At 46.3% G+C, this 72,089-nt stretch overlaps 1 protein-coding gene across 1 annotated transcript; it reads left to right on the plus strand.

The window, feature by feature from the left end:
- The first annotated feature begins 4,653 nt into the window (after positions 1–4,653).
- On the plus strand, positions 4,654–39,856 carry LOC110490825 (D(3) dopamine receptor-like). The gene is made up of 7 exons (XM_036943840.1): positions 4,654–5,099; positions 5,715–5,827; positions 13,863–13,999; positions 16,746–16,993; positions 19,005–19,070; positions 24,630–24,999; positions 37,227–39,856. Exons 1-7 carry the CDS (start codon positions 4,725–4,727, stop codon positions 37,421–37,423), a joined length of 1,506 nt encoding a protein of 501 aa, XP_036799735.1. The 5' UTR covers positions 4,654–4,724; the 3' UTR covers positions 37,424–39,856.
- The last annotated feature ends 32,233 nt before the right edge of the window (positions 39,857–72,089 follow it).

A 72,089-nucleotide genomic window follows, 5' to 3' on the forward strand; every position in this document is an offset into this window, starting at 1 on the left:
ATTTCTAACAGGCATGAGGATGTCTTAACACCAGGAAAAATTGTTCAGATAAACATAAATTATTTCAAGAACTGCAGGTGGGAGATATCATCCCCAAATTGATTTGTACAGTCAAACTGATTTGCTAATTTAACATTTCCAGTGATACTGACTGATTAGGAGTCAATCATTGTGATATAGACTATCAGAATAATGTGTAACACCTTTATTTTTGATAACCAGATTACATATGTCTATTAGCAATGTATTCTTGGATACATGCTTTTGATGCCTACTGCTCTGTCAGTCCAGTCATTCTTCTCAGGTCAAAACCTTTATGTAAACCTGTGATTGCAGTGTGTGTGGGCCGTCTGATGGAGGTCGGTGTTATTGCTACATGTCCAAGTACATTGGCACCTTAACCTGAGCCAACAACAGGACAAACATGCACTGCTCTGTTCCCAAGCGTGTATGTGTGCGCTTATGTGTGTGCGTGAATCCATGGGTGTGTGTGCATGTGTGTGGAAGAGACACACACTCTGCCAAAATATGTCTTTCTTTTTCTCTGTCTCGAACACACGCAGACCCACGCTGCATTGCTGTATTTTTGTTCCACATTTCCCATGATAGAGGTGTTTATTATCAGAGAACAGGAAGTGTGCAGCCCCAGTCACCATGAGTACTCTGAGTCACCATGTCTACATGCTGATGGAAGATCTCCCTCCCGGTAGACTCTGGTTGGGTCTGTTCAATCTCAGTACATGATCAAGAACTAGACCATAGACATAATTAAGTGATAAGGCGGTGTTTGGAGGATATATTTGCACGGGTCTTGTTAGGCTCAAGACGAAGTCGAGGGCTCGCAAACCGTGCCAATATATCCTCCAAACACCTGCTTTATTACAGCTGTAGAGAGTAGCATACGCAAATATGAGTCTGGAACAGCAAGGCTAGTATGGTGGGGATGGGGAGTAATGGGAGCGGAGGAGATGGGAGAGGAGGATAACAATACGAGGGGAGAGGAGGGAACAATACGAGGGGAGAGGTGGAAACAATACGAGGGAAGAGGAGGGGAGAGGAGGAAACAATATGAGGGGAGAGGAGGAAACAATACAAGGGGAGAGGAGGAAACAATACGAGGGGAGAGGAGGGGAGGTTAGAATACCAGGGGAGGGGCGATATGAATACGAGGGGAGAGGAGGATAACAATACGAGGGGGGAGGAGGAAACAATACGAGGGGAGAGAAGGAAACAATACGAGGGGAGAGGAGGATAACAATACGAGGGGAGAGGAGGGAACAATACGAGGGGTGAGGAGGAAACAATACGAGGGGAGAGGAGGAAACAATTTTGATTTTATTTTACCTTTATTTAACTAGGCAAGTCAGTTAAGAACAAATTCTTATTTTCAATGACGGCCTAGGAACCAAAACAGTGGGTTAACAGTGGGTTAACTGCCTGTTCAGGGGCAGAACGACAGATTTGTACCTTGTCAGCTCGGGGGTTTGAACTTGCAACCTTCCGGTTACTAGTCCAACGCTCTAACCACTAGGCTACCCTGCCGCCCCGAATACGAGGAGAGAGGAGGGGAGGTTAGAATAACAGGGGAGAGGAGATATGAATACGAGGGGAGAGGAGGATAACAATACGAGGGGGGAGGAGGAAACAATACGAGGGGAGAGGAGGGGAGGTTAGAATAACAGGGGAGAGGAGATATGAATACGAGGGGAGAGGAGGATAACAATACGAGGGGGGAGGAGGAAACAATACGAGGGGGGAGGAGGAAATAATACAAGGAGAGAGGAGGAGACAGGTATGAATACGAGGGGAGAGGAGGAAATAATACGAGGGGAGAGAAGGAAACAATACGAGGAGAGAGGAGGAAACAATACAAGGGGAGAGGAGGAAACAATAAAAGGGGAGAGAAGGGGAGGTTAGAATACGAGGGGAGAGAAGGGGAGGTTAGAATACGAGGGGAGAGGAGATATGAATACGAGGGGAGAGGAGGAAACAATACGAGGGGAGAGGAGGGGAGGTTAGAATAACAGGGGAGAGGAGATATGAATACGAGGGGAGAGGAGGGGAGGTTAGAATACGAGGGGAGAGGAGGAAACAATATGAGGGGAGAGGAGGGGAGGTTAGAATACGAGGGGAGGGGAGGTATGAATATGAGTGGAGAGGAGGGGAGGTTAGAATACGAGGGGAGAGGAGATATGAATACGAGGGGAGAGGAGGAAACAATATGAGGGGAGAGGAGGGGAGGTTAGAATACGAGGGGAGGGGAGATATGAATACGAGGGGAGAGGAGGGGAGGTTAGAATACGAGGGGAGGGGAGGTATGAATATGAGGGGAGAGGAGAGGAGGAAACAATACGAGGGGAGAGGAGGAAACAATACGAGGGGAGAGGAGGTAAGAATACGAGGCGAGAGGAGGTAAGAATATGAGGGGTGAGGAGGTAAGAATATGAGGGGAGGTTAGAATACGAGGGCAGAAGAGGTATGAATATGAGGGGAGAGGAGGAAAGAATACGAGGGGAGAGGAGGTAAGAATACGAGGGGAGGGAAGACTACAAGGGGAGGGGAGAGTAGTGGAGGAAAGAATACGAGGGAGGGGAGGAAATAATACGAGGTTAGAGGGGGGAGGAAGGAATACGAGGGGAGAGGAGGGAAGAATATGAGGGGAGAGGAGGGAAGAATATGAGGGGAGAGGAGGGAAGAATATGAGGGGAGAGGAGGGAGGAATATGAGGGAAGAGGAGGGTTGAAGGGGCATCACCAGGAAGGAGACAAGTTGTACGTTTCCAACTTCCAATCCACTCTCTTTCTTCTGCCCTTGTGCACACCCCCTGCTGATCTGAAAGGTCTGGATAGGTTAAATGAATATAGCTGAAAGGTTTTTATAGGTTAACTTAATCTACCTACCACTGGGCCAGGTACAACAAAGGTACGTCATGCTTGGAGTGTGTATTTGGACTGCACAGGTGTTCGGCATTACCATTTTGCTGAGAGAGAGAGTGAGAGAGAGAGAGACACCGCCATCTAGGGAGTGATTAGCTCTCTCTGATGGCGAGGATTTACCGGAACAGGCCAAAGGCAATAAGACATGACTGTTGGGGATGATTGGGAAATCTTTTTTTTTTTTAAATTAAAAAGTGAATAGTTTCAATAAAATGAGATTGATGATGGTGCCAACCAACTATGTGTCTGCTGCAGTGGTCCAGCAGAAAACAATAACTTAACCTCTTAACCTCTACCAGCCTTCATCAAATACACATCTCCGACATTAAGCTGTTAAACTGCCGGAAATATAAAGTGAATAACAACAGTAACGTTTTATTGTAAAGACTGAGAACTCATTTATTTTGTCATTAAGACGATAAGATTTCTTTCTGCTGGGAGTCTGAGATTACGTCCCTCTGACCATGGCCTGTCATTCTCTGGAGGATATTGTGTTTTGTGTTTGCTGCAATGGCCTCATTGTGTAGGTGACACTATCATATGTGATGGCTTTATATCAGATGTGAGAGAGGGATAGTGTGTTCTGAATGGGGAATGGTTGACATATATTTGTGCAGGGTGGCATTTTTTGAGATGGAGGCAGCTCTGCAGAGTGGGCACAAAGTCATAAAATCTCATTTTAAACCAGGCCCTAATCACACTGCTAACCCTAATGCCTAACCTTAAATTTAAGCACATTTTTACGATATAGCCAATTTTGGCTTTGCAGCTGGCCTATTTAGTGGAAATCGCTCAGTTCTGACTCTAGGACAAGACTTATGACAACAAACGTCAACCTTATGTGTATTCAATATCGTATATACACTCAGTGACCACTTTACCAGGTACACTCCTTTGCCTCCAGAACAGCCTGAATTCTTCGGGGCATGGAAACGTTGCTCAATTGGTATCAAGGGACCTAATGTGTGCCAGGAAACATTCCCCACACCATTACTCCACTGCCAACAGCCTGTACCGTTGACACCAGGTAAGATGAGGCCAAGGACTCATGCTGCTTACGCCAAATCCTGACTCAGCATGACGCAACAGGAACTAGGATTCCTTGGACCAGGTGATGTTTTTCCATTCCTCAATTGTCCAGTGTTGGTGATCTTGTGCCCACTGGAGCCGCTTCTTCTTGTTTTTAGCTGATAGGAGTGGAATCCGGTGTGGTCGTCTGCTGCAGTAGGACTGATGAGTTGTGTGTTCCGAGATGCCGTTCTGAACACCACTGTTGTATTGTGCCATTATTTGTCTGTTTGTGGCACGCCTGTTAGCTTGCATGATTCTTTCCATTCTCCTTAAAACTCTTTTGTCAACCAGCCCACAGGACTGCTACTGGCTGGATGTTTTTTGTTTGTCGCACCATTCTCAGGAAACACTAGGCACTATCCTGTCATGCATGAAAAGCCCAGAAGGCCGCAGTTTCTGAGATACTGGATCTGGTGCGCCTGGCACCAACGGTCATACCACGCTCAAAGCCGCTTAGGTCACTTTGCCCATTCTAACGTTCAGTCAAACAGTAACTGAATTCCTCGATGCCTGTCTGCCTGCTTTATATAGCAAGCCACGGCCACGTCTGTAGGAACAACCCTTTACGTGAACGGGGTGGTGTACCTAATAAACTGGCCTCTGAGGGTAGATCTTGATCATGGCGATGTATCAGATTAGATGGTGATGTGACTCAGCGTTTCCCTATGGGGAGGACATCTCATATGACGTGTATGGAGCTTTCTCTTAGTGGTTGTAATGGGATCAGCTCCGTCCCTGTCCCTCTCTCCCATGCAGGTCTCTCACCCAGCCCCTCTCCCATGTCACAGAGACGTCTCCATGGCAATGTTTCGCGTCACTGAACGCTTCTTCTGGAATGACTCGGAAGGGATTCGGGAAGACCTCCTCCATGGGAATTCCTCTGGTGGTTGGGAGGAGGATACAGAGTGTAACTACTACGCCATGCTGTATTCCCTGCTCATCCTGGCCATCGTGTTTGGCAACGTGCTGGTGTGTCTGGCTGTGGTGCGAGAGAGGTCCCTCCAGACCACCACCAACTACCTGGTGGTGAGCCTGGCTGTAGCTGACCTGCTGGTGGCCTCGCTGGTCATGCCCTGGGCTGTCTACCTGGAGGTGAGGGTCCACCTGGGTGGGGGGTGGGGGGGGTGGGGGTGGGGGGACCCGGGATGGGGAGGGATGGTATTTGGAGGTGAGGGTCCACCTGGGTGCGGGGGGGGGGGACCAGGGATGGGGAGGGAGGGTATTTGGAGGTGAGGGTCCACCTGGGTTGTTTGGGGGAGGGAGGGAGCTGAGCATCACATAGGGTGTTTGACTGGACCCCATAAGGAGAGGAAGGGTGCATGTGGATGGGTGTGATTGTGTGTGTTCCCATCTAAGACCAGGAGATCCAGCAGTCAGGCGATGCAGCTCAGAACACATCTCTGTCAGACAGTTGTTACCACGTATTATAGTGCACAAAGGGAAGGCCTGTCTGAGCAGCACTATCTGCCTGGCTGAGGCGGGCTGGAACTGGGAGTGTGTAATTGTCCTTGTGAAGGGTGTGAATGTGAGGGCATAATTGAACTGTGTGTGAGGTTTTTTTCTCGATCATGTTGTATTGTGGAAGGGAGAGAGACAGAGAGAGAGAATCATATATTTGATGTTGTGTGTGTTTATGAATGATGATGATTGATATTGATGATAAAGCTGTTTGATTGTGTGTCATGTGACCCTGTGTTTCCTGTCCAGGTGGTCGGAGGGGCGTGGCTCTTCAGCAGGATGTACTGTAACGTCTTTGTCACCCTGGATGTTATGATGTGTACCGCCAGCATTCTCAACCTGTGTGCTATCAGCATCGACAGGTAAGGAGCTAGTTGTGTGTCTGTGTGTGTGTCTGTGCGTTTGTTTGTGAGCGTGTGTGTAAGAGATAGTGTGTGCGTGTCTTGAGTTATTTTTTGTTGTTTTGAAAGTGTGTTGAAATGGACATATACAGTAGGAGTGAGGTGTGTGTGCCTTAAATATTTGATTATAAACACTCTCACGAGAAACATTGCATTCATAAACATTTGCTGGCTCGGATCACCTTGTTATGTGCGTTTGCAGTATGGAGGTGCCTGTACCCTCTAGGTTAGCGTGCTGTATGGAGGTGCCTGTACCCTCTAGGTTAGCGTGCTGTATGGAGGTGCCTGTACCCTCTAGGTTAGCGTGCTGTATGGAGGTGCCTGTACCCTCTAGGTTAGCGTGCTGTATGGAGGTGACTGTACCCTCTAGGTTAGCGTGCTGTATGGAGGTGCCTGTACCCTCTAGGTTAGCGTGCTGTATGGAGGTGACTGTACCCTCTAGGTTAGCGTGCTGTATGGAGGTGCCTGTACCCTCTAGGTTAGCGTGCTGTATGGAGGTGCCTGTACCCTCTAGGTTAGCGTGCTGTATGGAGGTGACTGTACCCTCTAGGTTAGCGTGCTGTATGGAGGTGCCTGTACCCTCTAGGTTAGCGTGCTGTATGGAGGTGACTGTACCCTCTAGGTTAGCGTGCTGTATGGAGGTGCCTGTACCCTCTAGGTTAGCGTGCTGTATGGAGGTGACTGTACCCTCTAGGTTAGCGTGCTGTATGGAGGTGACTGTACCCTCTAGGTTAGCGTGCTGTATGGAGGTGCCTGTACCCTCTAGGTTAGCGTGCTGTATGGAGGTGCCTGTACCCTCTAGGTTAGCGTGCTGTATGGAGGTGACTGTACCCTCTAGGTTAGCGTGCTGTATGGAGGTGCCTGTACCCTCTAGGTTAGCGTGCTGTATGGAGGTGACTGTACCCTCTAGGTTAGCGTGCTGTATGGAGGTGCCTGTACCCTCTAGGTTAGCGTGCTGTATGGAGGTGACTGTACCCTCTAGGTTAGCGTGCTGTATGGAGGTGCCTGTACCCTCTAGGTTAGCGTGCTGTATGGAGGTGACTGTACCCTCTAGGTTAGCGTGCTGTATGGAGGTGCCTGTACCCTCTAGGTTAGCGTGCTGTATGGAGGTGACTGTACCCTCTAGGTTAGCGTGCTGTATGGAGGTGACTGTACCCTCTAGGTTTGCGTGCTGTATGGAGGTGACTGTACCCTCTAGGTTAGCGTGCTGTATGGAGGTGCCTGTACCCTCTAGGTTAGCGTGCTGTATGGAGGTGACTGTACCCTCTAGGTTAGCGTGCTGTATGGAGGTGCCTGTACCCTCTAGGTTAGCGTGCTGTATGGAGGTGACTGTACCCTCTAGGTTAGCGTGCTGTATGGAGGTGACTGTACCCTCTAGGTTAGCGTGCTGTATGGAGGTGCCTGTACCCTCTAGGTTAGCGTGCTGTATGATATTGTCAAATACTTAATCGTGTTTACTGTTGATGTGCATTGGGTAAGTACAGTATTTATTTGCTTAGTTCATATTTAACAACTCTGTGGGGGCTGAACCCACACAATCATTGGGCACAACATGCTCCCTGTTGCGACTCTAGGGCCAGTATTTTCATTTTTGGATAAAAAACGTTCTCGTTTTAAACGGGATATTTTGTCACGACAAGATGCTCGACTATGCATATAATTGACAGCTTTGGATAGAAAACACTCTGATGTTTCCAAAACTGCAAAGATATTGTCTGTGAGTGCAACAGAACTGATGTTACTGGCGAAACCCAGATACAAATCCAATCAGGAAGTGCCGCATTTTTTGAAAGCGATTCATGCCAATGACTCCTTATATGGCTTTGAATGGGCTACGAATGAGCTTACGCTTTCTATGTATTCCCCAAGGTGTCTACAGCATTGTGACGTCTTTTTACGCATTTATGATGAAGAATAGCCGTAAGGGACCACATTGAGCAAGTGGTCACATGATGGCTCCCGCAGAAAATCTTGCGTAAAGTACTGAGGTAGCCATTATTCCAATCGCTTCTAATGAGAAACAAATTGTCCCGACGGATATATTATCAAATAGATATGTGAAAAACACCTTGAGGATTGATTCTAAACAACGTTTGCCATGTTTCTGTCGATATTATGGAGCTAATTTTGAAAAAAAGTTTGGCGTTGTAGTGACCGCATTTTCCGGTCGATTTCTCAGCCAAACGTGAAGAACAAACGGGAGCTATTTCGCCTACAAAAATAATATTTTTGGAAAAAATGAACATTAGCTATCTAACTGGGAGTCTCCTGAGTGAAAACATCCGAAGTTCTTCAAAGGTAAATTATTTAATTTGATTGTTTTTCTTATTTTTGTAAAAATGTTGCCTGCTGCTAGCAGAGCCTAGCATAGCATTACGCCATGATAAACTTACACAAATGCTTGTCTAGCGTTGGCTGTAAAGCATATTTTGAAAATCTGAGATGACAGTGTGATTAACAAAAGGCCAAGCTGTGTCTCAATATATTTCATTTGTGATTTTCATGAATAGGAAGATTTTCTAGGGGTATTTATGTCCGCTGCGTTATGCTAATTAGTTTGAGGCGATGATTACGCTCCCGGATCCGGGTTTGAGAGTCGCAAGAAGTTTTAACCATCAAATAAATAGGAAAACAGTGGCCAGAATACATTGTGTGTGTGTGTGTGTGTGTTTTGCTTGTTTGTTTAGAGTGAAGGCGTATGATTATTCTCTGTAGGTGTGTGTGTTTGTGTGTGTGTGTGTGTTTTGTTTGTTTAGACTGATTAGCAGCTTAGTCCTGACAGGTGAATCATTAACACCTCCGTGTGAAGGATGTTTGTATGCACGCGTGCGGCTGTGCGTGTGTGTGGGCGTTTGAACATTGGTGTGTGTGAGAGAGAGAGAGAGAATGTCCAGTGTGCATCATGTGTACACGGTATGTATTGTAATGATGCAGTGCAGCGACGGTCCCAATGATTTATCATTGCTCTCCCAGGAAACATTGCAACTTTATTATTATCATGTTTTTCTTCCAGAGAGAATTACCCTGCAACTGGGGGCATACACAGTACCAGTCAAAAGTTTGGACACACTTACTCATTCAAGGATTTTTCTTTATTTTTACTATTTTCTACATTGTAGAATAACATTGAAGACATCAAAACTATGAAATTACACATATGGAATCATGTAGTAACCAAAAAAGTGTTAAACAAATCAAAATATATTTTATATTTGAGATTATTCAAAGTAGCCACCCTTTGCCTTGATGACAGCTATGCACACTCTTGGCATTCTCTCAACCAGCTTCACCTGTAATGCTTTTCCAACAGTCTTCCAACAGCACCACACATGCAGAGATCATCCGTTCAACTACTCTGCGTCTCACAAAGACATGGCGGTCAAATTTGGACTCATCAGACCAAAGGACCGATTTCCACCGGTCTAATAATGTCCATTGCTCGTGTTTCATGGCCCAAGCAAGTCTCTTCTTATTATTGGTATCCTTTAGTAGTGGTTTCTTTGCAGCAATTCGACCATGAAGGCCTGATTCACGCAGTCTCCTCTGAACAGTTGATGTTGAGATGTGTCTGTTATTTGAACTCTGTGAAGCATTTACTTGGGCTGCAATTTCTGATGCTGGTAACTCTAATGAACTTATCTTCTGCAGCAGAGGTAACTCTGGGTCTTTCTTTCATGTGATGGTCCTCATGAGAGCCAGTTTCATCAAAGCGCTTGATGGTTTTTGAGACTGCACTTGAAGAAACGTTCAAAGTTCTTGACATTTTCTGGATTGACTGACCTTCGTGTCTTAAAGTAATGATGGACTGTCTTTTCTCTTTGCTTATTTGAGCTGTTCTTTTCATAATATGAACTTGGTCTTTTACCAAATAGGGCTATCTTCTGTATACCACCCCTACCTTGTCACAACACAACTGATTGGCTCAAACCCATTAAGAAGGAAAGAAATTCCACAAATAACTTTTAACAAGGCACACCTGTTAATTGAAATGCATTCCAGGTGACTACCTCATGAAGCTGGTTGAGAGAATGCCAAGAGTGTGCAAAGCTGTCATCAAGACAAAGGGTGGCTACTTTGAAGAATCTCAATTCCATATGTGTTATTTCATAGTTTTGATGTCTTCACTATTATTCTACAATGTAGAAAATAGTACAAATAAAGAAAAACCCTTGAATGAGTAGGTGTTCTAAAACTTTTGACTGGTCCTGTATGCTTAGGATATTTGATAGAGTGCCTTTCTAAGCACAAAAATACAGTGGTATTGCAATGCATTTGCAGTAAATGCAAGACATTCATAATGTTACATAGTTTATGGTGTTTAGTAATACAAGATATTAAGAGAAACCAAGAGTATGAAGATATATAAATAAATACAACCTGATTGATAATGTGATGTGCATGCCCAGGGGTCAGAGTTCCACATGGATCAACCCTGAAGTGTTCTGAAGTGCTCCAATTCCTCTTGCCCAATGCTTCTTCACTGTTGTCATCTGGTTCTGTGAAATTGTTTTCCACACATCATTTTTTGACCTGTCCTAGTATCAGCTTGAAAATGAGCAAAAAGAGAGAGTAAGAGAGAGAAAATGGGATAGTATTATTTTTAGCCTCTGATTGTTTCTCTCTTATTTTTGTGCTATGTTACCCTACCTCGAAAGGTAAGCTGGATCGAATCCCTGAGCTGACAAGGTAAAAATCTGTCGTTCTGCCCCTGAGCAAGGCAGTTAACCCACTGTTCCCCGGGCGCCAAAGACGTGGATGACGATTAAGGCAGCTCTCCGCACCTCTCTGATTCAGAGTGTCACGTTCTGACCATAGTTCTGTTATTTTATTCTTTGTTTTAGTATGGTCAGGGCGTGAGTTTGGGTGGGCAGTCTGTTTGTTTTTCTATGTTGGTTTTTGTGTTCGGCCTAGTATGGTTCTCAATCAGAGGCAGGTGTCGTTAGTTGTCTCTGATTGAGAATCATACTTAGGTAGCCTGGGTTTCACTTGTTGGATGCGCGCTGTGTTAAGAAGCAGTGCGGCTGGTTGGGTTGTGTATCGGAGGACGCATGACTTTCAACCTTCGTCTCTCCCGAGCCTGTACGGGAGTTGTAGCGATGAGACAAGATAGTAGCTACTACAATAATTGGATACCACGAAATACCACGGAGAAAAAGGGGTAAAAATAAAAAAAAAATTTAAAAAAAGATTACATCATGAACACTTACCACGCTGCGCTTTGGTCCGATCCTTACTCCACCTCAGATGAAGAGGAGGAAATCCGTTACAGAAACACCCACCCCAAATGGACCAAGCAGCGTGGTAACGGGCAACAGCAGCAGCGGCCGAAAACACAAGACTCCTGGACATGGGAGGAGATTCTGGACGGCAAGGGACCCTGGGCACAGGCTGGAGAATATCACCGCCCTAAAGCAGAGCTGGAGGCAGCGAAAGCTGAGAGGCGCCGGTATGAGGAGGCAGCATGGCGGCGTGGCAGGAAGCCCGAGAGGTGGTGGTATGAGGAGGCAGCACGGCAGCGTGGCTGGAAGCCCGAGAGGCAGCCCCAAAAATGTATTGGGAGGGGGCACACGGGGAGTGTGGCGAAGTCAGGTAGGAGACCTGCGCCAACTTCCCTTGCTTACTGGAGAGCGAGAGGGACCGGGCAGGCACCGTGTTATGCGGTGGAGCGCACGGTGTCCCCGGTGCTTGTACATAGCCCGGTGCGGTACATTCCAGCTCCTCGTATCGGCCGGGCTAGAGTGGGCATCGAGCCAGGTGCCATCTGGTCTCCAGTGCGTCTCCTCGGGCCGGCGTACATGGCACCAGCCTTACGCATGGTGTCCCCGGTTCGCCAGCACAGCCCAGTGCGGGCTATTCCACCTCGCCGCACTGGCCTGGCTACGGGGAGCATTCAGCCGTGCGCCTGCACGGTCCGGTCTATCCGGTGCCACCTTCATGCACCAGCCCTCCAGTGGCAGCCCCCCGCAACAGGCTGTCTCTCCGTCTTCTCCCTACAGGTGTTCCCGCCTGTCCAGCGCTGCCAGAGCCTTCCTCCTGCCCAGCGCTGCCAGAGTCTCCCATCTGTCCTGAGCCGCCAGAGTCTCCCGTCTGTCCTGAGCCGCCAGAGTCTCCCGTCTGTCCTGAGCCGCCAGAGTCTCCCGTCTGTCCTGAGCCGCCAGAGTCTCCCGTCTGTCCTGAGCCGCCAGAGTCTCCCGTCTGTCCTGAGCCGCCAGAGTCTCCCGTCTGTCCTGAGCCGCCAGAGTCTCCCGTCTGTCCTGAGCCGCCAGAGTCTCCCGTCTGTCCTGAGCCGCCAGAGTCGCCAGTCTGTCCTGAGCCGCCAGAGTCGCCAGTCTGTCCTGAGCCGCCAGAGTCGCCAGTCTGTCCTGAGCCGCCAGAGTCGCCAGTCTGTCCTGAGCCGCCAGAGCCGCCAGTCTGTCCTGAGCCGCCAGAGCCGCCAGTCTGTCCTGAGCCGCCAGGGCCGCCAGTCTGTCCTGAGCCGCCAGGGCCGCCAGTCTGTCCTGAGCCGCCAGATCCGCCAGTCTGTCCTGAGCCGCCAGAGCCGCCAGTCTGTCCTGAGCCGCCAGAGCCGCCAGTCTGTCCTGAGCCGCCAGCCAGCCAGGAGCCGCCAGATTCCCCAGTCAGCCAGGAGCCGCCAGTCAGCCAGGAGCCGCCAGTCAGCCAGGAGTCGCCAGTCAGCCAGGAGCCGCCAGAGCCGTCAGCCAGCCAGGAGCCACCACATCCGTCAGTCAGCCAGGCGATGCCAGAATCGCCCTTCACTCCGGCACCGCCAGAGTCTCCCGTCCATTTGGGATCTGTGGCGAGGGTCCCCAGTCCGAGGTCGGCGGCGAGGGTCGCCGCTCATTAGAGGCCACGGGGGCGGTTGAGGAGGCGGACAAAAACTATGGTGAAGTGGGGTCCACGTCCCGCACCAGAGCCGCCACGCGGACAGACGCCCACCCAGACCCTCCCCTATAGGTTCAGGTTTTGCGGCCGGAGTCCGCACCTTTGGGGGGGGGGGGGGGGGGGGGGTACTGTCACGTTCTGACCATAGTTCTGTTATTTCATTCTTTGTTTTAGTATGGTCAGGGCGTGAGTTTGGGTGGGCAGTCTGTTTGTTTTTCTATGTTGGTTTTTGTGTTCGGCCTAGTATGGTTCTCAATCAGAGGCAGGTGTCGTTAGTTGTCTCTGATTGAGAATCATACTTAGGTAGCCTGGGTTTCACTTTTGGTTTGTGGGTGTTTGTTTTCCGTGTGAGTGTTTGGTCCACACGGTACTGTTTCGGTTTTCGTTCGTTCACTTTATTGTTTTGTATTTCAGTGTTCAGTTCGTTTCATTAAAGATTACATCATGAACACTTACCACGCTGCGCTTTGGTCCGATTCTTACTCCTCCTCAGACGAAGAGGAGGAAATCCGTTACACAGAGGGGTTGGGTTAAATGTGGAAGACACATTTTAGTTGAATGCATTCAGTTGTATAACTGACTAGGTATCCCCCTTTCCATGGCCCTTTATTCCTCACCCCTTTACGTTCGGCGTGAGAAGAAAATGTATAATTACGTTGATGTGGTTAAACAATGATGATGGCAGTAGGCTGGTTGTAGTGAAACGTGTTGTCTCATCAGTGCCTGAATCGGTGTGCCCCCTAATTACTGTTCCCTCTCTGTCACCGCCTCTACTCTCTCTGTTTGCACATGCTCATTACGCATTATTGGCATATAACACAAGGTTGATACAGGTTTTAATCAAAGCTTTACTGGTCATATTGCTGAATAGTCAAATTGTGTAATTGCGAAACAGTTTCAATATAAAAGCGCTTTGTTTGCTGTTCCATTGTGGGTCTTGACATCACAGTCTTCCTTCCTTCCTTCCTTCTCTTTCTGTTAACTTCTAATTCATCAAACTTTTTTGGCGTCTGTCTTTTACAAACTTTTTTTCTCCCCCTTTTGTTTCTTCCTCTAACTTTCCAACTTCTTTGACTTCTCCCTCTTACAAATTGTCTGTGTGAGCCATGTCCAGGTACACAGCGGTGGTGATGCCGGTCCTCTACAACACCACACACAGCTCCAGGAAGCGAGTCTCGGCCATGATCGCGACAGTGTGGATCCTGGCCTTCGCTGTCTCCTGCCCCCTTCTGTTCGGATTCAACACATCAGGTGAGACACGTGAGTACAGGTGAGACGCACCCACACCCCCTTGCACATGTCAGACACGCCATTGTAGATCAAATCAAATCAAATCAAATCAAATTTTATTTGTCACATACACATGGTTAGCAGATGTTAATGCGAGTGTAGCGAAATGCTTGTGCTTCTAGTTCCGACAATGCAGTAATAACAAGTAATCTAACTAACAATTCCAAAACTACTGTCTTGTACACAGTGTAAGGGGATAAAGAATATGTACATAAGGATATATGAATGAGTGATGGTACAGAGCAGCATAGGCAAGATACAGTAGATGGTATCGGGTACAGTATGTACAAATGAGATGAGTATGTAAACAAAGTGGCATAGTATAGTATAAAGTGGCTAGTGATACATGTATTACATAAGGATACCGTCGATGATATAGAGTACAGTATATACGTATGCATATGAGATTAATAATGTAGGGTAAGTAACATTTATATAAGGTAGCATTGTTTAAAGTGGCTAGTGATATATTTACATCATTTCCCATCAATTCCCATTATTAAAGTGGCTGGAGTTGAGTCAGTGTCAGTGTGTTGGCAGCAGCCACTCAGTGTTAGTGGTGGCTGTTTAACAGTCTGATGGCCTTGAGATAGAAGCTGTTTTTCAGTCTCTCGGTCCCAGCTTTGATGCACCTGTACTGACCTCGCCTTCTGGATGATAGCGGGGTGAACAGGCAGTGGCTCGGGTGGTTGATGTCCTTGATGATCTTTATGGCCTTCCTGTGACATCGGGTGGTGTAGGTGTCCTGGAGGGCAGGTAGTTTGCCCCCGGTGATGCGTTGTGAGATGGATGCCCAGTTTGAAATGAACCCCTAGCCAGCAAGGCCCTATAACCCTGTACTACTTCCTCATAGATCTGGAAGGATCGGATGGGTATAATATGGTAGCTGCGCCACCAAACCCTTTGGTTGGCTTGGTAGTGTTACCACCACATTGCTTTCGCCCAGCCAGTCCTTTTAGACATCTACAGGACATGTTGAGGCCGTTGTGGCTATTGAGATGGATTTTGGAATAGGCAACAGTCAACGGAACAGATGAGACACACCTTCAAAGATTAGGTAATGGAAGTAGAATTCTGTTCGATACTGCTATACAGACACCACAGAACAGGTGAGATATTAGACTTCACAGGTGAAGAACAGGTGAGATATTAAACCCCACAGGTGAACTACACCAGAACAGGGGACTTGCTTAGCTCCAGTCAGGGTTTGGTAGTAGTACTAGGCTGGGAAGGAGAGGACCTCCAGTCAGGGTTTGGTAGTAGTACTAGGTTGGGAAGGAGAGGACCTCCAGTCAGGGTTTGGTAGTAGTACTAGGTTGGGAAGGAGAGGACCTCCAGTCAGGGTTTGGTAGTAGTACTAGGCTGGGAAGGAGAGGACCTCCAGTCAGGGTTTGGTAGTAGTACTAGGTTGGGAAGGTGAGGACCTCCAGTCAGGGTTTGGTAGTAGTACTAGGTTGGGAAGGTGAGGACCTCCAGTCAGGGTTTGGTAGTAGTACTAGGTTGGGAAGGAGAGGACCTCCAGTCAGGGTTTGGTAGTAGTACTAGGTTGGGAAGGAGAGGACCTCCAGTCAGGGTTTGGTAGTAGTACTAGGTTGGGAAGGAGAGGACCTCCAGTCAGGGTTTGGTAGTAGTACTAGGTTGGGAAGGAGAGGACCTCCAGTCAGGGTTTGGTAGTAGTACTAGGTTGGGAAGGAGAGGACCTCCAGTCAGGGTTTGGTAGTAGTACTAGGTTGGGAAGGAGAGGACCTCCAGTCAGGGTTTGGTAGTAGTACTAGGTTGGGAAGGAGAGGACCTCCAGTCAGGGTTTGGTAGTAGTACTAGGTTGGGAAGGAGAGGACCTCCAGTCAGGGTTTGGTAGTAGTACTAGGTTGGGAAGGTGAGGACCTCCAGTCAGGGTTTGGTAGTAGTACTAGGTTGGGAAGGTGAGGACCTCCAGTCAGGGTTTGGTAGTAGTACTAGGTTGGGAAGGAGAGGACCTCCAGTCAGGGTTTGGTAGTAGTACTAGGTTGGGAAGGTGAGGACCTCCAGTCAGGGTTTGGTAGTAGTACTAGGTTGGGAAGGAGAGGACCTCCAGTCAGGGTTTGGTAGTAGTACTAGGTTGGGAAGGAGAGGACCTCCAGTCAGGGTTTGGTAGTAGTACTAGGTTGGGAAGGAGAGGACCTCCAGTCAGGGTTTGGTAGTAGTACTAGGTTGGGAAGGTGAGGACCTCCAGTCAGGGTTTGGTAGTAGTACTAGGTTGGGAAGGAGAGGACCTCCAGTCAGGGTTTGGTAGTAGTACTAGGTTGGGAAGGAGAGGACCTCCAGTCAGAGTTTGGTAGTAGTACTAGGTTGGGAAGGCGAGGACCTCCAGTCAGGGTTTGGTAGTAGTACTAGGTTGGGAAGGAGAGGACCTCCAGTCAGGGTTTGGTAGTAGTACTAGGTTGGGAAGGAGAGGACCTCCAGTCTTAGTCAGTCAGTCTCCCTCCTAGTGTCCTTGTGTGGTGAAGCATGCACTATTAATCTAGAGCAAACAGTGTTCAATCACGTCTGAATGAACACAGAGCTAACATGCAATTTGCATATTCCATTTAAATTAATTGTGGGAAATAACAGATAACACTTACTACAGTTATCTTGCTAGTTGGCCGTACGAGCGGTGCTGAAAAGAGACGTGTTGTTGATGTGTATTGTTTAGTCATTTGAACATAGTGGTTTTCTTCTTCCTCAGACGACCCGACGGTGTGCTCCATCTCCAACCCTGACTTTGTTATCTACTCGTCGGTGGTGTCCTTCTACCTGCCCTTCATCGTCACCCTGCTGGTGTACATCCGCATCTACGTCTTCCTCAGGAAGAGGAGGAAGAGGATTGCCATCCGCCAGGGCAGCAGCGGGAAGGGCCAGCCAGGTTCGGCCCAGCCCTCCGCGGTGAGAACACAGTCATATGGTCCCACAGTGACTGTGCAAATGAACATGGAAGTGAGTGCATTCACTCTCATACAACACACACATACAAACACATATGCATGCATCAGCCTAGCAGTTAAGTGTGTTGGACCTGTAACCAAAAGGTCGCCGGTTCGAATCCCCAAGCCAACTAGATGAAAAATCTGCCAATGTGCCCTTGAGCAAGGCACTTAACTCTAATTGCTCCTGTAAGTCGTTCTGGATAAGAGCGTCTGGTAAAATGTCAAATGTAAGGATTTCCTTATAGAAGAGATAGCAAGCTCAATGTGACATGGAAAAATAAATAATAAACCCTGCACGCTCACATCAACATTTCACTCATGAATAGCCAATGTCACAAGTGGCATCTGTCATGGTGATGTCAATGTCCACCGACATTGTATAAAACGTGCACAATTGCCATGGAAACGGAGTGAGGCGATTATCCAGATATTAGGTTGGCGTAGTTACAGGAGTGACAATGATAAAACCTCTCCAAGGAGCTGCTGTGAGCTCCGCTCTGCTGTCTAGGTGACCTGGCTCCATGTGATGTAGATAGAGGAATGTATCTGTGATGTGAGAGTTGAACAGGCTCAGTTCAGGTTATATGATAATGTGGGATCTGAGGAGCCGTAGGCTTGGGGAGTTTCTTTGATCATTGCAGTCACGATCAGTCAGTTTCAGGGTCATTTCCGTTACACTCGAGGTTTCAGTCAATGGAAATTAATTCATTAGACCCTAGTATATATGGATTTCACATGACTGAGCAGGGGTGCAGCCATTGGTGGGCCTTGGAGGGCATAGGCCCACCCACTTGGGAGCCAGGCCCACCCACTGAGTGAGTTTTCTCCCACAAAAGGGCTTGAGAAAACGCATGTGGTGTTCCTGGGCTGGCATGGTAACACATGGTCTGAGGTTATGAGGCCGGTTGGACGTACTGCCAAATTCTCTAAAATGACGTTGGAGCCAGCTTATGGTAGAGAAATTAACATTCAATTATCTGGCAACAGCTCTGGTGGACATTCTTGCATTCCTGCATTCCCTCAAAACTTGAGACATCTGTGGCATTGTGTTGTGTGACAAACCTGCTAATTTTAAAGTGGCCTTTTATTGTCCCCAGCACAAGGTGCACCTGCATTACTCTGTGCTCATGAAACATGGGACCAACACTTTATGTTGCGTTTATATTTTTGTTCAATGTACTTAGAAATCACATTGTCAAACAAATGGTAATTACATGATAATTCTAAACAAATGACTATTTTGTTATTTGGGATTCAGTAAAATAGGCCATTAAATTATTTTTAGTTCCAAAAAGTGCCAATTGTTACCAGATAATTGTCTTAGTTACCAAGCAACACCATCTGGAGGGAAGTCAAATAAATAGGATTGTATTAGTGACATGCGGGTTATGAAATCAAATCCTTCATTTGACTGGCGGATTGTGGAATCATTTCCAGTCTTTAAGCCCAGGTTTGGATCATATTCATTATGGGATGGTTGTGTAGTCAGGAGAAATCTGGGATGAGGGAACTAACGGAGTAGAGTGCTGTTTGGGAATGTTAGAACGGGGGTTAGTTCCAGCTAACTGGAGCAACATTTGATATGGAGACAAGAGCCCCTGTTTATTTTTGCATTAAAGAATGTCATTTTTTTCTCACCTTCTCAGTCAAGCAGAGTTTACCTCAAGATCATCAGCAACACAGCAGGCAAAGATATTGAGAATCCGGTTTAAGTTGTTGGAGGGCCCTGTGACACAGGCGGTTTAGTTAACAGCTACTAGATGGATGGGTGGATGGATGGATGGGTGGGTGGGTGGGTGGGTGGGTGGGGGGATGGGAGGGTGCTGACTGCTGGAAGAAAGTTGTTTACCTTTTGAAGGGTGAGTCAGGTGTGATATTTCCTCTCTGCCACCCCTCTCTCCCTCCTCTCCCCATCTCTCTCTCCCTCTGTCTTGCCTCATGTGTGTTTACCTGTTGAAGGATGAGTCAGTCATCATTTGTATCTCTCAATCCCTGTCTCTCCATTCATCTCTCTCTCCCAGGAAAAGTGTCTGCAGGAGGAGTCCCCCAAGGAGAACAGAGACCTGTCCCCCATTAGGATCAAAGTGGTAAGAGCTGTGTGTGTGTGTGTGTGTGTGTGTGCCTTTGTAAATTCCTGTGTTTACGGTGTGTTGGAAGGTATGAGGAAGAGTACTGAAGATGAATAGAAACAGATACATAGATAGATAAACCTGAGTTTTTGGATGACTTGAGTGTGTGTGTGTGTGTGTGTGTGTGTGTGCCTTTGTAAATTCCTGTGTTTACGGTGTGTTGGAAAGTATGAGGAAGAGTACTGAAGATGAATAGAAACAGATAGATAAACCTGAGTTTTTGGATGACTTGAGTGTGTGTGTGTGAGTGTGTGTGCCTGCGTGTGCCCATGTCATTAGTCTGTGCTAGCCCCCGGGCTGTGAGGGAGCTGAAAGTCTTCATTCTGATACCGGGCTCCTCTCCTCGCCTCACTGCCACTAAACTCGCAGGCTCTGGATGTTTATTTGTCACACCAATCCACAGGGCTGCGAGACATCAAAGATGGAGCAAATGACAAGCTTTAATTCCCCCCTGTAAACAGGGCTGCGAGGCTCGGCTGTTATACGCAAGTTTAGACTGACTGGCGGAAGCACGAGGAACAGGAAGGAAGAAGCAGTGAACCAGGAAGGGGCTGGGTCCCTGACAGGGTGGCGCGGAGATCAGGACAGAGACATGTGGAATCATGAATAAATGTCAGAGAGTCGGGTCAGCTGGTGTCCCAGGTCTGAATCAATCTCTTATTATAGGGGAAATATGAAAGCGAACAGCTGCATCTAAATTTCAGGCAAGGGGTTGTCTTTGGACCTGGGCCGGTTTCCCAAAAGCATCTAAAGGTTAAATTAATCTTATATCTTAATCCTATAAAATGAACTTAACCTTAAGATGCTTTTGGAAAACCGGGCCCTGATCAACAGTATGGTTGTCTATGGACCAGATCATGGCAAAGATGGCGCCGGAGAGGATGACTGACGTTTTATCGGCTCTTAACCAACCATGCTATTTTGTTACTTTTTTCACATTGTTTGTAACTTATTTTGTATGTTTCTGCTACTGTGTCTTATGGAAAGAGCTTCTGTACATCAGAACAGCGATTACTCACCAATAATTTTTTCTTTAATGAGTCGGGAAGGATATACTTCAAAAACCTGAACAGGCCCTCATCCCTGTCATTTGCTGGAGAAATAAACTGAGATTTCGCAGAAAGAGATCGGGTGCCTTGTGAGGATCAGGCGACGAGTGGCTAATCTGCGTTTGCCATCCGTACTGTTAGCCAACGTTCAATCGCTGGAAAATTAATCGGACGAACTGAAAGAACGTATATTCTACCAACGGGACATTAAAAACTGTAAAATCTTATGTTTCACAGAGTTGTGGCTGAACGACAACATTAATAACATAGAGATGGTGGGTTATACACTATCGGCAGGATAGAACAGCAGCCTCTGGTAAGACACGGGGCAGTGGCCTATGTATATTTGTAAACAACAGGTAGAGTATCTCATGATTGGCTGTATTTTTCGTAGCTGTCTTACATACCACCACAGACCGATGGTGGCACTAAAACCACACTCAATGAGCTGTATACCTCCATAAAGAAACAGGAAAATGCTCATCCAGAGGCGGCGCTCCTAGTGGCCAGGGACTTTAATGCAGGGAAACTTAAATCAGTTTTACCTCATTTCTACCAGCATGTTAAATGTGCAACCAGAGGGAAAAAAAACTCTAGACCACCTTTACTCCACACACAGAGACAGGTACAAAGCTCTCCCTCACCATCCATTTGGCAAATCTGACCATAATTCTATCCTTCGGATTCCTGCTTACAAGCAAAAATGAAAGCAGGAAGCACCAGTCACTCGGTCTATAAAAAAGTGGTCAGATGAAGCAGATACTAAACTGCAGGACTATTTTGCACAGACGGGAATATGTTCCGGACTTCTTCTGATGGCATTGAGGAGTACACCACCTCAGTCACTGGCTTCATCAATAAGTGCATCGATGACGTCGTCCCCACAGTGACTGTACGTACATACCCCAACCAGATGCTGTGGATTACAGGCAACATTCGCACTGAGCTAAAGAGTAGAGCTGTCGCTTTCAATGAGCAGGACTCTAACCCGGAAGCTTATAAGAAATCCCACTATGCCCTCCGACAAACCATCAAACAGGCAAAGCTTAAATACAGGACTAAGATTGAATCGTACTACACCGGCTCAGACACTCGTCGGATGTGGCAGGGCTTGCAAACTATTACAGACTACAAAGGGAAACACAGCCGGGAGCTGCCCAGTGACACAAGCCTACCAGATGAGCAAAATAACTTCTATGCTCGCTTCGAGGCAAGTAACACTGAAACATGCATGAAAGCATCAGCTGTTCCGGACGACTGTGTGATCACGCTCTCCACAGCCAGTAAGACCTTTAAACAGGTCAACATTCACAAGGCCGCTGGGCCAGACAGATTACCAGGATGTGTACACTGAGCATGCGCTGATCAACTGGCAAGTGTCGTCACAGACATTTTCAACCTCTCTCTGTCTGAGTCTTTAATACTAACATTTTTCAAGCAGACCACCATAGTCCCTGTGCCCAATAACTATCGACCCATAGCACTTATGTCTGTAGCCATGAAGTGCTTTGAAAGGCTGGTCATGGCTCACATCAACACCATTATCCCAGAAACCCTAGACCCACTCCAATTTGCATACCGCCCCCAACAGATCCACAGATGATGCAATCTCTATTGCACTCCACACTGTCCTTTCCCACCTGGACAAAAGGAACACCTATGTGAGAATGCTATTCATTGACTACAGCTCAGCGTTCACCACCGTAGTGCCCTCAAAGCTCATCACTAAGATAAGCACCCTGGGACTAAACACCTCCCTCTGCAACTGGATCCTGGACTTCCTGACGGGCCGTCCCCAGGATGTAAGGGTAGGTAACAACACAACCGCTACACTGATCCTCAACACATGGGCCCCTCAGGGGTGCATGCTCAGTCCCCTCCTGTACTCCCTGTTCACTCATGACTGCACGGCCAGGCTCGACTCCAACACCATCATTAAGTTTGCCGATGACACAACAGTGGGTCACCGACAACGATGAGACAGCCTATAGGGAGGAGGTCAGAGACCTGACCGTGTGGTGCAAGGACAACAACCTCTCCCTAAATGTGATCAAGACAAAGGAGTTGATTGTGGACTACAGGAAAAGGAGGATGAGCACACACCCATTTTCATTGACGGGGCTGTAGTGGAGCAGGTTGAGCGCTTCAAGTTCCTTGGCGTCCACATCACCAACAAACTAACATGGTCCAAGAACACTAAGACAGCCGTGAAGAGGGAACAACAAAACCTATTCCCCCTCAGGAGACCGAAAAGATTTGGCATGGGTCCTCAGATCCTCAAAATGTTTTACAGCTGCAGCATCGAAAGCATCCTAAGGGTTGCATCACTGCCTGGTATGGCAATTGCTCAGCCTCCGACCGCAAGGCACTACAAAGGGTAGTGCGTACGCCAAGCTTCCTGCCATCCAGGACCTCTATACCAGGCGGTGTCACCAAGCTTCCTGCCATCCAGGACCTCTATACCAGGTGGTGTCAGAGGAAGGCCCCCAAAATTGTCAAAGACTCCAGCTACCCTAGTCATAGACTGTTCTCTCTGCTACCACATGGCAAGCGGTACCGGAGGGCCAAGTCTAGGTCTAAGAGGCTTCTAAACAGCTTCTACCCCCAAGCCATAGGACTCCTGAACATCTAATCAAATGGCTACCCAGGCTATTTGCATTGCCCCCCCCCCCCCCCCCCAACCCGCCCTTCTATGCTGCATAGTCATTTTAATAACTCTATCTACATGTACATATTACCTCGACACCGGTGCCCCAGCACATTGACTCTGTAGCGGTACCCCCTGTATATAGCCCCACTATTGTTATTTTACTGCTGCTCTTTAATTATTTGTTATTCTTAGCTCTTACTTTTTTTGGGGTATTTTCTTAAAACTGCATTGTTGGTTAAGGGCTTGTAAGTAAGCATTTCTCTGTAAAGTCTACACCTGTTGTATTTGGCGCATGTGACAAATCAAATTTGATTTGATTTAATCAACGGTAAGGTTGTCTAGGGACCAGATCAACAGTATTCTTGCCTATGACTCTCTTCTCTGTATATATCAATGATGTCGCTCTTTCTGCTGGTGAGTCTCTGATCCACCTCTACGCAGACGACACCATTCTGTATACTTCTGGCCCTTCTTTGGACACTGTGTTAACAACCCTCCAGACAAGCTTCAATGCCATACAACTCTCCTTCCGTGGTCTCCAACTGCTCTTAAATACAAGTAAAACTAAATGCATGCTCTTCAACCGATCGCTGCCTGCACCTGCCCGCCCGTCCAGCATCCCTACTCTGGACGGTTCTTACTTAGAATATGTGGACAACTACAAATACCTAGGTGTCTGGTTAGACTGTAAACTCTCCTTCCAGACTCACATAAAACATCTCCAATCCAAAGTTAAATCTAGAAGTGGCTTCCTATTTCACAACAAAGCATCCTTCACTCATGTTGCCAAACATACCCTCATAAAACTGACCATCTTACCGATCCTCGACTTTGGCGATGTCATTTACAAAATAGCCTCCAACACCCTACTCAACAAATTGGTTGCAGTCTATCACAGTGCCGTCCGTTTTGTCACCAAAGCCCCATATACTACCCACCACTGCAACCTGTACGCTCTCATTGGCTGGCCCTCGCTTCATACTCGTCGCCAAACCCACTGGCTCCAGGTCATCTACAAGACCCTGCTAGGTAAAGTCCCGCCTTATCTCTGCTCGCTGGTCACCATAGCTGCACTCACCCGTAGCTCGCGTTCCAGCAGGTATATCTCACTTGTCACCTCCAAAGCCAATTCCTCCTTTGGCCGCCTCTCCTTCCAGTTCTCTGCTGCCAATGACTAGGACAAACTACAAAAATCTCTGGAACTGGAAACACTTATCTCCCTCACTACCTTTAAGCACCAGCTGCCAGAGCAGCTCACAAATCACTGCACCTGTACATAGCTCATCTATAAATAGCCCAAACAACTACCTCTTCCCCTATTGTATTTATTTGTTTATGTTGCTCCTTTGCACCCCAGTATTTCTACTTTGCACACTCATCTACTGTCAAATCTACCATTCCAGTGTTTTATTTTATTTTATTTTTTGAATATTTTATTTTTGCATTTTCCAATTAAGAACATTCAAAACAAAAGTGAAAAGATATTAGACAACGATAGGACAAAGTGACAGTAACAGACTTTACCTCCCTTATCTCACCTCATTTGCTCACATTGTATATAGACTTATTTTTCTACTGTATTATTGACTGTATGTTTTGTTTATTCCATGTGTAACTCTGTGTTGTTATATGTGTCGAACTGCTTTGCTTTATCTTGGCCAGGTCGCAGTTGTAAATGAGAACTTGTTCTCAACTTGCCTACCTGGTTAAATAAAGGTGAAATAAAAAAAAATAAAAAAAATGTCTTGCCTATGGACCAGATCAACAGTAAGGGCATTGCTCAGCACCTTCCAATGTGACTGACTGTGTTCCTTTCAGGAGAGTATAGAGCCGGCAGAGCCCCCTAAAGCTCACCTTCTGTCTGGGTGTCTGCGGCGTAAGCGTCCCCGGACGGCCCCTGTGGACAACACACTGTTGCCCCCGGTGGACATCCAGAACTACTGCAGCATCAGCCACGCCTCCTGCGGCCGCACTGAGCACGACCGCGCCGAGGAAGAGGTGGCCAAAGCAAAAGAGCGTATTCCTGTGCGGAGGAGCTGCGAGGTCAAGGAGCTGTCCAATGGACGCATTCACACTGCACTCCGTCCCGCCCCCCACTCCCAATCCCTGACCAGCCAACAACAACATCGAGTCAGGAGCATGCAGAACAGGGAGAAGAAGGCTACGCAGATGCTGGCCATTGTGCTTGGTGAGTAGCTCTACTTTTTGTATTAGGCCTATCACCATCTGTATAATGTACTTAGCTCTATTAACTCTACCATGTGATTTGACTGAGAACACGTTGATCATGAGAATGGACCAGTAATTCGTAGAACATAGAAAAAAATAGTTAAGCTATTGCTAAAGTACATTACATGTGAGGCTGCTGAGGGGAGAACGGCTCATAATAATGGCCGGAACAGAGAAAATGGAATGGCATGGAAACCATGTGTTTGATACCATCCCAGGGCAGTAATTACCCAGAGCCCATCCTCCCTATTTAAGGTGCCACCAACCTCTTGGGATGTGCATTGATGGAATGCACTTTAGGGATCTAGTGAGTGACTATGTCTTTTTTTTAATAAAAAGGTCAAATGTTAGTGCACTGTTAAAATGAAGTGCTCTATAACAAAACAACTAGTGGCAATTGAGCTGCCACCACCTTACAAACAAAACCTTGACTTGGCTGGAGTATTGAAACACGTGGTTCTGAGGGTATTGGGACAGTTTTGAAACGTTCATCCTGAGGTGTTCTGAAACATGGTGTGTTGTAACACCACTTAATCAAGAGTTGCGCAACACCTTGCCAGGGACTGGGAACACAAAGGCAGAAAAGGTTGAAAACGCTGGCATTTCGAGTCCTATCTAGTGCAGAATTAGACCCCTTCTTCTGGTGTTTCGAGTCCTGTCTCGTGCAGAATTAGACCCCTTCTTCGGGTGTTTCCAAATACTGTGAATGGGAGTCCCTGTGCTCAAATATGGCGTGCTGATAAAAGCTTCATCAGTAATTCTAAAAGGTCAAGTGGACAGTATTGTGCTCAAACAAAGGACACAAGAAAATACAGTTTTGTTAATAAGTTTGTCCAGGATAATGATGAGTACAAAATGTGTTTTTCAAGACGAGATTGAAGCTTCAAATGCTTTCTTATTTGCAAATGATCAAATGACAACAAAACATTAACAGGTCTTTAAGATTTTTACATTGATCTGTAAGGTATTTATCATCTTCCAAAATCAACAGACATGTGGCATTATATTTAAAGTTCATGGAATATATAAATACAGGCAATGACTGCTAATGTTAGCAGTAGCAGTCATACAAAACTTCAGCCCCGTCTCAATGCAATCCACCAGTCACCCATTATGCTAATGTCCTGACCTGCGTCTTTATTTTAAGGTGTTGGTACATGGAAGGTTGTACACATGAATTGAATCACAGTACAGTTGAGTTAGAGGATATGATTGACAGTTGACAGTTGAGTTGGCATTAGTCTGTGATCCTGGCTGTGGTTAGGATTGGCCAGCCGGTGTTTTTCTGCAGGGAAACAGAGATGGCTAATAATAATGACAAGCAATAATGAATGTACATGAATGCATCATTAGGATATCAAATGCTATAATATTAATACATTGCAATACAAATACAATTATTAAATATAAATAACAATATGTAAAAAATAATATGTGATCAAGCTATGCAAATATAGAGTCAAGATACCAATATGAATGTCAAGTGGAATGCGGTAGGCCAAAGCTAGAGCAGGCTAAAATGGCAGTGGCTAATTAGTTTAGCATATAGCATGTGGGGTATACATCAAAACAGTAGATACAACTCACTTAAGCTAGTATTAACTAAAAAGCAGGCCTTCGTTTGCATAAAAAATAAAGTGCACGAAGGTGCAAATACATTACGTGTCAGTTAACTACAGCACAAGTAGCGCCAAGAGCTGTCAGAGCAGCTCACAGATCACTGCACCTGTACATAGCCCATCTGTAAACAGCCCATATATCTACCTCATCCCCATACTGTATTTATTTATCTTGCTCCTTTGCATCCCAGTATCTCAACTTGCACATTCATATTCTGCACATCCTACCATTCCAGTGTTTAATTGCTATATTGTAATTACTTTGCCACCACGGCCTATTTATTGCCTTATCTCTCTTATCCTACCTCATTTGCACATGCTGTATATAGATTTTCCTACTGTATTATTGATTGTATGTTTGTTTATTCCATGTGTAACTCTGTGTTGTTGTATGTGCCAAACTGCTTTGCTTTATCTTGGCCAGGTCGCAGTTGTAAATGAGAACTTGTTCTCAACTGGCCTACCTGGTTAAATCAAGGTGATCTGGCCTACCTGGTTAAATAAAGGTGATCTGGCCTACCTGGTTAAATAAAGGTGATCTGGCCTACCTGGTTAAATAAAGGTGATCTGGCCTACCTGGTTAAATAAAGGTGATCTGGCCTACCTGGTTAAATAAAGGTGATCTGGCCTACCTGGTTAAATCAAGGTGATCTGGCCTACCTGGTTAAATAAAGGTGATCTGGCCTACCTGGTTAAATCAAGGTGATCTGGCCTACCTGGTTAAATAAAGGTGATCTGGCCTACCTGGTTAAATAAAGGTGATCTGGCCTACCTGGTTAAATAAAGGTGATCTGGCCTACCTGGTTAAATAAAGGTGATCTGGCCTACCTGGTTAAATAAAGGTGATCTGGCCTACCTGGTTAAATAAAGGTGATCTGGCCTACCTGGTTAAATAAAGGTGATCTGGCCTACCTGGTTAAATAAAGGTGATCTGGCCTACCTGGTTAAATAAAGGTGATCTGGCCTACCTGGTTAAATAAAGGTGATCTGGCCTACCTGGTTAAATAAAGGTGATCTGGCCTACCTGGTTAAATAAAGGTGATCTGGCCTACCTGGTTAAATAAAGGTGATCTGGCCTACCTGGTTAAATAAAGGTGATCTGGCCTACCTGGTTAAATAAAGGTGATCTGGCCTACCTGGTTAAATAAAGGTGATCTGGCCTACCTGGTTAAATAAAGGTGATCTGGCCTACCTGGTTAAATAAAGGTGATCTGGCCTACCTGGTTAAATAAAGGTGATCTGGCCTACCTGGTTAAATAAAGGTGATCTGGCCTACCTGGTTAAATAAAGGTGATCTGGCCTACCTGGTTAAATAAAGGTGATCTGGCCTACCTGGTTAAATAAAGGTGATCTGGCCTACCTGGTTAAATAAAGGTGATCTGGCCTACCTGGTTAAATAAAGGTGATCTGGCCTACCTGGTTAAATAAAGGTGATCTGGCCTACCTGGTTAAATAAAGGTGATCTGGCCTACCTGGTTAAATAAAGGTGATCTGGCCTACCTGGTTAAATAAAGGTGATCTGGCCTACCTGGTTAAATAAAGGTGATCTGGCCTACCTGGTTAAATAAAGGTGATCTGGCCTACCTGGTTAAATAAAGGTGATCTGGCCTACCTGGTTAAATAAAGGTGATCTGGCCTACCTGGTTAAATAAAGGTGATCTGGCCTACCTGGTTAAATAAAGGTGATCTGGCCTACCTGGTTAAATAAAAGTGATCTGGCCTACCTGGTTAAATAAAGGTGATCTGGCCTACCTGGTTAAATAAAGGTGATCTGGCCTACCTGGTTAAATAAAGGTGATCTGGCCTACCTGGTTAAATAAAGGTGATCTGGCCTACCTGGTTAAATAAAGGTGATCTGGCCTACCTGGTTAAATAAAGGTGATCTGGCCTACCTGGTTAAATAAAGGTGATCTGGCCTACCTGGTTAAATAAAGGTGATCTGGCCTACCTGGTTAAATAAAGGTGATCTGGCCTACCTGGTTAAATAAAGGTGATCTGGCCTACCTGGTTAAATAAAGGTGATCTGGCCTACCTGGTTAAATAAAGGTGATCTGGCCTACCTGGTTAAATAAAGGTGATCTGGCCTACCTGGTTAAATAAAGGTGATCTGGCCTACCAGGTTAAATAAAGGTGATCTGGCCTACCTGGTTAAATAAAGGTGATCTGGCCTACCTGGTTAAATAAAGGTGATCTGGCCTACCTGGTTAAATAAAGGTGATCTGGCCTACCTGGTTAAATAAAGGTGATCTGGCCTACCAGGTTAAATAAAGGTGATCTGGCCTACCTGGTTAAATAAAGGTGATCTGGCCTACCTGGTTAAATAAAGGTGATCTGGCCTACCTGGTTAAATAAAGGTGATCTGGCCTACCTGGTTAAATAAAGGTGATCTGGCCTACCTGGTTAAATCAAGGTGATCTGGCCTACCTGGTTAAATAAAGGTGATCTGGCCTACCTGGTTAAATAAAGGTGATCTGGCCTACCTGGTTAAATCAAGGTGATCTGGCCTACCTGGTTAAATCAAGGTGATCTGGCCTACCTGGTTAAATAAAGGTGATCTGGCCTACCTGGTTAAATAAAGGTGATCTGGCCTACCTGGTTAAATCAAGGTGATCTGGCCTACCTGGTTAAATAAAGGTGATCTGGCCTACCTGGTTAAATAAAGGTGATCTGGCCTACCTGGTTAAATAAAGGTGATCTGGCCTACCTGGTTAAATAAAGGTGATCTGGCCTACCTGGTTAAATAAAGGTGATCTGGCCTACCTGGTTAAATAAAGGTGATCTGGCCTACCTGGTTAAATAAAGGTGATCTGGCCTACCTGGTTAAATAAAGGTGATCTGGCCTACCTGGTTAAATAAAGGTGATCTGGCCTACCTGGTTAAATAAAGGTGATCTGGCCTACCTGGTTAAATAAAGGTGATCTGGCCTACCTGGTTAAATAAAGGTGATCTGGCCTACCTGGTTAAATAAAGGTGACATTTAAAAGAAAAGAAAAAGAAACAGATCAATGAATCCAAGTAGCTGTTTTACTTGGACTATTAGCATGTGTGGCCGAAATGTTACACAAAACAAATGTTTTTATTAACTGAATTCCTTTTCTGTTTCGTTCTTCAATGTGATAACATTTTGTTCTCACGTTTTCATTGGTTGTTTCAGCTGAGCATTTGGTGTGCTCTCACCTGTCTGAGTTGGTGAAGGACCTACATACAGGGGAGGTGCCTGCAAACTTGTTTTTATACTTGACCATGCTAGAGGGCAAACCTGCCGGGAATGCCCTCCATCTTCCTCCATGCCTCAGGCTGGGGGGAATTCTGAACACTACAGGAGCACAATGTCTGAAGTTCACATTTTGCCTTAAATCTATACATTTGTCTTCTGATATGAAGGTCTGAAAAATTTCACAAATGAAAATTCTCCCTAGGCCCTTTTCAAACTTGAGATAAGTTGATTTAACGTGGAATGAATAAATAGATGAAAATGGACTTTAGTAAAACATTTATTCAGTCCATGTTAAGTCTACTTCTGTCAAGTCTGAATGAGGCCCCATGTGCTCAGTGTAACGAGTGTGGTTCAGCACAACAGTTTAGTTGTGCTGAACCTAGAAGACAGGCTGAGTGGACTAAGGCGGGGTTTTGACAAGCAGGGTAACCAGGTTCACATCCACCTTCTCACAAGAATACCAGTGATGAGGACCCACTTTATCAATGTTACCTCTACTATGACTTACATAGCCTGAAACATGTTGATTGTAACATGATTTATAATCTCACAGTTGCCTGGAAACTGTAGCCTATAATTAGTGCCAAAGTCTACCTTAGGAAAAGTATACATCCCCAGTGTCTTCTTTAGAATCTTAATGGAAATATTGACAGAACATTCCATATTTACAATCAGTCTATTATTTATGCCTCTATTTAGGCCGTGAATCGAATGCAATTTATAAGCCTTGGATTGTATGAGAGACATTTATTTGAGTGTTTTGGTGCTGCCTTTTACATGCACGGAAACACCAGAGAGGGTCACAACACTCGAAAAAACACAATGATTCAGATTGAAGAGCCACTCCGGGTGTTTCAGAGTACTTCCATTCTGTTTTGAAGTACATTTATTGTATCATCACACCAGATCTCAGTTTAGGTGCATTACTTTTCATGGTTTTACGACACAACGATGGTGTTTTCAGTCCTATTTCAACAGGGATGATAGACTGTGAACACTGTTGTACAATACTGAGGTTATGGCCATGGGAGTCAGAGGACAGAATCACTTTTCTCACAGATCTATTACCACCATTATAACACCATTATACTCCACAACACAATAGAACAATGTCTGCAGTGCACTACAAAGCCAATATATTGCCTATGTGGGATATCAGTTACAATTCATTCTCTTCACTGCTGGGAGCCTAGCACTAGTTAGTCTGCAGCTTAGGTGAGTCTTTAGTCAATCAGAACAAACCATTGGAAATCTCAAATGTAAATTGGATGGGTGGATCCAAAGATAGATATCCACTCTGAGACCAAACACCTGCTACCAAACATCTCTTTTTCACACACACACATACTGTAATGATTAGCGGTGGTGTTGACGGCCATTGGTCCAGGCTGTTCACTGTGGGAGATGTTGGTGAGTCCAGGCCCTACTGAGTGACACTGAAGCTAATCAGAGGTGTCTACTTAATGAGACAGAGGAATCTCTCTCTCTCACACACACACACACACACACACACACACACACACACACACACACACACACACACACACACACACACACACACACACACACACACAGAGCAGATGTCCTCAGCCTCACACTAGCTTCTCTTGCCAAGAGAGAATTGGATTGGTCTTTGAACTGTGGGGGAGACACTGGGGGAGACAAATTCCACATCGACCCTTAGCCTTGCCCCAGCCCTCTACCCTCTAAGCGCTCCCTCCCCCCAGCTCTCTAAGAACCCCCCCAGCCCTCTACCCTCTAAGCACTCCCTCCCCCCAGCTCTCTAAGAACCCCCCCAGCCCACTACCCTAAGCACCCCCCTAGCCCACTACCCTAAGCACTCCCTTCCCCCAGCTCTCTAAGAACCCCCCCCCAGCCCACTACCCTAAGCACCCCCCCAGCCCACTACCCTAAGCACTCCCTCCCCCCAGCTCTCTAAGAACCCCCCCCAGCCCTCTACCCTCTAAGCACCCCCTCCCCCCAGCTCTCTAAGATCCCCCCCCAGCCCACTACCCTAAGCACTCCCTCCCCCAGCTCTCTAAGATCCCCCCCCCCAGCCCACTACCCTAAGCACTCCCTCCCCACAACCCTCTAAGAAATTCCCTTAACCCTCTAAGAACCCCCCCCCAGCCCACTACCCTAAGCACCCCCCCCAGCCCACTACCCTAAGCACTCCCTCCCCCCAGCTCTCTAAGAACCCCCCCAGCCCACTACCCTAAGCACTCCCTCCCCCCAGCTCTCTAAGAACCCCCCCCAGCCCTCTACCCTCTAAGCACTCCCTCCCCCCAGCTCTCTAAGAACCCCCCCAGCCCACTACCCTAAGCACTCCCTCCCCCCAGCTCTCTAAGAACCCCCCCCCAGCCCTCTACCCTCTAAGCACTCCCTCCCCCCAGCTCTCTACCCTCTAAGCACTCCCTCCCCCCAGCTCTCTAAGATCCCCCCCCAGCCCACTACCCTAAGCACTCCCTCCCCACAACTCTCTAAGAAATTCCCTTAACCCTCTAAGAACCCCCCCCCCAACCCTAAACACATGGCCCCCATGCCGGATCCGGCAGGTGACACATTTCTATTTCTATTCAGTCTGAGTAATGATGTGTTGTCAATTCAGCTCGGCCCGCTTCCATGCCTACCGCCCGCGTTGCGCTGCACTACAAGTCACAGCAAGCACTGCCAAAGTACTGCACGCCAAATGGCAGTGCATCGCCGCACACACACCCCTCCTCCCAGACCCACACACACACGAGCCAGTCAGTGCGCTGTATCATCTCATCACTAATAGCACTGACCGAATCTTCGACCGGACCGAAAGTTGAAACGTCACACACACACTCACACACAGAGTAGATGTCCTCAGCCTCACACACTCCCTAGCTTCTCTGGCCAAGAGAGAATTGGATTGGTCTTTCACTAATAGCACTGACCGAATCTTCTACCGGACCGAAAGTTGAAACGTGTTGTAAGCTAAATGTCCATGCCAAGTTTCGGTTCCACGAAACAATATGACGACCATACGGGGATAAGTTACTAATACAGGAGAATAGGGCACACAAGCGACAGCCAGTATAAATAAATATCTACTTTATGAAATTACAGCCTGCTGTGCTCGCTCACTTTGCCGAATTCAGCGTCAATTGCGCTGCTTTCGTGTCCGGTTTACAGCGCGCAGCAGAGGGAAAGTGTTCAGACACATGCCCGTCGTAACAAGGCTACTAAAATGTTGCCGCCTGCCTTCGGTTTTTAAAGCTTGACAATGAATAACCAAAAAACTAAACCTGCAACAAAACACAATACAAATGAGAAACATGTAGGCCTATTACAGCAACATTTGAGCAGTAGCCTCGGCTGGCTCCTCAACTACAACACATGTTGAGTGCCCCACGTAGTAATGCTGCACTCAACTGCACCGGTGATCCATGCAGTGGGACAAAATAAAGACAACTGGTTTCAAATGTAAAATTTACTGTACGTTTTTTTTCTTCCATTAAACTTTTTGATTAGGGTTGCAGCATATTATGCACATCTGCAAGCATAGCAGCAAAGGCTGGATAAATGATTTCTCTCTTTTAATATGATAAAATGCTATATACAGCATCCTATACATCAGTGGACATTATAAAGGGACATATTTATCCAAACAAAACAACAGCCAGTTTGGGCCAGTTGTATGCACGTTGTTTGTAAAAACAAACATAATAAGCTATGTCTGGCCCGCAAATTCGTTAGTTTTTTCAATATGTCCTGTGCGCTGATAGTTTGACAGCCCTGCTCTAAGCACCCCCCCCCCCCCCCCACACACACCCCTCTACCCTCTAAGCACTCCCTCCCCCCAACCCTCTACCCCCCCTCTACCCTCTAAGCTCTCCCTCCTCCCAACCCTTTAAGCTCTCCCTCCTCCCAACCCTCTAAGCTCTCCCTCCTCCCACCCCTCTACCCTCTAAGCTCTCCCTCTTCCCAACCCTCTAAGCTCTCCCTCCTCCCAACCCTCTACCCTCTAAGCTCTAAGCTCTCCCTCCTCCCAACCCTTTAAGCTCTCCCTCCTCCCAACCCTCTAAGCTCTCCCTCCTCCCAACCCTCTAAGCTCTCCCTCCTCCCAACCCTCTAAGCTCTCCCTCCTCCCAACCCTCTACCCTCTAAGCTCTCCCTCCTCCCAACCCTTTAAGCTCTCCCTCCTCCCAACCCTCTAAGCTCTCCCTCCTCACAACCCTTTAAGCTCTCCCTCCTCCCAACCCTCTAAGCTCTCCCTCCTCCCAACCCTCTACCCGCTAAGCTCTCCCTCCTCCCAACCCTTTAAGCTCTCCCTCCTCCCAACCCTCTAAGCTCTCCCTCCTCCCAACCCTCTAAGCTCTCCCTCCTCCCAACCCTTTAAGCTCTCCCTCCTCCCAACCCTCTAAGCTCTCCCTCCTCCCACCCCTCTACCCTCTAAGCTCTCCCTCTTCCCAACCCTCTAAGCTCTCCCTCCTCCCAACCCTCTACCCTCTAAGCTCTCCCTCCTCCCAACCCTCTAAGCTCTCCCTCCTCCCAACCCTCTCTCCCTCCTCCAAACCCTCTAAGCACTCCCTCCTCCCAACCCTCTAAGCTCTCCCTCCTCCCAACCCTCTACCCTCTAAGCTCTCCCTCCTCCCAACCCTCTAAGCTCTCCCTCCTCCCAACCCTCTAAGCTCTCCCTCCTCCCAACCCTCTAAGCTCTCCCTCCTCCCAACCCTCTAAGCTCTCCCTCCTCCCAACCCTCTAAGCTCTCCCTCCTCCCAACCCTCTAAGCTCTCCCTCCTCCCAACCCTCTACCCTCTAAGCTCTCCCTCCTCCCAACCCTCTAAGCTCTCCCTCCTCCCAACCCTCTAAGCTCTCCCTCCTCCCACCCCTCTACCCTCTAAGCTCTCCCTCCTCCCAACCCTTTAAGCTCTCCCTCCTCCCAACCCTCTACCCTCTAAGCTCTCCCTCCTCCCAACCCTCTAAGCTCTCCCTCCTCCCAACCCTCTAAGCTCTCCCTCCTCCCAACCCTCTACCCTCTAAGCTCTCCCTCCTCCCAACCCTCTAAGCTCTCCCTCCTCCCAACCCTCTACCCTCTAAGCACTCCCAACCCTCTAAGCTCTCCCTCCTCCCAACCCTCTACCCTCTAAGCTCTCCCTCCTCCCAACCCTCTAAGCTCTCCCTCCTCCCAACCCTCTAAGCTCTCCCTCCTCCCAACCCTCTAAGCTCTCCCTCCTCCCAACCCTCTACCCTCTAAGCTCTCCCTCCTCCCAACCCTCTACCCTCTAAGCTCTCCCTCCTCCCAACCCTCTACCACAGCTAGAAAAATGAGACAGATATTTCACCATATGTATAATTGTGAAGCATCCGCTTGGCGTTTCCACTCACTACCATATATGGCAGTGAGAGGAAGGCCAATGGCCGGCAGTGGGAGAAGATGGAAGGAGATGTCCGACATTCTGCAAATGTGTTCATCGATAAAACATTTTATCTCAAAACAGTTTTCTGCTCCCAAAACTAGAATATGTTATAAATGGAGTGGACTAAGTTTTGTAGACTTGTTTTGCGTTGTTTAGAAGGAGTGCCAAGGTGAATTCAGTTATTGCACATGTGCACTTCACAGAGTAGGCGTTCTCTAACAGAAATATACAGATGTGTGTTAGAACGGGCCAATAGGATCTCGCTAGCCCGTGCTTGGCTCTGCCCACCTCCTTGCTTATTTTGCCCACTATGACTCATCTGTTCCCATTGGAAAGGACAGGCTGTGGCTTATCTTGGTTTACTTAATACAAATCTTTGCCTCTACCATCTAAGAACCCAACCCTCTACAGTCTAAGAACTCCTGTGGATCTGAAACTATGAGAAGGTGTAAGCGAGCCAAGTACTACACTGCTTAAATCTATCTGACTCTTCAAAATCTACAGATATCATATCTTAATTTGATCACTCTGTTGTTGCTAAATGAGCCTCGTGATTTACATAAATTCACTGAAAACCTGCAGTTCTCTTTCTCTCTCGCTGAAGCACCAAGCAGAATAAATGTCCTGCTACTGTAGGTTCTACTACTGCGACATTCAACTGTTTTTTTTAAATCTGAAATGCAGCCATACACATCAACAACTGTCCTTTCATAAAACTTAATAACACAAGATAGATATTGGTCTCCATTATGACATACAAGTGTATCCCAAATGCAGCCTCGAGCTACAACTAAAATATAGTCTAGTGTAGCCTATCAAAACAAATTTCCCATTTTAAATGATCACTTTTATGAGAATAATCAAATCCTCCTGCCGCAGGATTATTTTACTCCTGTGTCAAAACTGGTCAAATTAAGATCCTACATCTGTACATAACACATCTATAGGGGTATTGATCTACTTGGAATTCTGCCCGGGTGTTGAAGTTGATGTGTTAAAACATATAATTATTATTGTTACTAATGTACTCCCTCTCTCTTTTACTTTTACTATTTCACTGCCTCGCTTTATCTCGCTTTCCCTCTCACACTTGATCTCATGTTCTCTCTCCCCCTCCCTCTCTCTCTCCCCCCCTCTCTCCCCCCCTCTCTCTCCCCCTCTCTCTCTCTCTCCCTCTCTCTCTCCCCTCTCTCTCTTTCCCTCTCTCTCCCCCTCTCTCTCCCACCCTCTCTCTCTCCCCCTCTCTCTCCCCCCCTCTCTCTCTCTCTCCCTCTCTCTCTCCCCCTCTCTCTCTTTCCCTCTCTCTCCCCCTCTCTCTCCCCCTCTCTCTCTCTCTCCCTCTCTCTCTCCCCCTCTCTCTCTTTCCCTCTCTCTCCCCCTCTCTCTCTCCCTCTCTCTCCCCCCTCTCTCTCTCCCTCTCTCTCTCCCTCTCTCTCTCCCTCTCCCCCCCCCCTCTCTCTCTCCCCCTCTCTCTCTCCCTCTGTCATGCTCCCTCTCTCTCTCTCCCTCTGTCACACTTGATCACTTGTTCGGTCTCTCTCTCTCCCTTTCTCTCTCTCTCCCTCCGTCATGCTCCCTCTCTCTCTCTCTATCTCTGTCACACTTGATCACTTGTTCGGTCTCTCTCTCCCCCTCTCTCTCTCTCCCTCTCTCTCTCTCTCTCCCTCTCTCTCTCTCTCCCCCCTCTCTCTCTGCCTCTCTCTCTCTCCCTCCTCTCTCTCTCCCTCTGCCATGCTCCCTCTCTCTCCCTTTCTCTCTCTCTCCCTTTCTCTCTCTCTCCCTCTGTCATGCTCCCTCTCTCTCTCTCCCTCTGTCACACTTGATCACTTGTTCTGTCTCTCTCTCTCTCCCTTTCTCTCTCTCTCCCTCTGTCATGCTCCCTCTCTCTCGCTCCCTCTGTCACACTTGATCACTTGTTCTGTCTCCCCCACTCTCTCAATCCTTCTCTCGTTCCATCTTCCAGGGGTGTTCCTGATCTGCTGGCTGCCGTTCTTTGTGACTCACATCCTGAACACCCACTGCAGGACGTGTCGTATTCCCCCGGAGCTCTACAGCGCCTTCACCTGGCTGGGCTACGTCAACAGTGCCCTCAACCCCGTCATCTACACCACCTTCAACATCGAATTCAGACGCGCCTTCATCAAGATCCTCAGCTGCTGAGAACACCATGGTCCACCATGACTGGGTCATAGCCATGCTCCTGACGTGTACCGGACTGCACTTTGGGCCCGGCATCCCTGAGTATGGATAAGATACATGAGCCATGGCCTCAGCCTGAGTACCCATTATCAGGGCAATGACTGTCCTTTATCGAGATCATTGTCAGACCAGGGTTCTGAGCTGTACTGGACCTCAGGCCAGCCACACCTGAGCATGGATACTGCACTTGAGCCATGGATACATGAGCCATGACCGTCCATCTTCAGGGTCAATGACTCGTCTTCATTGAAACCATCTCCTGCCGAGAGGATAGGTCCATAATGACCATGTCTGACCATTCTCTTCCACTGGACCTCCCAGCACACTGGTCCTCTCAGCACACGGGTCCTCTCAGCACACTGGTCCTCTCAGCACACTGGTCCTCTCAGCACACTGGTCCTCTCAGCACACTGGTCCTCTCAGCACACTGGTCCTCCCATCACACTGGTCCTCTCAGCACACTGGTCCTCTCAGCACACTGGTCCTCCCATCACACTGGTCCTCTCAGCACACTGGTCCTCTCAGCGCACTGGTCCTCTCAGCGCACTGGTCCTCCCATCACACTGGTCCTCTCAGCACACTGGTCCTCCCATCACACTGGTCCTCTCAGCACACTGGTCCTCTCAGCGCACTGGTCCTCTCAGCGCACTGGTCCTCTCAGCGCACTGGTCCTCCCATCACACTGGTCCTCTCAGCACACTGGTCCTCCCATCACACTGGTCCTCCCAGCACTGGTCCTCTCAGCACACGGGTCCTCTCAGCGCACTGGTCCTCTCAGCGCACTGGTCCTCTCAGCGCACTGGTCCTCTCAGCGCACTGGTCCTCTCAGCGCACTGGTCCTCTCAGCACACTGGTCCTCCCAGCACTGGTCCTCTCGGCACACTGTTCCTCCCAGCACACTGGACCTCTCAGCACACTGGACCTCTCAGCACACTGGACCTCTCAGCACACTGGTCCTCTCAGCACACTGGAGCACATCTGAGCAAGGGCTCTCTGGCTGCCTCCTGATGGTACCTCAGGCCCAGCACACCTGAGCTGAACTGCAAGTACTGCATCTGCCAGTTGACCAGGAAGGGACCTGCTCCACCTGTGTTATACTGTACACAGAGGGCAGGAGACATGAATGGAGGGGATGGGAGCGAAATTCAAACCATAAAAATGACTGCTACAATACTGATGATTCAGAGATGGAAAAAATACTTTTAAATTTGGACAAATGATGAAAAGGAAATTAAAATAAGTGTTCTGCGCATCAATATGGCACAGGATCTGGACACAATGTACAGCAGTCAAAAAGAACCTGAATGTCCTCTCATGGTTTGCTCTTGTCTAATGTGATCTTTGTTTCAGGAAACCAGGGATTATACTCTGTCCTGGGTTTGGTGTTTCAGACATTTGTTGGATCAAATATAACGCTAGTTTAACTGGTGACATATGAAGAAAGACCTTCACTAATACTCAGCTACACAGATCAGACCACAGTCACAATCCTCCGTTTGATGATGCCTGGAACAGTGTAATGACCAATCATCTATACTGGCTACCAGAGGCCACTTATTCCGACGTCATGTGTCAATCAACACCACAGGGTCTTGCCTCAGTGGATATGAGTCGACAACTCCTAACGCAATCACAGATACAGCATGCCTCCCAAATGGCCCCCTCTTCCCTTTATAGTGGACTACTTTTGACCAGACTTAGGGTGCCATTTCTTACACACTACTCCAGGTGATGACTCACAGCTATTACTGTAGCAAGGGTCATGACTTAACTGTCATTTGTTCAAATAGTCACTGAGGTTATCGGGCCATTATATTCAGAGCAGCAGTATTTACTGTTACTAGTGACATCGTCCACCCCTCTTCCAACAGTCACCCACCACTGCATGCGTGTCAACGTTATCAGGCTGTTTTATATTTCAGTCGCTTAAAGGCTCCGTCCGTCTGAATCACTAGGAAGACCTTATATATCTGTGGATGTGGAGATGTTTGGATCGCTGTTGGAGTCGTTTAAATCGATGTCAACACTTATGGATCACAGAGGAAGCATTTTCAAAATGCTTTTTTGGTGCCACTGTAAAAGAAATTGATAAGGCTTCAGAGCAGAGGTGTCAAACTCATTTATCCCTGGGGGATTCAGTCTTCAACGAGGTCCGGAGGGCTTCGTCTGGTTATTTGGTTATATTTCCTTGCCCTCAAAATCTGCAAAACATGGTCCTCTATCCATCGTTTATTTCTGATGCTCCCTAACTGTCTAGCTTTCATTTCAGTGATTAATAGCGACCTGGGCTTTGTGGTGCCAGCGAATCGGACACGGGTGTGAATGGCGAAGTGGGCGGGGCTGTAACGGATAGGAAAAGTTTCTCTGTGTTGTGGTAAATAAAAGCTAAATGAAGCATTTCTCATGGGCTGCTTGTCATCTGTACACACACACACACACACACACACACACACACACACACACACACACACACACACGCAGACAGAGAAAGAGAGATGTTTGGATCACTGAAAAGATTTGGCAGGGGCCCTCAAATCCTCAAAAGGTTCTACAGCTGCATCATTGAGAGCATCCTGACTGGCTGCATCACCGCTTGCTATGGAAACTGCTTGGCATCTGACCACTACAGAGCGTAGTGTGTACGGCCCAGTACATCACTTGGGCCGAGCTCCCTGCCATCCAGAACTTCTATACCAGGCAGTGTCAGAGGAAGGCCCTAAAAATGGTCAACGACTCAGTCAGACTGTTCTCTCTGCTACCGCATGGCAAGCGGTACCGATGCACCTAGTCTGAAACAAACAGGACCCTGAACAGCTTCTTCCCGCAAGCCATAAGACGGATAAACAGTTAGTCTGGGTAGCTTTTTGGTTAATTATTTAACCCTTTTTACACTAACTATTTTTGACTCATCACATACCATGCTGCTACTGTTGATTATCTGTCCCTTTATTCCTAGTTATATGTACCTATCTACCTCAATGGCCTCGTACCCCTGCACATCCACTCATATGGTCAAGTTATTGTTAATCATTGTGTTTTTATTATTTTGTGTTATTACTTTTCTATCCTTTCTCTCTGCATCGTTGGGAAGTAAGCATTTCACTGTTAGTCTACAACTGTTGTTTATGAACCTTGTGAAGAATAAAATTAGATTTGATGTGCGTGTGGAGGGAGATCGTGAGCGGTATGTGTAGTATGGAGAAGCAGCTTGGGTTCTGGGGCAGTATCACAGCTGGACCCCAGCTGAGCCCTGCCAGAACCACAGAAACATGTAGAGAGATAGAAAAGAGGGCTGAAGATACAAAAGGAGAGGAAATATGAACGGAGCTAAATATATTTACAAAGACAAAAGGAAGGAGAGAGCAAGAGAGAGAGAGAGAAAGAGAAAGGAGAGAGAAAGAGAGAGAGAGAGGCTAGCAGGGGATAGATGGAGTTTGGAGCCAGTCAGTCAGGTGTGTCTCAGTGGAAAGAACACCAGTGACACTCGCTCCACTTAGAGAGATGTGCGCCTGTTCCCCAACCACAAACCACACATCACCTCACACCGAAGACTAATTGTGTACCTGTTCCCTAACCACAACCCACACATCACCTCACACCTCAGACTAATTGTGTACCTGTTCCCTAACCACAACCCACACATCACCTCACACCTCCACTTAGAGAGATGTGAACCTGTTCCCCAACCACAACCCACACATCACCTCACACCTCCACTTAGAGAGATGTGAACCTGTTCCCCAACCACAACCCACACATCACCTCACACCTCCACTTAGATCTGCACCTGTTTCCCAACCACAACCCACACATCACCTCACACCTCCACTTAGAGAGATGTGAACCTGTTCCCCAACCACAACCCACACATCACCTCACACCTCCACTTAGATCTGCACCTGTTCCCCAACCACAACCCACACATCACCTCACACCTCCACTTAGAGAGATGTGAACCTGTTCCCCAACCACAACCCACACATCACCTCACACCTCCACTTAGATCTGCACCTGTTCCCCAACCACAACCCACACATCACCTCACACCTCCCCTTAGAGAGATATGCACCTGTTCCCCAACCACAACCCACACATCACCTCACACCTCCACTTAGATCTGCACCTGTTCCCCAACCACAACCCACACATCACCTCACACCTCCACTTAGAGAGATGTGCACCTGTTCCCCAACCACAACCCACACATCACCTCACACCTCCACTTAGAGAGATGTGCACCTGTTCACCAACCACAACCCACACATCACCTCACACCTCCACTTAGATCTGCACCTGTTCCACAACCCACACATCACCTCACACCTCCACTTAGAGAGATCTGCACCTGTTCCCCAACCACAACCTACACATCACCTCACAACTCAGACTAATTGTGTACCTGTTCCCTAATCACAACCCACACATCACCTCACACCTCAGACTAATTGTGTACCTCTGTGTGTTTGTGCGTGCATGTGTGCGTCCAGGAGTGAGAGAGGGGGAGAGAGAGAGCATAAAGCATATTGATGTAATAGAGAGGATGAGACACAAACACTACTATGTGTTTGTGTATACATATGCATATTGATATTTGCATATGGATATCTGCATGATGATATCTACATATTGATATCTAAATGTTATCTGTATACTGATATCTGCATATTGATATCTACATATTGATATCTGCATGTTATCTGTATATCTGCATATTGATATCTACATATTGATTTCTGCATGTTATCTGTATACTGATATCTGCATATTGATATCTACATATTGATATCTACATGTTTATATCTGCATTTTTATCTGTATACTGATATCTGCATGTTGATATCTGCATATTGATATCTCCATGTTATCTGTATACTGATATCTGCATATTGATATCTCCATGTTATCTGTATACTGATATCTACATATTGATATCTGCATGTTATCTGTATACTGATATCTGCATATTGATATCTCCATGTTATCTGTATACTGATATCTGCATATTGATATCTGCATGTTATCTGTATACTGATATCTGCATGTTGATATCTGCATATTGATATCTCCATGTTATCTGTATACTGATATCTGCATATTGATATCTCCATGTTATCTGTATACTGATATCTACATCTGCATGGTGAACAGAATGGCCCCGGAAGGGACGGCTGACATTTTACGGGCTCCTAACCAATTGTGCTATTTTCTGTGTTTTTTCGCATTGTAACTTATTTTGTACATAATGTTGCTGCTACCTAATCTTATGACCGAAAAGAGGTTCTGGATATCAGAACATCGATTACTCACCTCAAACTGGACAAAGATGTTTTATTTCATGAGTCTTATGCAAAGGATATACTGTTCCTCCCGAACTAGGCCCAAATCGCCGACATTCACATGAAGAAAAGACGGAGATACAGGGGGGGCAGATCCAGGTGCCTTGTGAGAATTCATAGGTGAGTGGGTAACCCGCCTCTACCATTCATTCCATTGGGCAACTTGCAATCACTGGAGAATAAACTGGATGAGCCCCTATCCTACCAACGGGACATTAAAAACTGTAATATCTTGTTTCTCTGATAATATACAGTTGACTGGGTTTTCCATGCATCAGCAGGACAGAACAGCTACGTCCGGTAAGATGAAGGGTGGTGGTGTGTGTCTATTTGTCAATAACAGTTGGTGTGCGATGTCTAAAATTAAGGAATTCTTGAGGTATTGCTCGCCTGAGGTAGAGTACCTCCTGATAAGCTGGAGACCACACTATCTCCAAAGAGTTTTCATCTATATTTTTTGTATCCGTCTATTTACCACCACAAACCAATGCTGACACCAAGACCACACTAAACAAGCTGTAGAAGGCCAAAAGCAAACAGGAAAATACACATCCAGAAGAGGCGCTCCTAGTGGCCGGGGACTTTAATGCAGGCAAACTAAAATCCGTTTCTACCAGCATGTCACATGTGCAACCAGAGGAAAACAAATTCTAGACCACCTTTACTCCACACACAGAGACGCATACAAAGCTCACGCTCCATTTGACAAATCTGACCATAATTATATCCTCCTGATTCCTGCTTACACGCAAAAACTAAAGCAGGAAGTGCCAGTGACTCATCTCAATACAGAAATGGTCAGATTAAGTGGATGCTACGCTACAGGACTGTTTTGCTAGCACAGACTGGAATGTGTTCCGGGATTCATCCAATTGTATTGAAGAGTATACCACCTCAGTCAAAGGCTTCATCAATAAATGCATCGACGATGTCCCCACAGTGACCATACGTGCATATTCCAACCACACATCTGCCATGCTGATCCTCAACATGGGGGCCACTCAGGGGTGCATGCTTAGTTCCCTCCTGTACTCTCTGTTCACCCACGTCTGCGTGGCCAAGCATGGCAGATGTGTGGTATACTTCCGGCGCCGACAGAGATGGCCGCCTCGCTTCGCGTTCCTAGGAAACTATGCAGTTTTTTGTTTTTTTACGTGTTATTTCTTACATTGGTACCCCAGGTCATCTTAGGTTTCATTACATACAGTCGAGAAGAACTCATCTTGCCTATGCCGCTCTGTACCATCACTCATTCATATATCTTTATGTACATATTCTTTATCCCTTTACACTTGTGTGTATAAGGTAGTAGTTGTGGAATTGTTAGCTAGATTACTCGTTGGTTATTACTGCATTGTCGGAACTAGAAGCACAAGCATTTCGCTACACTCGCATTAACATCTGCTAACCATGTGTATGTGACAAATAAAATTTGATTTGACTCCAACATCATCATTAAGTTTGCTGATGACACAACAGTGGCCAGATCACCGACAACAATAAGACAACCTATAGGGAGGAGGTCAGAGACCTGGCCGTGTGGTGCCAGGACAGCAACCTCTCCCTCAACGTGATCAAGAAAAAGGAGCTGATCGTGGACTACAGGAAAAGGAGGGCTGAACATGGCCCCCATTCACATCGACAGAGCTGTAGTGGAGCGGGTCGAGAGTCTAAAGTTCCTTATTGTCCACATCACCAATAAAGTATCACGGTCCAAACACACCAAGACAGTCATGAAGAGGGCACGACAATGCCTTTTCCCCCTCGGGAGACTGAAAAGATTTGTCATGGTTCCCCAAATCCTCAAAAAGTTCCTACAGCTGCACCATTGAGAGCATGGTTATTGGTTGCATCACCGCCTGGTATGGCAACTACTCGGCCCCCAACTGTAAGGCGCTACGGAGGGTAGTGTGTACGGCCCAGTACATCACTGGGGCCAAGCTTCCTACCAACCAAGACTCCAGTCACCCTAGTCATAGACTGTTCTCTCTGCTACTGCATGGAAAGCAGTACTAGAGCACCAAGTCTAGGTCCAAAAGGCTCCTTAACAGCTCCTACCCCAAAGCCATCAGACTGCTGAACAAATAATCAAATGGAGACCCCCCCCCAACTTGCACCCCCGCACATTGACTCAGTACTGGAATCCCCTGTATATAGCCTTGATATTGTTTTTTTATTGTGTCACTTTTTTAAAACTTTTGTTTATTTGGTAAATATTTTCCAAACTCAATTTTCTTAAAACTGGATTGTAAGCATTTCAAAGTAAAGTCTACACCTGATGTATTAAGTGTGTGTGTGACAAATCAAATTTGATTTGGTATTGATATCTGCATGTTGATATCTGAATATTGATATCTGCATGTTGATTTCTGAATATTGATATCTGCATGTTGATTTCTGAATATTGATATCTGCATTCTGCAACATGTGCTGCCATCATGTGTGGAAAATATGGTGTGTGTGTGTGTGTGTGCTTCTCTCTCCATTTCTACTGACTGAGTGTTTCTACTGACTGAGTGTTTGTTCAGACTCCTGGGTGTTCTGGTGTTCTCCTGTAGTTCTAACTTTACTGTGTGAAGTGTCCCACGTTCCACGCTGTATAGACTTAGGCTAAAGCTGTGTAGACTGGGCCAGCTATGTAGACACTCACACACACCCCTTCCCCTCCGCCTCTCTCTCTCTCCTTCCCATTCCACCTGTCTCTTTCCCTTTCCTCTTCTGTTTCCCTCCCTCTGCTCTCGCTTCTCTTCTTTCTTCTTCACATTCTCTCTATCTCGCTCTCTCTATCACCTAACAAAAACTCAGAGCCTTGACAAACTGTGTGTGTGTGTGTGTGTGTGTTAGCATCCTACCCTAGGCAGATAAATAAAGCTGAAGGACAGTTATGGCACCTCTAATGGTGATTAAAGGAATGCAGGTGTGGGATAACATGTATTCCTTTGCATTTCACTGTGTCCCTCTCTCCACTCACTAGCTCTCACTGTTTCCTCCCACCACTGCCACAGAGCAGTCACACGCACGCACGCACACACACACACCCATACTGTGTGTTCTTCATACATACAGACACATTCTCAATAAAACAGTCACACAGTTAACGTAAATTGTGTCTGCATATAAAGTATGTGCACATTTCTGGCATAATTGCGTGAGACGAGGATTACTGTCCCAGAGATTCCTCTTTGATGATTGTAACAGAATAGAAACAGAGCAGTGGACTGGGAACCATTGCATGCCTATATACGGCTTTGAATAGAGTAAATGTTCTTCTAAGTTCTCGCACACAGCTATATTTACAGTAACAGATGGGGGATGTAAACCTCACTACTCAGCTTCACATATACGTTCAGTGTACATAGTCACTGCACTCTCTACAAAGTTTGGCACTAGACAGACCAAAATGGCGGACCTTCAGTAAAAAAGCGGAACTTTAAAAAAACAAAAACAAATTAGTATGCTGGAGCTGCTCCATGTTCGTAACCATGGCATGGTAACCATAGCGCTGTTGCCGTGGCGCTGTGCTGTGATCATGGTGCTGTTGTGCAGCAGTAGTGTGGCCGTGACTAGACTAGGGTTATCTACAGTGGCAGTCAGTGCTATCCTGCTGGGAGCCCTCTAGCTATGTACATCATTACATGCTCTATCACTGTGGAATGCTTATACACCCTCTTCCCCCATTAACCCATGAAATGCATTCCCCCCTCCTCCATTTCTCCCCCCTCCCCCTCCATCTCCCTTTAGTGTGTGTAGTTTACTGTATTTATACTTTGAATATCGCTTTTCAACATTAAAAGTTCATATCACTAGAGGACGTCTTTAAAGATCCAATGCAGACGTTTTTCTCTCAATATCAAATCATTTCTGGGTAACAATTAAGTACCTTACTGTGATTGTTTTCAATGAAAATAGTAAAAAAAAATAAACAAAAACAGCTTTCTTAGCAGAGGGCAATTTCTCAAGCAATAATTTTACTTGGACTGTCTGAGAGTGGTCTGAGTAAGGAGGGGAAAATGGAAAAATAGCTGTTAATTTGGTCTATTAACTAACTTGTTGCATGGTGATGTCACCAGACAGGCCAAAACTCCATCCCATCAAAACAGGCTGAAATTTCAGATAGTCTTTTCAAACAGCTCTCATACTAAAAGGGCATTATCATAATTTTCACAATTTCACAGTATTATTCAAACCAGTGTTATTCCAAAACACAGGAAAATCCCATTTGACTGCACTGGGCCTTTAAAGTAGCTGTATATCCACCTCTAGTAGAGATTAGAGGACCCAGAGAATTACAGCAGAATAGAACCTTGTGTTTATCATCTGTAGGCCCAGGTCACAGCCAGGAAGCTGCCTGCCACTGCACACTCAACGACAGGAGGGACAGAGGAGGGAGATAGAGGGGGAGCAAGAGGAGTGATAGATTAACAAAACTCCAACAATTTATCCCAAAATGTGTGAGAAAAAGGTAAGGGCAAATCAGCCTTCCCACTGGGCACAAACTGGTTGAATCAACATTTCAATGTCAATTGTCAACGTATAGTGACGTGGAATCTACATGGAAATGACTTTGGATTTGAAAAAAGTAATTAACTGTTGTTTTGAAGGGGAAATTTCAACAACAGGATTATATCATCAATGTAAACAAATATCAACATAGACAACCCCTATATGAAATAGGTTCAATTTGTACCGTCTGATCTTCAACGTTATATCCACTATCAGAAAAAAACTATAGACTGGGCAGCACCTCCTACTGGAGAGTTGATCATCTACAGCTCTTCTCCTATTCAGGGTTTAACCAAGCTCAGCCCTGTTTAGCTTTGATATTTGTCACTGACTACTACCAACATGTTATCATGAGAATGATTATTGAAAGATCTCTTAATAATGAAATATATTCACTGTTGCTATCGAAGTCATTCCAAATGGTAGGTTTAACTTCATTGGGATAGGGGGCAGCATTTTCACATTTGGATGAAAAGTGTGCCCAGAGTAAACTCCCTGCTACTCAGTCCCAGATGCTAATATATGCATATTATTATTCGTATTGGATAGAAAACACTTGGAAGTTTCGAAAACTGTTTGAATGATGTCTGTGAGTATAATAGAATTCATATGGCAGGACAAAACCTGAGAAAAAAAACAACCAGGAAGTGGGAAATCTGAGGTTTTGTAGTTTTTCAACTCAGCCCTATTGAAGTTACAGTGAGATATTGGTCATCTTGCACTTCCCAGGGCATCCACTAGATGTCAACAGTCTTTAGAACATTATTTCAGACTTCTGCGGTGAAGGGGGGCTGAAGGAGAGGGGAATGAGTCAGAGGTCTGCCAGCAGCCACAGGCTCGTGACGTGCGGTAATGTGAAAGTTACCTCGCGTTCCATTGCTTTTCTACAGACAAAGGAAATCTCCGGGTGGGACATTATTGATGATTTATGTTAAAAACATCCTAAAGATTGATTCTACACTTTGTTTGATTTGTTTCTACGACCAGTAATATAACTTTTTTGACTTTTTGTCCGACCTTTCCGCTGGACTTGCACACGCGTTTGGATTTGTTTACCAAACTCCCTAACAAAAGGAGGTATATGGACATAAATTATTAACTTTATCGAACAAATCAAACATTTATTGTGGAACTGGGATTCCTGGGAGTGCATTCTGATGAAGATCATCAAAGGTAAGTGAATATTTATAATGCTATTTCTGACTAATGTTGACTCCACAACATGGCGGATATTTCTTTGGCTGGTTTGGGCTCTGAGCGCTGTACTCAGATTATTGCATGGTATGCTTTTTCTGTAAAGTTTTTTTGAAGTCTGACACAGCAGTTGCATTAAGGAGAAGTTTATCTAAAGTTCCATGTAAAATAGTTGTATCTATTATCAATGTTTATTATGAGTAATTCTGTAAATTGATGTGGCTCTCTGCAAAATCACCGCATGTTTTGGAACTACTGAACATAACACGCCAATGTAAAAGGAGATTTTTGGATATAAATATGCACTTTATCGAAATAAACATACATGTATTGTGTAACATGAAGTCCCATGAGTGTCATCTGATGAAGATCATCAAAGGTTAGTGATGAATTTGATTTATATTTCTGCTTTTTGTGACTCCTCTTTTTGGCTGGAAAAATGGCAGTGTTTTTCTGTGACATGGTGGTGACCTAACATAATAGTTTGTGGAGCTTTCGCTGTAAAGCCTTTTTGAAATCAGACACTGTGGCTGGATTAATGAGAATTTTATATTTAAAATGGTGCCTAATACTTGTATGTTTGAGAAATTTGATTTATGAGATTTCTGTTGTTTGAATTTGGTGCCCTGCAATTTCACTGGCTGTTGGCGATGGGTTCCGCTAGCCCCGTTCCCAGACAGGTTAATAGAGTAAATGAAATATCACCAATGATACTATGGCCTATATAGCATTTTCAAAGTCATTGTCATGACTGTCCTGTGAGGATCCGAATGGGACAGATTAACTTGGCAATAGATGACAGTAATCAGACCTCTTTCACCCAAAGAAGAGGGGAGGGGGGAGCTGGTGGGGGTTAACAGCTCACACCCTGTCGTAAATTAATGGAAAGGAGATCCAGGGAGATCTCCCTTTACAAAATCCGCAAAGGAATGTGCTTTGTCTACACAGACAGTCTTCCCACTGAAACTATAACACGTCCTAAAGCGAATACTGGAACAATATTTAAGAACGTGGGAATGGTCAGAGATGGCCTATGGAAAGTTAATGTCATATTGGTTTTATTTTGTGATGTCATTAAAAAGGTTATAAAGGAAATACTGTGACTTGGAAAGTATGTCCCATTTATCTGTCAAGTTTCCATCCTTAATAATGTTGTATATGAAATAGGAAAAATGATGCAAGTATGTTTGTTAAGATAGGGATGTGATTTTAGGAGCCATAAGAGAATTTGTCTTCTATGAACTGTGCACAGTAAGTAGCCACACCCCGAGTGAGGTCAGAGAGCGTGTCAGCCTGACGGAACCGCCCTTTTCGAGAGAGTGCATATAAGTATTGGTAAAGAAATTAACATTAGACCAGAAAAAGATAAAGGGGTAGCTAAATGTTTGAAATGTGTTGGAACTTTGAACCTCAACATGAGGTGAAGAAAATAAACTCCCCTCCCAGACCAGAGAGGCGTGTAGAGCTGCAGCTCACGTCCAGAGTGGTTTGAACCCTGAATACCAACACGATTTTCAGAAGAAAACTCCCCTCTCAGACAATCCCTGGTACAGCTGATTAGCTGTTCTAAGTCAAATATCTAGAAAAGCTCATTTAAGTGGGACCACTGTACTACTCTTCTCAAATCATTCTAGTACTCTACTCTCATTACCCAATGGGAACCGTAGTCTTGGCTGGCTAGCCTATCTTCCAAGGAGCATCTTCCAGAGTGAACAACAGTAGAAGACGGGAAAGGGGAGACCCCTTTCGGACAATCAGAGCCATACAAGCGTGCCGCTGAAAGGCCAACAACCTTCCTAAGGAGTGCTGGCTCCGACAGAGATAAACAGCGAACAAAGGCATTCACACATAAATACCTTCATGATTTCTTAGATCAAACGGGCGGCAGTTCATGTGCAAAGTATATGATTACTGTGAGAATAGTTTCTAAAATGTATTAACGATAAGTGTCTCTATCTTTTTCTCTCTCTCTCTCTCTCTCCATGTCATTGTGTAAAAAGCCACCATATTGTGTCAGTCTGCTAGAGACTTTTTTCTCATGTATTAAGTGTGTATGTTTATTCTGTGATATTATTTAGTTAGCTAGTAAATAAATAATTAAACAAATTTGTGTAGTACTGAATCATAAGTAAGGCTGGGGTTTTTGCAGATCCAAGAAGGTTACGACTGTTCAGAATGATAATATGATAAGATGTTATAATTAATATGTTGACTGTTTTATGGATGTGATAGGTAAAGACCTTTAGAGTTGTTGTGTGTGGTTGTTAATTTTGACAGTGGTGAAGTAGATTAAGTGTTTGTGTATGTGTGTGTGGTGTGGTGGATTTAGTGTTTGTGTGTATGTGTACAGTGCCTTCAGAAGTATTCACACCCCTTGACTTTTTCCACATTTTGTTGTGTTACAGCCTGAATTTAAAATTGATTTATTTTGTGTTTACGAATTTAAAATTGATTGATTAATTAAATATGAACAGCTGTCTTGAGTCAATAAGCATTCAACCGTTTGTTATGGCAAGCCTAAATAAGTTTAGGAGTAAAAATGTGCTTAACAAGTCACATAAACTCTGTGTGCAATAATAGTGTTTAACATGATTTTTGAATTACCACCCATCTTTGTACCTCACACATATCTGTAAGGTACCTCAGTCAAGCAATGAATTTAAAACACAGATTCAACCACAAAGACCAGGGAGGTTTTCCAAATGGTTTGAAAAGAAGGGCACCTATTGATAGATGGATAAAAAAAGAAACAGACATTGGAATATCCCTTTAAACATGGTAAACACCCTCTGGCGAGCCTTACGGTTGTGGGCGGAGCAGTTGCCGTACCAGGCCGTGATACAGCCCGACAGGATGCTCTCGATTGTGCATCTGTAGAAGTTTGTGAGTGCTTTTGGTGACAAGCCACATTTCTTCAGCCTCCTGAGGTTGAAGAGAAGCTGCTGCGCCTTCTTCACCACGCTGTCTGTGTGGGTGGACCAATTCAGTTTGTCCGTGATGTGTACGCCGAGGAACTTAAAACTTTCTACCCTCTCCACTACTGTCCCGTCGATGTGGATAGGGGGGTGCTCCCTCTGCTGTTTCCTGAAGTCCACGATCATCTCCTTTGTTTTGTTGACGTTGAGTGTGAGGTTATTTTCCTGACACTACTCTCCGAGGGCCCTCACCTACTCCCTGTAGGCCGTCTCGTTGTTGTGGGTAATCAAGCCTACCACTGTAGTGTCGTCCGCAAACTTGATGATGGAGTTGGAGGCGTGCATGGCCAGGGAGCAGGGAGTACAGGAGAGGGCTCAGAACGCATCTTTGTGGGGCCCCAGTGTTGGGGATCAGCAGGGTGGAGATGTTGTTACCTATCCTCACCACCTGGAGGCAACCTGTCAGCAAGTCCAGGACCCAGTTGCACAGGGTGGGGTCGAGACCCAGGGCCTCAAGCTTAATGATGAGTTTGGAGGGTACTATGGTGTTAAATGCTGAGCTGTAGTTGGTGAACAGCATTCCCACATAGGTATTCCTCTTGTCCAGATAGGTTAGGGCAGTGTGCAGTGTGGTTGCGTTTGCGTCATCTGTGGACCTATTGGGGCGGTAAGCAAATTGGAGTGGGTCTAGGGTGTCAGGTAGGGTGGAGGTGATATGGCCCTTGACTAGTCTCTCAAAGCAGGGGCGGCAGGGTAGCCTAGTGGTTAGAGCATTGGGCTAGTAACCGGAAGGTTGCAAGTTCAAATCCCCGAGCTGACAAGGTACAAATCTGTCGTTCTGCCCCTGAACAGGCAGTTAACCCACTGTTCCTAGGCCGTCATTGAAAATAAGAATTTGTTCTTAACTGACTTGCCTGGTTAAATAAAGGTTAAAAAAAAAAAAAAAAAAAAAAGCACTTCATGATGATGGAGCATTCCCACGATCTTGCTTCATTCTCCCATTTTGAATATTTAGGAGTTTGACCACGTGAAATCCTTTGTTCACTCTGTGGTGTCTCTTTCTACATGGCCAGGGGGAGAGAGTCTCCACCAGGAATTTACGACCTGAAATAACATAACCTGGGTGTAGGAGAGAGTGATAGAGATGGAAGCCACGATCTACACCCAGAAAGGGCCACATCATGACACACCCTGTTTACAACAAGGCACTAAAGAAATACTGCCAAAAATGTGGCAAAGACAAAGGGGTTGAATGATTATTGACATTTCAGCTCTTAATTTTTAATTAATTTGTAAACATTTCTAAAAACATTATGGGATAGTGTGTGTAGATCCATGACACAAAGTGTCAATTTAATCAATTTTAAATTCAGGCTGTAACACAACAAAATGTGTAAAAAGTCAAGGGGTGTGAATACTTTCTGAAGGCACTGTATGTGCTACCAGGGGTACTCAACATTTTACCCTACGAGGTCCGGAGCCTGCTGGTTTTCTGTTCTGCCTGATCATTAATTGCACACACCTGGTGTCCCAGGTAAATAGGTCCCTGATTAGAGGGAAACAACAATAAAATGAAGTGGAACTGGCTTGAAGGTCCAGAGACACATTTGAGGGTGTTACTGGATACCAGCAGAAGAGAAAGAGAGTGGAGTTGGTTCTCTGTGTACATGCCACACACAGGGGATCTGATGAATTCAGAACACAATATAATTACAGTGTAATTGGACCCAAACCATTGTAATAGTTTGTTAATTTCACACTTCATTTTCACATTCATCATCATTTCCATTTGAAATAGGCCAGCTAGGATTCTTCTCCACAAATCAGAGTAAACACGATAGCCCCCTTAGACAATAAAAACCTATTTCCAGCCATCCTCTGTTTGTTCTGTTCAGCAACTCTCTGCCTCTATGCCCAAGTTTTCAACTTCAGTTTTATCACATCTACACACCATTCACTGTAGAGTAGAGTAGCCCTAGCACCCTTAGCTGCATCTCTCACTCTCACTCTCTTGTTCTTGCTCTCTCTCTCTCTCTCTCTCTCTCTCTCTCTCTCTCTCTCTCTCTCTCTCTCTCTCTCTCTCGATTCAATCATCTAACACCATTCCATTTGTGCCCCATTCAACTTTGTAATTATGTTTGTGTGTGCGCGTGCACCCACATGCTCCACACTCTGAGCACAGTGATTGGATGTCATGTACAGTGCCTTGCGAAAGTATTCGGCCCCCTTAAACTTTGCGACCTTTTGCCACATTTCAGGCTTCAAACATAAAGATATAAAACTGTATTTTTTTGTGAAGAATCAACAACAAGTGGGACACAATCATGAAGTGGAACGACATTTATTGAATATTTCAAACTTTTTTAACAAATCAAAAACTGAAAAATTGGGCGTGCAAAATTATTCAGCCCCCTTAAGTTAATACTTTGTAGCGCCACCTTTTGCTGCTATTACAGCTGTAAGTCGCTTGGGGTATGTCTCTATCAGTTTTGCACATCGAGAGACTGAAATGTTTTCCCATTCCTCCTTGCAAAACAGCTCGAGCTCAGTGAGGTTGGATGGAGAGCATTTGTGAACAGCAGTTTTCAGTTCTTTCCACAGATTCTCAATTGGATTCAGGTCTGGACTTTGACTTGGCCATTCTAACACCTGGATATGTTTATTTTTGAACCATTCCATTGTAGATTTTGCTTTATGTTTTGGATCATTGTCTTGTTGGAAGACAAATCTCCGTCCCAGTCTCAGGTCTTTTGCAGACTCCATCAGGTTTTCTTCCAGAATGGTCCTGTATTTGGCTCCATCCATCTTCCCATCAATTTTAACCATCTTCCCTGTCCCTGCTGAAGAAAAGCAGGCCCAAACCATGATGCTGCCACCACCATGTTTGACAGTGGGGATGGTGTGTTCAGCTGTGTTGCTTTTACGCCAAACATAACGTTTTGCATTGTTGCCAAAAATTTCTATTTTGGTTTCATCTGACCAGAGCACCTTCTTCCACGTTTGGTGTGTCTCCCAGGTGGCTTGTGGCAAACTTTAAATGACACTTTTTATGGATATCTTTAAGAAATGGCTTTCTTCTTGCCACTCTTCCATAAAGGCCAGATTTGTGCAATATACGACTGATTGTTGTCCTATGGACAGAGTCTCCCACCTCAGCTGTAGATCTCTGCAGTTCATCCAGAGTGATCATGGGCCTCTTGGCTGCATCTCTGATCAGTCTTCTCCTTGTATGAGCTGAAAGTTTAGAGGGACGGCCAGGTCTTGGTAGATTTGCAGTGGTCTGATACTCCTTCCATTTCAATATTATCGCTTGCACAGTGCTCCTTGGGATGTTTAAAGCTTGGGAAATCTTTATGTATCCAAATCCGGCTTTAAACTTCTTCACAACAGTATCTCGGACCTGCCTGGTGTGTTCCTTGTTCTTCATGATGCTCTCTGCGCTTTTAACGGACCTCTGAGACTATCACAGTGCAGGTGCATTTATACGGAGACTTGATTACACACAGGTGGATTGTATTTATCATCATTAGTCATTTAGGTCAACATTGGATCATTCAGAGATCCTCACTGAACTTCTGGAGAGAGTTTGCTGCACTGAAAGTAAAGGGGCTGAATAATTTTGCACGCCCAATTTTTCAGTTTTTGATTTGTTAAAAAAGTTTGAAATATCCAATAAATGTCGTTCCACTTCATGATTGTGTCCCACTTGTTGTTGATTCTTCACAAAAAAATACAGTTTTATATCTTTATGTTTGAAGCCTGAAATGTGGCAAAAGGTCGCAAAGTTCAAGGGGGCCGAATACTTTCGTAAGGCACTGTATGTATTGATCGCTCTGTGATAATGCATGAATGTGATATGAAGAGTCAATGAGTGATTGTGTGTGTTTTGTTTTTTTCTATCGTTGTGGGGACCAGAAGTCCTCACAAGGATAGTAAAACAAAGACCATTCGGACTAGTGGGGACATTTCGCCGGTCCCCTCAAGGAAAAAGGCTATTTTAGGTTTAGGAATTATGGTTAGGGTTTGGGGTGAAGATTAGGTTAAGTGTTAGGTTTAGGGGTTAAGGAAAATTGGATTTTTAATTTGAATAAATAGTTTGGTCCTCACAAGGATAATAAAACAAATGTTTGTGGGTGTGCCTGGTATTGACAGTTGTGTCACTGTGAGGGACACTGGCTGTATGTCTTCTGCATGTAAAAATGAGAGTGAGATCTTACATACAAGGGCACAACTTCCACTGGGGACGGGGGGGACAACATTCTGAAATTGCATTTTTGTCCCCCCCAGTTTTAACATTTGAATGTGATACAAAACAAGGCACTTCTAAAAACCAAAGTTGCACCCCTGAGTAAATATATTGCGTGACAGATAAGTTTAGAAATGAATTGAAGACATGCTGCTGGACGATACGGATCCTCTCTCTCTTTTTCCTTACCCTTTGCTCTCTCACTTTCCTTACCCTTTGCTCTCTCTCTTTTCTTTCCCTTTAGCTCTCTCTCTCTCTCTTTTCTTGCCCTTTGCTCTCTCTCTCTCTTTACCCTTTGCTCTCTCTCTTTTCTTTCCCTTTAGCGCTCACTCTCTCTCTCTCTTCTTTCCCTTTAGCTCTTTCTCTCTCTAATTTCTTTCCCTTTAGCTCTCTCTCTCTCTCTCTCTCTCTCTCTCTCTCTCTTTTTTCTTTCCCTTTAGCTCTCTCTCTCTCTCTTTTCTTTCCCTTTAGCTCTCTCTCTCTCTTTTCTTGCCCTTTGCTCTCTCTCTCTCTTTACCCTTTGCTCTCTCTCTCGCTTTACCCTTTGCTCTCTCTCTCTCTTTTCTTTCCCTTTAGCTCTCTCTCTCTCTCTCTCTCTTTTCTTGCCATTTGCTCTCTCTCTCTTTACCCTTTGCTCTCTCTCTCTCTTTTCTTTCCCTTTAGCTCTCCCTCTCTCTCTCTCTCTTTACCCTTTGCTCTCTCTCTTTTCTTTCCCTTTAGCTCTTTCTCTCTCTAATTTCTTTCCCTTTAGCTCTCTCTCTCTCTCTCTCTCTCGTTTCTTTCCCTTTAGCTCTCTCTCTCTCTCTCTCTCTCTCTCTCTCTTTTCTTTCCCTTTAGCTCTTTCTCTCTCTTTTCTTGCCCTTTGCTCTCTCTCTCTCTTTACCATTTGCTCTCTCTCTTTTCTTTCCCTTTTCTTGCCCTCTCTCTCTCTCTCTCCCTTTTCTTTCCCTTTAGCTCTCTCTCTCTCTCTCACTTTTCTTGCCCTTTGCTCTCTCTCTCTCTTTACCCTTTGCTCTCTCTCTCTTTACCCTTTGCTCTCTCTCTCTTTACCCTTTGCTCACTCTCTCTCTTTGCCCTCTGCTCTCTCTCTCTTTACCCTTTGCTCTCTCTCTCTTTACCCTTTGCTCTCTCTCTCTCTCTTTACTCTTTGCTCTCTCTCTCTCTTTCTCTTTACTCTTTGCTCTCTCTCTCTCTCTCTCTCTCTCTTTCTCTCTCTCTCTTTACCCTCTGTTCTCTCTCTCTCTCTCTCTCTTTCTCTCTCTCTCTTTACCCTCTGTTCTCTCTCTCTTTTTTTCCCTTCCTCATAGCTCTTTCTTTCATTTCATCCTTTCTCTCCATCTCCTGTCCCCCTCTCTTCTCTATCTCTCTGTGTCCCTCCTCCTCTCTATTCATTCCAGCTGCAGGCCACTGTTACCCGTGTGAAACTCGTTATTTAAATCTGTAGATTCAGAGACCCACAAGGGAAACAATGTTTAATGGATGAACACAAATAAACAGCTTTGATTCCCTCCCTCAATTTCAGCACAATGCAACGTCAATTGGGACATGAGCATGAATGCACACACAATCACAAGCACACCCTCTTTATTCACACTTACACACACAGTGCACAAACACTCAACACTTTCTCTCCCTGGCTTTCAGTCTGTTTTTCTCAGTCTCCCAGTCTCAGAATCACTCTCGTTATTGCTACTATTCTCTCATGCACTCTTTAACTCTCTCTCTGTCTTCTCTTTTTAGTCGTTTTTTTTATACCACATTTGTATTTTTTTGTATTTTTTTGTTGGGAGGGGCACATTATCCATTTAATATTATACATTTAAGTTGTATAAAAAGTAGAAAAGAAAAACAGTAAGAAATACATACAGAGTTTAAGAGTTTAAGTGACAATAAATACAGTATAAAAAGGAAAAAGGAAAAAGAAGTGGGCCTCCACCCCCAACCTCTCATCCACTCTCCCAACATGTTTCCATCCACCCCCAACCTCTCATCCACTCTCCCAACATGTTTCCATCCACCCCCAACCTCTCATCTACTCTCCCAACATGTTTCCATCCACCCCCAACCTCTCATCCACTCTCCCAACATGTTTCCATCCACCCCCAACCTCTCATCCACTCTCCCAACATGTTTCCATCCACCCCCAACCTCTCATCCACTCTCCCAACATGTTTCCATCCACCCCCAACCTCTCATCCACTCTCCCAACATGTTTCCATCCACCCCCAACCTCTCATCCACTCTCCCAACATGTTTCCATCCACTCTCCCAACATGTTTCCATCCACCCCAACCTGTCATCCACTCTCCCAACATGTTTCCATCCACCCCCAACCTCTCATCCACTCTCCCAACATGTTTCCATCCACCCCCAACCTCTCATTCACTCTCCCAACATGTTTCCATCCACCCCCAACCTCTCATTCACTCTCCCAACATGTTTCCATCCACCCCCAACCTCTCATCTACTCTCCCAACATGTTTCCATCCACCCCCAACCTCTCATTCACTCTCCCAACATGTTTCCATCCACTCTCCCAACATGTTTCCATCCACCCCCAACCTCTCATTCACTCTCCCAACATGTTTCCATCCACCCCCAACCTCTCATTCACTCTAAAATGTTTCCATCCACCCCCAACCTCTCATCCACTCTCCCAACATGTTTCCATCCACCCCCAACCTCTCATCTACTCTCCCAACATGTTTCCATCCACCCCCAACCTCTCATCTACTCTCCCAACATGTTTCCATCCACCCCCAACCTCTCATCCACTCTCCCAACATGTTTCCATCCACCCCCAACCTCTCATCCACTCTCCCAACATGTTTCCATCCACCCCCAACCTCTCATTCACTCTCCCAACATGTTTCCATCCACCCCCAACCTCTCATCCACTCTCCCAACATGTTTCCATCCACCCCAACCTCTCATCCACTCTCCCAACATGTTTCCATCCACCCCCAACCTCTCATCCACTCTCCCAACATGTTTCCATCCACCCCCAACCTCTCATCCACTCTCCCAACATGTTTCCATCCACCCCCAACCTCTCATCCACTCTCCCAACATGTTTCCATCCACCCCCAACCTCTCATCCACTCTCCCAACATGTTTCCATCCACCCCCAACCTCTCATCCACTCTCCCAACATGTTTCCATCCACCCCCAACCTCTCATCCACTCTCCCAACATGTTTCCATCCACCCCCAACCTCTCATCCACTCTCCCAACATGTTTCCATCCACCCCCAACCTCTCATCCACTCTCCCAACATGTTTCCATCCACCCCCAACCTCTCATCCACTCTCCCAACATGTTTCCATCCACCCCCAACCTCTCATCCATCCACTCTCCCAACATGTTTCCATCCACTCTCCCAACATGTTTCCATCCACCCCCAACCTCTCATCCACTCTCCCAACATGTTTCCATCCACCCCCAACCTCTCATCCACTCTCCCAACATGTTTCCATCCACCCCCAACCTCTCATCCACTCTCCCAACATGTTTCCATCCACCCCCAACCTCTCATCCACTCTCCCAACATGTTTCCATCCACCCCCAACCTCTCATCCACTCTCCCAACATGTTTCCATCCACCCCCAACCTCTCATTCACTCTCCCAACATGTTTCCATCCACCCCCAACCTCTCATCCACTCTCCCAACATGTTTCCATCCACCCCCAACCTCTCATTCACTCTCCCAACATGTTTCCATCCACCCCCAACCTCTCATCCACTCTCCCAACATGTTTCCATCCACCCCCAACCTCTCATTCACTCTCCCAACATGTTTCCATCCACCCCCAACCTCTCATCCACTCTCCCAACATGTTTCCATCCACTCTCCCAACATGTTTCCATCCACCCCCAACCTCTCATTCACTCTCCCAACATGTTTCCATCCACCCCCAACCTCTCATCCACTCTCCCAACATGTTTCCATCCACCCCCAACCTCTCATCTACTCTCCCAACATGTTTCCATCCACCCCCAACCTCTCATCTACTCTCCCAACATGTTTCCATCCACCCCCAACCTCTCATCCACTCTCCCAACATGTTTCCATCCACCCCCAACCTCTCATCCACTCTCCCAACATGTTTCCATCCACCCCCAACCTCTCATCCACTCTCCCAACATGTTTCCATCCACCCCCAACCTCTCATCCACTCTCCCAACATGTTTCCATCCACCCCCAACCTCTCATCCACTCTCCCAACATGTTTCCATCCACCCCCAACCTCTCATCCACTCTCCCAACATGTTTCCATACACCCCCAACCTCTCATTCACTCTCCCAACATGTTTCCATCCACCCCCAACCTCTCATCCACTCTCCCAACATGTTTCCATCCACCCCCAACCTCTCACCCACTCTCCCAACATGTTTCCATCCACCCCCAACCTCTCATCCACTCTCCCAACATGTTTCCATCCACCCCCAACCTCTCATCCACTCTCCCAACATGTTTCCATCCACCCCCAACCTCTCATCCACTCTCCCAACATGTTTCCATCCACCCCCAACCTCTCATCCACTCTCCCAACATGTTTCCATCCACCCCCAACCTCTCATCCACTCTCCCAACATGTTTCCATACACCCCCAACCTCTCATTCACTCTCCCAACATGTTTCCATCCACCCCCAACCTCTCATCCACTCTCCCAACATGTTTCCATCCACCCCCAACCTCTCACCCACTCTCCCAACATGTTTCCATCCACCCCCAACCTCTCATCCACTCTCCCAACATGTTTCCATCCACCCCCAACCTCTCATCCACTCTCCCAACATGTTTCCATCCACCCCCAACCTCTCATCCACTCTCCCAACATGTTTCCATCCACCCCCAACCTCTCATCCACTCTCCCAACATGTTTCCATCCACCCCCAACCTCTCATCCACTCTCCCAACATGTTTCCATACACCCACAACCTCTCATTCACTCTCCCAACATGTTTCCATCCACCCACAACCTCTCATTCACTCTCCCAACATGTTTCCATCCACCCCCAACCTCTCATTCACTCTCCCAACATGTTTCCATCCACCCCCAACCTCTCATCCACTCTCCCAACATGTTTCCATCCACCCCCAACCTCTCATTCACTCTCCCAACATGTTTCCATCCACCCCCAACCTCTCATCCACTCTCCCAACATGTTTCCATCCACTCTCCCAACATGTTTCCATCCACCCCCAACCTCTCATTCACTCTCCCAACATGTTTCCATCCACCCCCAACCTCTCATCCACTCTCCCAACATGTTTCCATCCACCCCCAACCTCTCATCCACTCTCCCAACATGTTTCCATCCACCCCCAACCTCTCATCCACTCTCCCAACATGTTTCCATCCACCCCCAACCTCTCATCCACTCTCCCAACATGTTTCCATACACCCACAACCTCTCATTCACTCTCCCAACATGTTTCCATCCACCCACAACCTCTCATTCACTCTCCCAACATGTTTCCATCCACCCCCAACCTCTCATTCACTCTCCCAACATGTTTCCATCCACCCCCAACCTCTCATCCACTCTCCCAACATGTTTCCATCCACCCCCAACCTCTCATTCACTCTCCCAACATGTTTCCATCCACCCCCAACCTCTCATCCACTCTCCCAACATGTTTCCATCCACTCTCCCAACATGTTTCCATCCACCCCCAACCTCTCATTCACTCTCCCAACATGTTTCCATCCACCCCCAACCTCTCATCCACTCTCCCAACATGTTTCCATCCACCCCCAACCTCTCATCTACTCTCCCAACATGTTTCCATCCACCCCCAACCTCTCATCTACTCTCCCAACATGTTTCCATCCACCCCCAACCTCTCATCCACTCTCCCAACATGTTTCCATCCACCCCCAACCTCTCATACACTCTCCCAACATGTTTCCATCCACCCCCAACCTCTCATCCACTCTCCCAACATGTTTCCATCCACCCCCAACCTCTCATCCACTCTCCCAACATGTTTCCATCCACCCCCAACCTCTCATCCACTCTCCCAACATGTTTCCATCCACCCCCAACCTCTCATCCACTCTCCCAACATGTTTCCATACACCCCCAACCTCTCATTCACTCTCCCAACATGTTTCCATCCACCCCCAACCTCTCATCCACTCTCCCAACATGTTTCCATCCACCCCCAACCTCTCACCCACTCTCCCAACATGTTTCCATCCACCCCCAACCTCTCATCCACTCTCCCAACATGTTTCCATCCACCCCCAACCTCTCATCCACTCTCCCAACATGTTTCCATCCACCCCCAACCTCTCATCCACTCTCCCAACATGTTTCCATCCACCCCCAACCTCTCATCCACTCTCCCAACATGTTTCCATCCACCCCCAACCTCTCATCCACTCTCCCAACATGTTTCCATACACCCACAACCTCTCATTCACTCTCCCAACATGTTTCCATCCACCCCCAACCTCTCATCCACTCTCCCAACATGTTTTCATCCACCCCCAACCTCTCACCCACTCTCCCAACATGTTTCCATCCACCCCCAACCTCTCATTCACTCTCCCAACATGTTTCCATCCACCCCCAACTTCTCATCTACTCTCCCAACATGTTTCCATCCACCCCCAACCTCTCATCCACTCTCCCAACATGTTTCCATCCACCCCCAACCTCTCATCCACTCTCCCAACATGTTTCCATCCACCCCCAACCTCTCATCTACTCTCCCAACATGTTTCCATCCACCCCCAACCTCTCATCCACTCTCCCAACATGTTTCCATCCACCCCCAACCTCTCATCCACTCTCCCAACATGTTTCCATCCACCCCCAACCTCTCATCCACTCTCCCAACATGTTTCCATCCACCCCCAACCTCTCATCCACTCTCCCAACATGTTTCCATCCACCCCCAACCTCTCATCTACTCTCCCAACATGTTTCCATCCACCCCCAACCTCTCATCCACTCTCCCAACATGTTTCCATCCACTCTCCCAACATGTTTCCATCCACCCCCAACCTCTCATCCACTCTCCCAACATGTTTCCATCCACCCCCAACCTCTCATCCACTCTCCCAACATGTTTCCATCCACCCCCAACCTCTCACCCACTCTCCCAACATGTTTCCATCCACCCCCAACCTCTCATCCACTCTCCCAACATGTTTCCATCCACCCCCAACCTCTCATCTACTCTCCCAACATGTTTCCATCCACCCCCGACCTCTCATCCACTCTCCCAACATGTTTCCATCCACCCCCAACCTCTCATCCACTCTCCCAACATGTTTCCATCCACTCTCCCAACATGTTTCCATCCACCCCCAACCTCTCATCCACTCTCCCAACATGTTTCCATCCACCCCCAACCTCTCATCCACTCTCCCAACATGTTTCCATCCACCCCCAACCTCTCATCCACTCTCCCAACATGTTTCCATCCACCCCCAACCTCTCATCCACTCTCCCAACATGTTTCCATCCACCCCCAACCTCTCATCCACTCTCCCAACATGTTTCCATCCACCCCCAACCTCTCATCCACTCTCCCAACATGTTTCCATCCACCCCCAACCTCTCATCCACTCTCCCAACATGTTTCCATCCACCCCCAACCTCTCATCCACTCTCCCAACATGTTTCCATCCACCCCCAACCTCTCATCCACTCTCCCAACATGTTTCCATCCACCCCCAACCTCTCATCCACTCTCCCAACATGTTTCCATCCACCCCCAACCTCTCCTCCACTCTCCCATCATGTTTCCATCCACCCCCAACCTCTCATCCACTCTCCCAACATGTTTCCATCCACTCTCCCAACATGTTTCCATCCACTCTCCCAACATGTTTCCATCCACCCCCAACCTCTCATCCACTCTCCCAACATGTTTCCATCCACCCCAAACTCCCGGAAGCCATGTTTCCATCCACTCTCCCAACATGTTTCCATCCACCCCCAACCTCTCATCTACTCTCCCAACATGTTTCCATCCACCCCCAACCTCTCATCCACTCTCCCAACATGTTTCCATCCACCCCCAACCTCTCATCCACTCTCCCAACATGTTTCCATCCACCCCCAACCTCTCATCTACTCTCCCAACATGTTTCCATCCACCCCCAACCTCTCATCCACTCTCCCAACATGTTTCCATCCACCCCCAACCTCTCACCCACTCTCCCAACATGTTTCCATCCACCCGCAACCTCTCATCCACTCTCCCAACATGTTTCCATCCACCCCAACCTGTCATCCACTCTCCCAACATGTTTCCATCCACTCCCAACCTCTCATCCACTCTCCCAACATTTTTCCATCCACCCCCAACCTCTCATCCACTCTCCCAACATGTTTCCATCCACCCCCAACCTCTCCTCCACTCTCCCATCATGTTTCCATCCACCCCCAACCTCTCATCCACTCTCCCAACATGTTTCCATTCACCCCCAACCTCTCATCCACTCTCCCAACATGTTTCCATCCACCCCCAACCTCTCATCCACTCTCCCAACATGTTTCCATTCACCCCCAAACTCTTATCCACTCTCCCAACATGTTTCCATCCACCCCCAACCTCTCATCCACTCTCCCAACATGTTTCCATTCACCCCCAACCTCTCATCCACTCTCCCAACATGTTTCCATCCACCCCCAACCTCTCATCCACTCTCCCAACATGTTTCCATTCACCCCCAAACTCTTATCCACTCTCCCAACATGTTTCCATTCACCCCCAACCTCTCATCCACTCTCCCAACATGTTTCCATCCACCCCCAACCTCTCATCCACTCTCCCAACATGTTTCCATTCACCCCCAAACTCTTATCCACTCTCCCAACATGTTTCCATCCACCCCCAACCTCTCATCCACTCTCCCAACATGTTTCCATTCACCCCCAACCTCTCATCCACTCTCCCAACATGTTTCCATCCACCCCCAACCTCTCATCCACTCTCCCAACATGTTTCCATTCACCCCCAAACTCTTATCCACTCTCCCAACATGTTTCCATCCACTCTCCCAACATGTTTCCATCCACTCTCCCAACATGTTTCCATCCACCCCCAACCTCTCATCCACTCTCCCAACATGTTTCCATCCACCCCCAACCTCTCATCCACTCTCCCAACATGTTTCCATCCACCCCAAACTCCCGGAAGCCATGTTTCCCACCCCCCATAACAATTAGGGTTGCCCCCCCACACTCCCCAAGTAGCCTATCAGTTAAGAGCGTTGAGCCAGTAACCGTAAGATCGCTGGTTTGACTCCCCAAGCCGACTAGGTGAAAAATCTGTAAGTGGTCCTTGAGCAAGGCACTTAACAAGAAACATATGTAAATCAGGTTAAACAAATCCTGCACTAGTCAAAAAATTGTTTCATTGTAGCCTACAGCGCATTTTCTATATTAACAGGATATGGTCAGATGCCAGCCTCAGATTTTCACTTTATCACACATAGTTGGGTGGTTGCGGATGGGTTTATTAGCAGGTGCGAATGAACAAACAGTTGACCTGCGCACCACTACTGTGGACCATACTTTTTTAATGGCTAACTCAGGATATTAACTTTCCAAAAGCTGTTTATATATTATAGAGATCAGTCCTTTTGGGAGCCCAGATGATTTATTTATACATCTCATCATTAGATGGTTCGGTAGTTGGGTTTCCAAGGGACTCTATAGCCAACATAGCTGACCTGAGTTGTAAATATAGAAAAAAGGATTGGCCTGGTAATGTGTATGAGTCTTTCAAATCTTGGAATGTTGTCAAACCATTACTATCCATGATATCGGCAAGTGTACGGATTCCACATTTGGTCCATTGGGAGTATGGGCCATTTTGATTCCCAGTTACATTGTTTTTACATTTTGCGCCAAATAGAAATTGTGTGAGCAGTAATAGGACCAAAGCATAGTTTACATTGTTTAAGGTATATATTAGTGAAGACCACCTCTTCTAGGGCAATAGGAGACACCATATTACATTGTTTAAGGTATATATTAGTGAAGACCACATCTTCTAGGGCAATAGGAGACACCACATTTCTCTCTACACTCAGCCAGGGGGCAGAGGAATCATGTCTAAACCAATATAGGATGGGAAGAAATGCTAGTGCCTGGAAATACAACTTTAGATTGGGTACAGATAGTCCTCCTACGTCTATCCCTCTTTGCAAGTTTGTTCATTTTATCTGGGATAACTTACCTTGCCATATACAGAAACACTATGAATTGTATCCTAATAGCCAGAAGGGGGAGCCATGGGAAGCATTGAATGACAGAAATTCAGCCGTGTCAATATACTCATTTTTGACAATAGATATTTTGCCAGTTAAAGCAACTGGGATATTAGTCCACCTACTGAAGTCAGTTTGAATTGATTTGAGCATTCTGTTAAAGCATCAGGTTATGGTTTTATCTAAGGAAACAATTGGGATTCCATATGTAGAGATGGAGTCCACCAACGGAGAGGGCAGATTTGGTTCGATTTATTTTATAACTTGAGATAGATCTAAAATAGTCTATTGATCTTCAGAGCGTTTGGGAGGGATTGAATTAAATTGTCTAGATAAAGTAAGATATTGTGGGCGTATAATGAGGTGACGTGATCCGTAGAATCTAGAGATATTGGTGTAATTTAGAGGTATTGGTGAGATGGGATCACCTTGACAGCTACTTCTAGTTATTCTGAATGGAACAGAACAAGACCCATATGGTTTCCTGCTTTGAGAGATAGAACTGCCTGAGGAGCTTTGGTTTCCTGCTTTGAGAGATAGAACTGCCCGAGGAGCTTTGGTTTCCTGCTTTGAGAGATAGAACTGCCCGAGGAGCTTTGGTTTCCTGCTTTGAGAGATAGAACTGCCCGAGGAGCTTTGGTTTCCTGCTTTGAGAGATAGAACTGCCCGAGGAGCTTTGGTTTCCTGCTTTGAGAGATAGAACTGCCCGAGGAGCTTTGGTTTCCTGCTTTGAGAGATAGAACTGCCCGAGGAGGCCTTATGATTAACGAGATGTGGTGTGATCATAACAACATACATCAACTCAAGTCCTTCTGTTCACCTGACTTTGAATTCCTCAATCAAATGTTGACCGCATTATCTACCAAGGGAATTCTCTTCGATTATAATCACAGCCGCATATATCCCCCCCCCCCAAGCAGACACATCGATGGCCCTGAACAAACTTTATTTGACTCTTTGTAAACTGGAAACCACATATCCTGAGGCTGCATTCAATGTAGCTGGGGATTTTAACAAGGCTAATCTGAAAACAAGACTCCCTAAATTCTATCAGCATATCGATTGTGCTACCAGGACTGGTAAAACCCTGGATCATTGTTATTCTAACTTCCGCGACGCATATAAAGCCCTCCCCCGCCCTCCTTTCGGAAAAGCTGACCACGACTCCATTTTGTTGCTTCCAGCCTACAGACAGGAACTAAAACAAGAACCTCTCACGCTCAGGTCTGTTCAACGCTGGTCCGACCAATCTGATTCCACGCTTCAAGACTGCTTCGATCACGTGGATTGGGATATGTTCCGCATTGCGTCCAACAACAACATTGACGAATACGCTGATTCGGTGAGCGAGTTCATTGGAAAGTGCGATGTTGTACCCACAGCAACTATTAAAACATTCCCAAACCAGAAACCGTGGATTGATGGCAGCATTCGCGCGAAACTGAAAGCGCGAACCACAGCTTTTAACCAGGATAAGGTGACCGGAAACATGACCGAATACAAACAGTGTAGCTATTCCCTCCGCAAGGCAATCAAACAAGCTAAGCATAAGTATAGAGACAAAGTAGAGTTGCAATTCAACGACTCAGACACAAGAGGTATGTGGAAGGGTCTACAGTCAATCACGGATTACAAAAAGAAAACCAGCCCCGTCGCTGACCAGGATGTCTTGCTCCCAGACAGACTAAATAACTTCTTTGCTCGCTTTGAGGACAATACAGTGCCACTGACACTGCCAGCTACCAAAACCTGCGGATTCTCCTTCACTGCAGCCTACTGCTCCCTGTTCACCCATGACTGCGTGGCCATGCACGCCTCCAACTCAATCATCAAGTTTGCGAACGACACTACAGTGGTAGGCTTGATTACCAACAACGACGAGACGGCTTACATAGAGGGGGTGAGGGCCCTCGGACTGTGGTGTCAGGAAAATAACCTCACACTCAGAGGGAGCACACCCTATCCACATCGACGGGACAGTAGTGGAGAGGGTAGTCAATTTTAAGTTCCTCGGCGTACACATCACGGACAAACTGAATAGGTCAACCCACACAGACAGCGTTGTGAAGAAGGCGCAGCAGCCTCTTCAACCTCAGGAGGCTGAAGAAATTTGGCTTGTCACCAAAAACACTCACAAACTTTTACAGATGCACAATCGAGAGCATCCTGTCGGGCTGTATCACCGCATGGTATGGCAACTGCTCCGCCCACAACCATAAGGTTCTCGAGAGGGTAGTGAGATATGCACAACGCATCACCGGGGGCAAACTACCGGCCCTCCAGGACACCTACACCACCCGATGTCACAGGAAGGCCATAAAGATCATCAAGGACAACAACCACCCTAGCCACTGCCTGTTCACCCCGCTATCATCCAGAAGGCGAGGTCAGTACAGGTACATCAAAGCAGGGACAGAGAGACTGAAAAACAGCTTCTATCTCAAGGCCATCAGACTGTTAAACAGCCACCACTAACATTGAGTGGCTGCTGCCAACACACTGACTCAACTCCAGCCACTTTGATAATGGAAATTGATGGAAATTGATGTAAAAAATGTCTCACTAGCCACCTTAAACAATGCCACTTAACATAATGTTTACATACCCTACATTACTCATCTCATATGTATATGTATATACTGTACTCTATCATCTACTGCATCTTGCCATCTTTATGTAATAGATTTATCACTAGCCACTTTAAACTATGCCACTTTTATGTTTACATACCATACATTACTCATCTCATATGTATATACTGTACTTAATACCATCTACTGCATCTTGCCTATGCCGTTCTGTACCATCACTCATTCATATATCTTTATGTACATATTCTTTATCCCTTTACACTTGTGTGTATAAGGTAGTAGTTGTGGAATTGTTAGGTTAGATTACTCGTTGGTTATTACTGCATTGTCGGAACTAGAAGCACAAGCATTTTGCTACACTCACATTAACATCTGCTAAACATGTGTATGTGACAAATAACATTTGATTTGATTTGATTTAATCTCCTCCCGGCACAGCCAGAAGAGGACTGGCCACCCCTCATAGCCTGGTTCCTCTCTAGGTTTCTATCAAGGTTCCGACCTTTCTAGGGATTTTTCCCCTAGCCACCGTGCTTCTACACCTGCATTGCTTGCTGTTTGGGGTTTTAGGCTGTGTTTCTGTACATCACTTTGTGACATCAGCTGATGTAAGAAGGGCTATATAAATACATTTGATTGGTTTGACTTGCAACGCCAGGGTTGTGGGTTTGATTCCCGGGGGACCAGTACAGACAAATACGAAAATGTATGCACTCACTACTGTAAGTCGCTCTGGAGCATCTGCTAAATGACAAAATAATAAAGGCAATTTTCTTTCCATTATGGATACACCTAAGAAAAGTGATTGTGCCTTCTTTGTCTTCGCCTTTACCAACGATTTGAGTTTCTTATGTATCCTTACGATTACACCTTTAGTTTTGTTTGAGGCTGATGAAAAAGCAGTACTAATGGTTCTCTACTCTATACTGAACAAAAATATAAATGCAACATGTAAAGTGTTGGTCCCATGTTTCATAAGCTGAAATAAAAGATCCCAGTAATTTTCTATACGCACAAAAATCATATTTCTCGCAAATTTTGTGCACAAATGTATTTACATCCTTGTTAGTAACCATTTCTCCTTTGCCAAGATAATCCATCCACCTGACAGGTGTGGCATATCATGAAGCTGGTTAAACACCATGATCATTACACAGGTGCACCTTGTGCTTGGGACAATAAAAGGCCACTCTAAAATGTGCAGTTTTGTCACACAACACATTGCCACAGATGTCTCAAGTTTTGAGGGAGCGTGCAATTGGCATGGTGACTGCAGGAATGTCCACCAGAGATGCTGCCAGAGAATTGAATGTTCATTTCTCTACCATAAGCCGCCTCCAACGTCAGTTTAAAGAATTTGGCAGCACATTCAACCAGCCGCACAACTGCAGGCCATGTGTAACCACGCCAGCCCAGGACCTCCACATCCGGCTTCTTCACCTGCGGGATCGTCTTGAGGAGGGGGAGGGGGCTGTATGTGTTGAGGAGTATTTCTATCTGTAATAAAGCCCCTTTTGTAAGGCCTCCCGGGTGGCGCAGTGGTCTAAGGCACTGCATGGCAGTGCCACCAGAGACTCTGGGTTTGAGCCCAGGCTCTGTTGCACAATTGGCCTAGTCTCGTCCAGGTTAGGGAGGGTTTGGCCGGTAGGGATATACTTGTCTCATCGCGCACTAGCGACTACTGTGGCGGGTCGGGCGCAGTGCATGCTGACCAGTTCTCCAGGTGCACACATTGGTGCGGCTGGCTTCCGGGTTGGTTGCGCGCTGTGATAAGAAGCAGAGCGGCATGGTTGGGTTGTGTTTCGGAGGACTCTTGACCTTTGTCTCTCCTGAGCCCAAACGGGAGTTGTAGTGATGAGACAAGACAGTAACTACTAACAACTGGATACCACAAAAAAAAATTAAAAGCCCCTTTGTGGGGAAAAACTCATTCCAATTGGCTGGGTCTTGCTCCCTAGTGGGTGGACCTATGCCCTCCCAGGCCCACCCATGGCTGCGCTCCTGCCTAGTCATGGGAAATCCATAGATTAGGGCCTAATTTATTTATTTCAATGAACTGTAACTCAGTAAAATCTTTGCAATTGTTGCATGTTGCGTGTATATTTTTGTTCAGTATATGGGTGACCTTTTGGAGCAGGTGTGTTTCTTGGAGCACTGCTATATCAGCATGGTTTCTTGCTAGGATATCAAGACAGCTGGAATGCTTGATAGGAATATTAAGGCCTTTCAAATTCCATGAGAGAATAGCTAGTGCTGCCATTGTTTTTCTAAAATGTAATTGTTATTTTTAGTGTTGATAAGCCGATGGATGGAAAATAAAAGCAGGACCCACACAGGGTCACTCCCCTGGGTCGCTCCCCAGCCAGAAGACCCTCTCTCTTTATAAATCGTCCCCACCTTCCCTGCCCCCCATTTCCCAGCCCCCTTTCTCTCTAGCCCCCAGTCCTCCCTGCCCAGTCCAGTGCACTATAATTACAGGGTTGTGATGGTGTGTGGCAGCCTTACATATTAATTATCTTAACCAGCTCTTTCTATTCAACCCCTCTCAATATTTGCTCTCCCCATCTCGTGCACTATTTTCCTCCCCCTTGTCTTTCTGTCTCTCTGGCTGAATCCGAAACCACTCCCTTCCCCCTCCATTTGCGCATTCACGCATACCTCCGCCATATGCACAAGTGTCCCAAAGCTGAGGGAGTGAAAATTAGAGGGTATAGGGGCTAATTAGACCCTCCGATAGCCACTTTGGCCAAGCCAGCAAGGTTGCAGGCATCAGAGCTAAGTGCTATCCCGACGTGCACCGCGATATGTTTAGAGTTTTGAATTTGATACAAAAGAATGGATAGGCGTGCCTAATTGTAGTATGTGCCACCTGTATTTGTTTATGTCTGATGTCGAGGCTTGACATGTAACAGAGGAAATACCTCCAAAATTAAATGTTTAACTGTTTATATCTTGTGGTTCATTTCAATTGAACGCTTGTTTTATTATTTAAAAATGGAACACTAATTGCATCATTCAAGTCACCGTGGGACTAAACACCTCCCTCTGCAACTGGTTCCAGGACTTCCTAACGGGCCACCCCCAGGTGGTAAGGGTAGGTAACAACACATCCGCCACGCTGATCCTCAACACAGGGGCCCCTCAGGGGAGCGTGCTCAGCCCCCTCCTGTACTCCCTGTTCACCCACGACTGCATGGCCAGGCACTACTCCAAAACCATAATTAAGTTTGCAGATGACACAACAGTGGTAAGCCTGTTCACGACAACGACGAGACAGCCGATAGGGAGGAGGTATAATGGTCTTCTGATGGATGTAAGACCCTGTATAATCTGAGGCTGGCTCCTCAGCACTGGAGCTGGATGTGGCTATGCTAGTTTTACAGTCAAGGCAACAGAAAGGGCTGAGAATACTGGTAGACCATTCACGTATATAGTCACTGATGGGATGATGCAAATTGGTATGCCAATGCACGCACACACTCTCTCTCTCTTGCTTCATGCATGCACACATGCGGAACACACACACAGTGTATATTGGATAAACAGAGGGAGTCCAGTACGCAATGCTCAGGGGTAGTTAGTCTCAGCTGCAGGCAGG

This window comes from Oncorhynchus mykiss, chromosome 15 (assembly GCF_013265735.2).
Source record: "Oncorhynchus mykiss isolate Arlee chromosome 15, USDA_OmykA_1.1, whole genome shotgun sequence".
Taxonomy (NCBI): Eukaryota; Metazoa; Chordata; class Actinopteri; order Salmoniformes; family Salmonidae; genus Oncorhynchus; species Oncorhynchus mykiss.

What these genes read in the sequence shown, in the direction of transcription:
- LOC110490825 (XM_036943840.1), top strand. Translation starts at nt 4,725, where the DNA reads ATGGGATCAGCTCCGTCCCTGTCCCTCTCTCCCATGCAGGTCTCTCAC. An exon ending in CCCCCATTAGGATCAAAGTG is followed by an intron (nt 19,071 to 24,629) that starts GTAAGAGCTGTG and finishes TGTTCCTTTCAG; the next exon opens with GAGAGTATAGAGCCGGCAGA. An exon ending in GATGCTGGCCATTGTGCTTG is followed by an intron (nt 25,000 to 37,226) that starts GTGAGTAGCTCT and finishes TCCATCTTCCAG; the next exon opens with GGGTGTTCCTGATCTGCTGG.